Source organism: Alosa alosa, chromosome 1, assembly GCF_017589495.1.
Source record: "Alosa alosa isolate M-15738 ecotype Scorff River chromosome 1, AALO_Geno_1.1, whole genome shotgun sequence".
Classification (NCBI taxonomy): domain Eukaryota; kingdom Metazoa; phylum Chordata; class Actinopteri; order Clupeiformes; family Clupeidae; genus Alosa; species Alosa alosa.
In genome coordinates this window covers 4,889,266-4,958,923 of record NC_063189.1, presented here as the reverse complement: position 1 = coordinate 4,958,923, position 69,658 = coordinate 4,889,266, and the positions used below count along the sequence as shown (strand labels likewise).

At 40.9% G+C, this 69,658-nt stretch overlaps 3 protein-coding genes and 1 long non-coding RNA gene across 7 annotated transcripts in view; all 4 read right to left on the bottom strand.

The window, feature by feature from the left end:
- Positions 1-10,798, bottom strand: part of sgpp1b (sphingosine-1-phosphate phosphatase 1b) — a 20,403-nt gene extending 9,605 nt beyond the window's left edge. Inside the window, exon 1 of the mRNA XM_048254258.1 lies at positions 9,603-10,798. Coding sequence (XP_048110215.1) covers positions 9,603-10,454 — 852 coding nt within the window. The 5' untranslated portion in view covers positions 10,455-10,798. The remainder of the gene's footprint in view (positions 1-9,602) is intronic.
- A 31,217-nt stretch (positions 10,799-42,015) lies between these two features.
- On the bottom strand, positions 42,016-46,053 carry LOC125297259 (protein CTLA-2-alpha-like). 3 transcript variants are annotated; one of them, XM_048247518.1, is made up of 6 exons: positions 45,967-46,053; positions 45,805-45,877; positions 44,531-44,622; positions 44,094-44,236; positions 43,545-43,620; positions 42,016-42,224 (listed from the first exon to the last, which is right to left on the bottom strand). In XM_048247518.1, the coding sequence occupies exons 3-6, from the start codon at positions 44,589-44,591 to the stop codon at positions 42,214-42,216; spliced, it is 291 nt and encodes a 96-aa protein (XP_048103475.1). In that variant the 5' UTR covers positions 44,592-44,622; positions 45,805-45,877; positions 45,967-46,053; the 3' UTR covers positions 42,016-42,213. The 3 variants fall into 3 exon arrangements, with proteins under 3 accessions (XP_048103475.1, XP_048103465.1, XP_048103483.1); XM_048247508.1 differs by having other exon boundaries at positions 45,963-46,034; XM_048247526.1 differs by having other exon boundaries at positions 45,756-46,037.
- A 10,132-nt stretch (positions 46,054-56,185) lies between these two features.
- On the bottom strand, positions 56,186-57,573 carry LOC125297291. Of its 2 annotated transcripts, none has more exons than XR_007193992.1 (3): positions 57,511-57,573; positions 56,766-56,911; positions 56,186-56,284 (listed from the first exon to the last, which is right to left on the bottom strand). It is a non-coding gene; the product is annotated as an uncharacterized LOC125297291 (long non-coding RNA). The 2 variants fall into 2 exon arrangements; XR_007193993.1 differs by having other exon boundaries at positions 56,766-56,896; positions 57,511-57,566.
- Positions 57,574-66,649: 9,076 nt separating this feature from the next.
- LOC125297271 (protein CTLA-2-alpha-like) lies at positions 66,650-67,808 on the bottom strand. Its single transcript, XM_048247538.1, has 4 exons — positions 67,726-67,808; positions 67,514-67,620; positions 66,955-67,097; positions 66,650-66,816 (listed from the first exon to the last, which is right to left on the bottom strand). The coding sequence occupies exons 2-4, from the start codon at positions 67,617-67,619 to the stop codon at positions 66,754-66,756; spliced, it is 312 nt and encodes a 103-aa protein (XP_048103495.1). The 5' UTR covers position 67,620; positions 67,726-67,808; the 3' UTR covers positions 66,650-66,753.
- Positions 67,809-69,658: the final 1,850 nt, after the last annotated feature.

Here is a 69,658-nt window from a genome sequence, read left to right as displayed (position 1 = left end):
CACTTGGCGTCATTGGATTTCACACACGTGTAAAAGAAAAGCTAACTTTTATGCACAAGCTACGTTTGATACTTTTTCTCTGTCTAAATGTTCACTCCTCGCACATCTAACTTACATTTTACAATGCAGAGACTGTAACTACAGATATACTAGTTATAAATACAGTAATCATTACTTTATTTAGGCAGAATAAGTTCGTTGTGGTTTCAAAGCTCATTAATGTTAACGTTAGCGGTCTTCCACTGATATTCATGGCATTAGCTAGCTTTGTGGTTAGCTAGTCTATGATGAGCCATAATTTAGCAATGGATAACGTCACACTGCAAATTGTAAAACATACGCTTTCAAAATAACAGGCTGGGGAGAGATGATACTTCTCACTGCTATAACTGTCACGCTATTAAAGAAATACATCTTCAGTCACATTGTCAAAAGTTAAAAGGACAGACAGTCAACTACACTGTAACAACGTAATGTAATTACTAGCTAATTCCGCTTCACTCTCAGCTTATTTAACAGCAGCAAAACTGGACATTGTTTTCACGAATTTTGTCATGCTTATTTGAGTTAAGAGAACTGATGGGGATGTTATTAGAGTGCATGAAAGTGCGTTTAATGCGGCTTCAACCGTTTAACGTAGAAACGTCATTCAAACTGCGTTGCGTAGGTCTTACTTATGTGACTTCAGCTATGTATTTTTCAACTTTGTAACTTTTATACTTTTTAAACTATTAATTAAAAACTACTAAAATTTCCCCATTGACTTAACATTAGATTATGACATCACAATAGCAATTAGAATCCTATGCCAGGTGTTCAGGCCACCTGGAGCCACTGTCTCAGGCTTTAAGCATACAATATGGCTATATTAAGACTGCAGATCCTGTTCAACTGCTTCCTGTGCCCACAACTGTTTCAAATTAAAAGTCCCTTTAAACTATCCAACTTTTAAACTGTTCAACTGTTATCAACTGTTGTAACTGTCAGTCAACTATGATTCCCATCAACTGTATCCTCTGCCTTCAACTGTTTCATAATTATTCTATTAAGACTACACATTCTGTTCAACTGTTTCCTCTCTCCACAACTGTTTCAAAATAAAAGTCCTCGCTACAATAATTCCCTATTAAATAATTTAACCATTTAAACTATCCACCTATTAAACTGTTTAGTCATTCCAACTATATTAAACCTCATCTACCTAGCAAATAATTTAACCATTTAAACTATCCACCTATTTAACTGCCCAGTCATTCCAACTATATTAAACCTCATCTACCTAGAAAATAACTTAACCTTTTAAACTATCCACCTATTTAACTTTTCAGTCATTCCAACTATATTAAACCTCATCTAGGCTACCTAGTTCAGTCAATCCAACTATATTAAACCTCATCTGCCTAGCAAATAATTTAACCTTTTAAACTATCCACCTATTTAACTGTTCAGTCATTCCAACTATATTAAACCTCATCTACCTAGTTCAGTCATTCCAACTACATTAAACCTCATCTACCTAGCAAATAATTTAACCTTTTAAACCATCCACTTATTTAACTGTTCAGTCATTCCAAGTATATTAAACCTCATCTACCTAGTTCAGTCATTCCAACTATATTAAACCTCATCTACCTAGTTCAGTAATTCCAACTATATTAAACCTCATCATGTTGGTTGCCAATTAGCACATCATCTGTTTTAACAATATATTTCACACCATGTGTTTTGCATTTTCATGCACTAGTAATTCCCTGGAATTGCGTTTTCTAGTTTTAATTGTTATTCAAGCAATATATGTCTCGTGACCAAATCACCATGAACACACTTCACTGATGATCTCGCGGATAACTGGTTCTCTCTGCCCGACTCTCGCTGGATCAGCAGGTTGCAGGATGTGTGGCGCGTTATACACGAGTGTTGCCAGCAGGGACGGTGTAGAGTGCCCTCTGGTGGACAAACTATACAACGCCAACACTCATGACATGGCTGAAGGGTGTTTCGTCCGTTTTTATTTTATTTTTAAAATATTCATTTATCGGCCATTATAAATGCCGATACCGATAGTTTGGAAAATGCCTAATATCGGCCCGCAATTCGTAGATCCGCAATTCGGTGGACTTAACAGCGACCGTTTGTTGCTCCGTGAGATTGCAGCTCTTCACTGTTAACGTTAGTCTGCAGTTGGCAAGGCAGCTCGCAGGTCAGCAACAGCTCGGCGGCCACGGCAGATCTTTCGCAGAGTAGCTAGCCTAGGTCCAGCTGTCCCGAGAGATCCCCTCGACCAGACAGTGAAGTGCTGCACCGCTCACGGATAGATGGAAGGATGTCCGATGCCCAGCTAGGGCAAAAGCTAGCCATAGCAAGCTCCCAATGGACAAATGTCAATGACATCAGCTGACTTAGAAGCAGTAAAAAGGACTAAGAATAACACGAAAACTATCAAAAATAGCGTAAATAAATAGGGAAAACATTTAACTAGACAAACCAATACAAAAAATAAACATGACATTACATAAAATTACGAACATTACATAAAAACAAACAAAAACATGATGCCAGACGGAGCGGCGTGCGTCGCCAGCGTCCCCATAACCTAGGTGTGTGTGTGTGTGTGTGTCCACTCCTAAACACCATCTCAGAGCTAGGCTATAGGTGTGTGTGTGTCCATTCCTAAACACCATCTCAGAGCTAGGCTATAGGTGTAGACTACTCGTATTCATTTGGTAGCCTAGGACACACACACACACAGGTTGGTAGTAAGAGGGCTGCAACAACTTGGGATGGCCAAAAAGAAGGCTAACAGCGTGCAAAGTACTGTGCCGAACTGCTGAAAACTACTGAACACCTGACGGACCCACTGCAGTTCGCATATAGCAGCGGTCCCCAACCACCGGGCCGTGGACCGGTACCGGGCCGCGGGACATTCCTAACCGGGCCGTAGCCTACGACATGAGTTTAAATAAAAATGCATGCAAACTAAACTAAATTTAATTCGCAATAATGTCACGTTTTTACATGGCATAGGCCTATATGCAGTTGTTTGATTGCACGATGTTTGCATTTTGCAAGGTCTATTTTTTTTACGCCTGTCTGTCCCGCCTTCAACACTTTTACATATTGCCTTCAGCGCCTGCGCAGCCTCAGGTCAGCTCACTTCACTTGATCAGTTCTTGGCTTAACGGTATGTCACAACGGTTAGCTAAACTGCTAGAATGAGCAACAAAAACAAGCATCTTTAGCAGGTCACTGGCCAGAGTGTTTGAGTTGAGAGAGCCGCCGCAGAGATTTCTTACAGAAAAAAAGCAGCACATTTTAGTGATGAGGACTGGGTGTCAAAACTCGCTTACCTGTGTGACATATTCGGATTGCTTAATGACCTCAACCGGTCACTCCAGGGGAGAATGAAGACTGTCTTTAAACTGGCAGATAAAGTCGCTGCATTTAAAGCCAAGCTTGATTTGTGGGGACGACGAGTGGACCGGGGTGTATTTGATATGTTCCAAACAGTAGTGGGGGTTTTGGGAGAGACTGAGGCAGGGCCCTTTCTCTCGCAGCTGGTGAGCGATCACCTTGTTGCGCTTTCAAATGAGTTTGAGCGTTACTTCCCATCCTCCAAAGTTCCACGGCAAACCAATGAGTGGGTCCGCAACCCATTTGTCAATATCCCAAATAGTCCTAACTTGTCAGCGCAGGAGGAAGAGCAGTTGAAATTGCAAATGACGGTGGTCTTAAGAGTGTCTATAAGGAAAGCTCTCTGGCGGGTTTTTGGATCAATAACAAAGCAGAATATCTCGAGATAGCCGTAAAAGCGCTGAAGACGTTGCTACCATTTCCCACCACGAGGCAGGGTTTTTGGCAATGACTGCAACTAAGACCAAATTGCGCAATCGACTGGACATATCAAACACACTGAGGGTGTCACTGTCTTCCATCATTCCATAAGCAGGGCTCCCACTGATTATATTCGTAATGCACATTTAGTTCCCATGTTTTGTTCCCATATTTTGTTAAGCATGTTCACACGTAGGCTATAGATGTAGCTTCAAGTTGTTCAATATTCATAGTTCATATTGTTCAATTTTCACTTCTTCAAGTTCACGTTTTTCACATGTTTAAGAGATCGTTACTTTCACTGTTCATACATAACTGGAGCTAGTTCTTTTCAAGTAGGCCTAATGCATGCACAACACATATGGAACATGGAACCCCGCTGCCGGTCCGTGGAAAAAAAATAGGAATCAAACCGGTCCATGGTACATAAAAGGTTGGGGACCCCTGGCATATAGGACCAAGAAAGGGGTTCAGGATGCCACCATAACTCTGTTGAATTACATCTATAAACACCTTGAGAGTCCAAAAAATCATATTAGATTGATGTTTGTTGACTTCTCATCCGCCTTCAATACTATTCAGCCACACCTACTAATCCAGAGACTAAGGGATAACTTTGGTCTGGAAGGTAGTATTGGTAGCTGGATTTTGGATTTTCTTACATTGAGGACCCAAAGAGTCAGAGTAAATGGCCATTTCTCTGATCTATCTGTAACATCTACTGGCTCACCTCAAAGGTGCGTTCTCTCTCCCCTGCTGTACATAATGTACACAAATGATTGCCGTAGCAATTTTGAAAACCGTCATATATTGAAGTTTGCGGATGACACAGTAATAGTGAGCCTGTTAAATAGCACGGAAACATCGCATGGTCCTGTGGTTGATTACTTTTTAAAATGGTGTCAGGAATCTTTTTTATCCTTAAATGTTTTAAAGACAAAGGACATGTGCATTGATTTTAGAGGTGTGCAGCCTTCTCCGGATATCATAGTGATAAATGCATATCATAGTACTTACTGTAGGCACTTTTCTTGACAACAAGCTGACATTTGAGAAAAATACTGACTCGATCTATAAGAAAAGCCAGCAGCGTCTTTTTTGTCTTCGAAAACTCTCCAAATTCCAGGTTGACTCTACCCTGATGACTATGTTTTATCATTCTTTTATTGAGTCTGTTATTACGTTGTCCTTTATTTGTTGGATTCAGTCCTTGAAAGGAGAGGAACCTGCTGAACAAGGTTGTTAGTGTTAGTAGCAAAATTATTGGGCTTGGACAAGAAACTTTACAGGATCTCTGCAACAAACAGCTATTTAAGAAAGCAAACTCCATCTTGTCTGACTGATCTCATCCTCAACATCAACAGTTTCAGTTTCTACCATCAGGTTCATTGCTCAGACTCCCATTTGCTAAAACAAATAGATTCAAACACTCCTTTGTTCCTTCTGCTGTCTCCCTTCTAAACGCTAGGAGGAAAAGGTAGTTTACTCACCTATGACAATGATGTGCACCATGTTATTTATTATATTATGTGTATTTATGTATTTTTTGTAATTTTGTGTGCTCGTACTGCTGCAAAACTAATTGCCCCACTGGGGGACAAATAAAGGCATTACATTACATCTCTGCTATTATTGGCAGCCGCCACATATGGCGTAGACGTTGCTACTTATACCCTTAAGAACTGAGTATTGCGCTTGTTAAGTTATATATCACTTAAGTTAAGTGATATTGTGAAGACCTGGTGCATGCTACTGGTCCATTGGTTTGCGTATGTATTGTACTGCATTCTTAATATTTGTGTCCCTGTACCATTTTCTTCATGTGGACATAAATAGATGGTTAAAATGTGTGCATGCGTGTGTGTGTGTATATATATGTGTTTGTGTGTGTGTGTGTGTATACTGTGTGTGTGTATACTGTATGTGTGTACAGTATGTGTGTGTGTGTGTGTGCGTGCGTGCGCATTGATCATTTACAGCCAGCTGTTTAAAGCGACACTTGAAGCGCTGAAAGCAGTCACACACACTACACACTCACACACACACGTGCCAACACACCAAGGATGGATATTAGCACCAGCCACCGATAAGGATTTACTTGAGTGGAGTGGCTGATAGAGTGGCTGATAGATGAGTGGCTGATAGATGTTGAAAGGTTAATTTCCACCCTTGCAACACACACACACACACACACTAGTGCACACTCACACTTGTGCAATCAGGGGTGATAAGAGGACAGCAGAGGAGCATAATGGATGACTGATCTGTGTAAGGACCACAGAGAGGCAGAGAGAGAGACAGAAAGAGCAGGACAAGACTCTCCTCACACACACACACCTGTTGTCTATGTAGTAAGAGAAAACAAAGGGTTAATTATATGGAGTCAAAATAGAGTCTTAATATTGAGAGCTTGTGTAAAGATGTTCACAAGTTTTGCAGCTGTGGAAAAGGAGTTCTGTATGTGCAAAGACATTTCGTACCTGTAGAAATATTTTGTACATGTGTGAAAAAAATATGTACCTGTAGAAATATTACTTGTGGGTGGTCGGGTGGGAAACGCTGATTGGTTGGCAGTAAGCAATGTGCTGATTGGCTCTTCAGAAAGGCAGTAAAATTAGGGTCAAAAGTCTGTAAGCATTGTAAATCAGTTTCACAAGCTCATACTTTCAGTGTTGGGCAGGAAAGCATCGCGTAGGAGATTCACACACGTACAAAGTATTTGTGCAGGTACATATTTTTTCCCCACGTGTACAAAATATTTTTACAAATACACATTTCTTTCACACAAGTACATAATATTTCTACAGGTACATCTTTTTTTCACACATGTACAAAATATTTCTACAGGTATGAAATGTCTTTGCACATGCAGAACTCCTTTTGCACAGCTGCAAAACTTTATTACACACGTGAACATCTTTTCACAAGCTCTCAATATTAAAGACCCTATTTTGACTCCATATAATACATTGATAATAAATGTGTAATAAATTCCATTAAGAGCTTCCATGACTTTCTTGTTTGCACATTTGGGTCACACCAGCCTGGAGCAAAACTGCCCCAAATCCATCTACTGCCCCAGATCCATCTCCTACTGCCCCAGATCCATCCTCTATTGCCCCAGATCCATCCCCTACTGCCCCAAATCCATCCTCTATTGCCCCAGAGCTTTCTCTACTGCCCCAGATCCATCCTCTACTGCCCCAGATCCATCCTCTATTGCCCCAGATCCATCCCCTACTGCCCCAAATCCATCCTCTATTGCCCCAGAGCTTTCTCTACTGCCCCAGATCCATCCTCTACTGCCCCAGATCCATCCTCTATTGCCCCAGATCCATCCCCTACTGCCCCAAATCCATCCTCTATTGCCCCAGAGCTTTCTCTACTGCCCCAGATCCATCCTCTACTGCCCCAGATCCATCCTGTACTACCTCAGATCCATCCTCTACTGCCCCAGATCCATCCTCTACTGCCCCAGATCCATCCTCTATTGCCCCAGATCCATCCTCTACTGCCCCAGAGCTTTCTCTACTGCCCCAGATCCATCCTCTACTGCCCCAGATCCATCCTCTACTGCCCCAGATCCATCCTGTACTGCCCCAGATCCATCCTCTAGCACCCCCCTCCCCCCGGTCTCTTAGTACGGCCCCATCTGTCTCCCTCTCCCCCTGTCACATGTGGAGAAACATCTGTATCTAATTACAGAGTGTGTGCATGCACATGCATGTGTGTGTGTGTAACGGATGCCAGCTAGCTTAGCTGTGCTTGTGGAACGTTGGTAAACCTCACTCCCCGACGCCTCAAGAGTGCTGCTGGCATGCAAGCCAGTAGCCTGGGCTATTGGCTCAATTGTTAGCGCGCTCGCCTCCCGATCCGAGGGTTCGCGGGTTCGAGTCCGGGCGTGTGCAGGGCTGAATCGCGCATGTTCAACACAACGCAGGTTACATGTGTGTGTGTGTGTGTTTGTGCTCAACTGAGTGTTGAATACTCCAAAACATTCTGGATTCCTGCGTTGCTCTGACAAGTCTGTGCAGGACTATGCTGGAACACACACAACACACCGCCAGCTGCACACTCATCATACAGACTATACACACCTATCACACACACACACACACACACAGCTGAACATTGGGTGCAAGGGCGTCCATAAGGGGAACTGATGGTTTGGATGGAAAAGAGAGAGCAGAAACCACACACTGTCAACTTCCCTTTCAGCGGCTCTTAACTTCCCTTTCAGCGGCTCTTAACTTCCCTTTCAGCGTCTCTTAACTTCCCTTTCAGCGTCTCTTAACTTCCCTTTCAGCGGCTCTTAACTTCCCTTTCAATTCCCACTTCAATTTCAGTGTCTCCTCAACTTCCCCTTTCAATAAAGAGAGACAGGAGAATACACGCTGTGGCACGGCCCATCATCCTCCTTCCTGGGGTGTGAGAGAGCGCTGAAGCATGGTAACACCCTCTTACCACAATGCGCATCTTGCCCAGGGCGCAGGTGGCACATCAGTTGCACAAACACACAGCGCCCCGTCATCCAGTGTGTGATCACCCGGCGCTACATTTGACTGACATGTGTGTGTCTGAGTGTGTGTGTGTGTGTGTGTGTGTGTGTGTGTGTGTGTGTGTGTCTGAGTGTGTGTGTGTGTGTGTCTCCTCATTAGAAAGTCTCCAATTCCACTTCAATTTCAGTGTCTCCTCAACTTCCCTTTCAGCGGCTCTTAACTTCCTTTCAGCGGCTCTTAACTTCCTTTCAGCGGCTCTTAACTTCCTTTCAGCGGCTCTTAACTTCCTTTCAGCGGCTCTTAACTTCCTTTCAGCGGCTCTTAACTTCCTTTCAGCGGCTCTTAACTTCCTTTCAATTCCCACTTCAATTTCAGTGTCTCCTCAACTTCCCTTTCAATTCCACTTCAATTTCAGTGTCTCCTCAACTTCCCTTTCAGCGGCTCTTAACTTCCTTTCAGCGGCTCTTAACTTCCTTTCAGCGGCTCTTAACTTCCTTTCAATTCCCACTTCAATTTCAGTGTCTCCTCAACTTCCCTTTCAATTCCACTTCAATTTCAGTGTCTCCTCAACTTCCTTTCAAGCGTCTCTTAACTTCCCTTGGCGGCTCTTACTTCCTTTCAATTCCCTTTGTTCGTGTCTCCTCAACTTCCCTTTCAATAGCGGGTTAACATGCATCTCTGACTCACCTACATGACTGACATGCTGGTCAGCGTTGACATGTGAGCAGGAACTAGGCCTACTACAGCCCAGCAAACCTCACCGCACACACAGCAGTGACAGGTAATGAAGTCTCCGCTACATGCACTAAGCAACCTGCTGAGCAGGATATCAGCAGCCGACACCTAACAGTTACAGGTAAGAGCCATAAGCAACCTGCATTAGCAGCCCGACACTAACAGTTATCCACATGATGTGCTTGAGCACTAAAGTAGCGAGAGACTGCAGCTTCTTACAGCACATCAACCCAGGCCACCATATAGCGAGAGACTGCACCTTCTTACAGCACATCAACCCAGGCCACCATGTTGGCCAAAATATCATACTCAATCAAACACACATAAGCACAACCATACAGACAGCTGAACAGAGAGTGCAAGGGCGTACATGAGGGGCCTAGGCCAACATATTGGGCCACAATTTGCCCTGCACACATCACGAAAAGATAGTATGAGGTATTATGAAGGCATATCCATGGCTTACTACTCTTGTGTAAGATCGAGGACACACTATCTGAAATGTATCGCCATTCGCAGAGGACAGAGCTTACTTACTTCCCAGCGTCCGTAGGTGAGCAGGAACAGGGAGAGGGGGATAGCGGTACCGGACATGGCGTGCGTGGAGGGCATACTGTACTCGGAGTTGTAGAACATTTCTACCTTGACCACGGGCGGCGAGGCGGGCCGCGGCCACCGGATCAGGTCCTTGGTGCACTGGCCCACGTACATCACCCAGACCCAGACCACGATGAGCCGCCGACCCACGTAGGCGTCCACGTTCCAGATGACGAAGGGGAAGAAAGTGATGTAGAAGAGTTCATTGCCAAGTTCAGATCCGAAAGTGAACAAGTAGAATAAAAACGTATTCTCGATGAGAAACTCTTGCCCCGCGTCTTCAGTCAGAGAGTTCTTACGCAGAGGTTTAACAGTGCTAGTGGGGCAGGTCGAGTCGTCTGTGACCTCCGACATGTCGTCAAGGCCTGGGCCGTTACTTTCCGATACTTCCCCCATCTCCTGCGGATGTTCGCCATCGCTGGTATCAGCGGAGTGGGGATTATTATAGCGGTTATGACACCCTGGTTTCTCCCCCGTAGTTTTCGACACCGCTGTTTCTAATAGCCGATCATCACTACCAGACGCCGCTGCCCTACAACAGTTGTCAATAGAGATACTTTTTCGCTGCCGCAGATGATCGGCTGCCTCCCCCTCTCCTCCTCCGTTCAAACGGACCCCGTTGCCATACGCGCCGTTGCTGAGTAGGCTCGTCTGCCTCGCTTCGGTACAGTCTGCTGGGTTTCTTGAGAATGTTCCTCTTACGCCACACATTTGTTGGAATAGCGCAACATGATGCGGGTCTTGCAGATAGTGCCAAAGTTGTAAGAACTGCGTTTTCAAAGTACTTGCCATTGTGTGACAACTAATGCTACGTCCAAAGTGAAAATGTTCGGTGCCTCAGTGATCTAACTTACCAACTCTACTAGCTAGTTCAGAAGATATCCTAAACCATGACTTATGAGTAAGCACTAGCAGCCTTGGTCACTGCGAAATTTCGATGTCAGCGATAAATACTTCGAAGTAATTAGCAGTTATAAAATACTACATCCGCGGATCCTTGAGGACAATAAGAGCATTTCCGTCTCATCCAGGTAATGGTAAGAATACATGAAGGCATCGAGGGCTTGTGATAACCCATGTACCGCTGTGCGTTCAAATCCGCTATTTCAGGTCACTGGTGTCTTGTTACCACTGGACCGAAGCTCTGAAACTCGAACTAGCTCAGTAAAGGGGACACTTCCGGTAATGCTAGTGAGAGTGAGTTTGTGGTTAAAAGCATGACACATTACTTCAAAATAAAGGTTTAATTAATAATAATAATAATAATAATAATAATAATAATAATAATAAAGTGTCGGCTACACAGGAAGTTTTCCTTTGAACCATAATAAGTATTTTCATACAGTGTATTTGCATTATCCCACATTGTTTTTTCACTTCATGTTTAAAAAGAATAGGCCTATATATTTAGGTGATGTGATCATGTTGATCAATACATGTAGAAATGGCCATTTACTTGTGAAAAATGGTTAAAATGAGTGTGAAACCTTTTAACAATAAGAACCCTAGCCTATAGGCTTTGCAACACTTATGTTGTGCCTTTTGCATCTCATGAAATGTTGCAGACGCAATGGGCACCTGTTTTGAAGAATGATGTAGCAAATCATGGATTCCTGTGTTATTATATTGGATTAGCAATGTTATAACATCCCCTGGAATAGAGATTTTGCTCTTTGAAACCAAGAGTTCAATATTTTTTTTCTTTGTTAGACTACCATTTAATGTCAGCACAATTTAGCTGAGGGTAGGCTATTGTAAGATCAGAAATATTGTCATCATCAAAGACTTGAGCTTTTCCTCAAATGTGTTTTACTAGTGCAGTGCCCGTTCAAACATGCTATTCCTGTAGCCCAATTACATGCCTGCAGGTAGACCTGCTTTAAAAAATAGCATGATAGGGAAAAACATAATTCCAGGTAAGCATTCAATAATTAATACAGATAATATAATAATATAATAAATGTGAAGTGAGCAGAATTTAAGCATGGCTGCATGTGACATTTTTTACAAATCAAAATGGCATAATCCTAACAGCTGTTTTGAGTCAAGGCTATATGCTTAGCCTATTGAATAACTTGATGATAGAGAAAACAAACCATTTTGTGGAATGATGCATCATCATATGAAATTTGCAACGGTGTGACTCAAAAACAGTCTCTGGTGGCCTATAAGTGACATCACACTGTCTGCCACTCGTTGCTTGTCGCTGGTTATGCTTTGCATGTGTGCCATTCTGAGACATTCTTTAATTTGGGACCATTATCGCTCGTTTCTATTTAGGACCTTGCAGTTGGAATTGTCGTTTGCTTCAAAGTCTAAAGACAGTCCAAAGTTTATTATCATTTTATGCAAGCAAACCGCATACAGGGGGTCTTTATTGTTGAGGTCAGGCATGTTAACACAACTTGCACTCGATCGCTTAACCTTATACCCGTGTAACCTATATGATCCAGTTCTGCCAAAGCCCTGCTTCTATCCTAACTGGCAGCTTACAGTACAGTGCTGTGTGGGAAGGGGAGTGGCTAGCGGTGAAAGCCAATGTGTGCTTCTTTTACCGATATATTTAACGATATCTTTTGCATTTCTTATTCAAACAACGTCAAATGTGGCACTGCACTTACTCATGTCCGTAGCAAGACACCTGTAAAGTTTGAAATCAGTCTGACAAACGGTCAGCGAGATATGCGTGCCACAGACATCCAGACACACACAGACACACTGACGCTTCTTGTTGTATAGATAGATATGGTTGTCTTGTCTAATATTGCCCTCTGCTGGTAAGTAGTAGGTAATGCCCATATTACAGTTTATGCATAGCCTGACGAGCCAGACCCACATTAAAATGTAGGGTCTGGGCACTCACCGTTCGCAGTGCTCAGTCCGAGGGGCGGGATAATCAGTTGTCTTTCAAATTCCCTCTGCACGCAATAGGACAGCGGCAGCGCTATGAGTCCCATGCGTTTCCCACCAGCGGAGCTAGTTGGCTAGTTCAAACGTTTGCCAACTTACAGGGAATTCAAGCCAAACCGTTGCAACTCTGCCATCAATCATTATGTTAAGCCCACCTAACGACTCTATACACGATTTCATTGGCCTGATTAAGTTTCTATTTCTGGAGCTCACAAGCCAACGGAGAGTTGCTAGACTAGCCCTGGCAGCTAGGGGGCGCGTCTAGATTTCTAGGCTAGTTTATGCATGCAGGAGAAATGAAAATATAATCCTATACTAGCCCCCCTTTTGAAAATATCCCAGACAGCATTTACATCTGTGCCAGATCCGTTTTTGAATCAGCAGATTCGCGCAGCAGTCGCACTAACTATGCAGATCTGAACCAACTTTGCGCCAGACTTGTCTTTTGACTGTGACAGTCCATCCAGCGGGTGCGGCGCCTATCCGGGGCAGCTTCGCAGACCAGACGCGCCACAACTGAATTGAGTCCGCCCGGCGGGTGTGGGCCAGATCCGCAGGAACTGTGCAGACCTGACGCGCCACAACTAACGGAACACTTTTCCCCCCACATAAACCTGCAACTCTGCTTTATGTGATTATGCAGAGTGGAAGACTACAGGCTGCACCGTCTTTGTGATGATTGGTAAGTACATTATACAAGTATCATTTTAATTGTAAACTGGTGTTGATGTCATTTTAGTCTGCTAAATATTTAGGCCTGTATTAAACATGAAAGTTTACAAACTTAGTTTACTCTGAAATTCTGACAACATGAAACGTGCCAGACAAGCTGGGTAGTAGCTACGGTTAGCTTGTAGTCTAGGTTCTTTTAAACATGCATCCACAACTATGTGAACATGAGCTTTAAGGCTAAATTGGTGAGCTTTGCTTATTACTCACCAAAATCGCTTAATATCGTGTCCATTGTGTGTTAGCTGCAAATTCGTAGCCATTAGCGCTAACGTTACCCACTTTGTCTGTAGCTAGCCTTGCTGCTATAGTAGCACTGCAGGTCTTGCATAGACGGCCAGCGTTTTTTAAGCCTGTTTAAAATGGATTTAGAGTGGAAAAACTTGGCTGTAAACACTAAGCTTTTTATCGAAGATCCACAAGAATTGTCGCTGTCCTCCAGTTTATCCGGTTTGGGATGCAATGCGTTGTTGGCATACTATACTGTTATAAAATAAATAATCTTTGGATGTTGAATCTAATATTTACTCTTTGTTTCTTTGCTCTGTGTGCTTTTTGTACATCTCACAGGAGCAGTGAGGAAGAATCGCAGGTTGATGCCTAACTTTAACGTTAGTCCATTGGGCTAGTTTTTGCCCTGGTCCTCTGACATCCATCCGTGAACGGCGCTGCTATTCACCGTCTGCTCAAAAATATTTCTCAGGACAGCTACCCTGCGAGAGATCTGCCGCTGCCGCGACCAAGGAACTGCTGGTGACCTGCGAGCTGCCATGATGATAGCAGCCTGCCCTGCAGTCTGGATTGAGTAGCCTAGCTAACGTCGAAGAACTCTCACGAAACAACAAACTGTCGCTGTCAAAGTCCACCGACCTGCTGATCTGCAGGATCGCCCAACTGTTCTGTGCTTTCAGTGCTCCCCAGACTGCCAGTAATCTTCCTCCGACACAGCTGAGCGCCGTCGTCATAATCATCGGGACATCAGCCGGTTAGATGCAATGAACTATGTTAACATGACGTTTTCTTTCAGTGCGTTTAGCGTAGTTTGTTTATCAACATAAGCCTTATATTTCACATATTGGTTTGTGTTATATGTTGTAGGCCTAAGCTTAGGCTAGCGGACACAGTGTTCTCTTTTGCCTTTTTAAAATAAAAAACTATTTTGAAAATTACAAATTGTGTGGGTCTTAATTTTCTGATAGCTTAGGCCCTAAATATGAATCACAGACCAGGGCCAGATGAGCCCCAGATGTAGAATATGAGTCTGGGCCAGATCCGCACCAAATGCCATGGAAATATTAACTGTATCTTTCTCTGATCCGTAATTCCAACCTGGGGGTCGTTTCTAGAAAGCATCGTTTGCTAACTTGCGTCGCAACCTTGGTAGTTCGCTCCATCGTTCTTGGATTTGGTGTTTCTAGAAAGGGTAGTTCGAACTCTCAATCGCAAACAAGGACGCAAAGTTTGGTCGTTTGAACTACTGCCCCTAGGCAGTCGCACTTGTGTCGTTCCTTGGTAGTTCCTGTTGGTGTCCGGAGCGCCTAACCAAAAATCACAACCGCCTAACCAAAATTTGCGAAGTGGATGTTTATCTCGTGACTCAATGATTGATCTATCCTGTAGCTTAATTTTGATTAAGACACTGACTCCCCTACTTGGCTCATTCATGCTATTTATGTTAATTCAAGTATTGCCTTGCTTTTAGTATTATAATCTTCACAGACCCTGCATCAGCAATGACAAATGGTGTAGTGGCTAAAGCAGATGACTTGTAACTTGTATCCCAACGTTGTAGGTTCGATTTTCTGATGTGAGATTTTCCTCTTGCTTCTCGCTACCTGCAGGTGAACTAGTGTGACACGTAGATTAAATTGTTTTTGACTGATGTATTGTAGGCCTACCTATGGTCTCTCGATGTAGAGTAACTATATACATAAATATGTATGGTCAAAACCTATTGTTGTGTCTCGTAGGCCTACTCTTACTCAGAGATGAAAAGAAGAGATAGGATGCGAACTCCGGCCGAGCGCGCAGTGCACCAACGCGCTGCCGTTAAGCCACGACAAAGTTGATAAGCTGTGGGATACCCAGATATTTGTCAAGGCTATATATTTTTTCCAACACCTAGATATTTAACACAAATAATGACTCATATTGGTCTGCTTAAGTTAACTGTTTTATATGCTTGCAATAGGTTTAGGTTTTGGCTGATGGCAATGACAATACCAGCATTAATCACTCGGTTTAGATTAGAAACATGTCGACATAGGCCGTGACAGAACATTTCTAGGGGGTGGGGTATTACACGTTGCCACTGTTTCCACCAATGATATGTATCGCTGCATCATCAACAACGTTGTTGGAACTATGGTGTTCGAACGTCGGAGGTAGCGAATTGCGACACAGGTACGATGCTTTCTGGAAACAGGTGTAACAGTGTCGTTGTTTGGTCGCAAGTTGCGTCGTACCATGGTGGTTGAGCAACGTCGTTGCTAACTTTTCTAGAAACGACCCCCTGTTCCGGTATTGGCCCGTTGGAAGAAATGACCCCGGGGTAGGTCCGTTTAGAGGATCTGCGCCAAATGCTAATGAAGATCTGGACCAAATCTGGCCCAAATATATTTTGCTGTCTGACCAGTGCCGCTGCTACCACCACACGCATCACGCACTGTGCGTTGGGCACCATTAGACAATACAATGTCCTAAATTGGAGACCCAATGTAAGTTCTGGATGTAAAGAAAATTAAGCTCCATTAAAGCATACGTGATATTTTACATTAAACTCCATTAAAGCATACGTGATATTTTCAGTTTCACGTCCACTCTTGGTTGCACACATTTTATTTAAAATATGATAGACATGGCAGGGTTGGAATTTCACGACAGCCATGGCCGTCATTGGCCCTTGCATTGTCCGTGATGCCCCTCGTAGGTTCGGAGGTCAATGTAACCTTGTTGCCCCCTTCTTTCAATATTATGCTTTGCATCCGACTAATAGCAATTTTTATTTAGCCTATGGCCTGTCAAAATAATTGTAGTGAACTGAGCCTAGCTGGTTCATGACTGAACTCAAATAATACTGTGCAAAGCGTGCAGGAATGTTAATGTTGATTATGTGAGTGGGCAGGTTTAGCTGGTGTGTGATGGAATGCAACCTGGAGCAGATGTGTAGTGCTGGAGCATAAGGCCCGGGTCTGGGCCGCATTATGTGTTGGTGTGATCAAGTGTGTTGGTTCAATAAAAAACATTCTGAGACAACTTTGCAGTTTGTTACATAATCTTAGCATTCACAGTGCAAATTTATTTAGTCTTTTACGCAATGGAGAAAGTGACAGTGCACGCAAGAATATGCGTCCAAATTCACCCATTCCTCTCAGTTGAACTGCTCGCGAAGTAGCCTTCTCACCACACAGTCACAGCTTTTTCTCAGCTTTTAAAAGATGTTAGCCGCTAGTTGCTGTAAACGGATCGCTAGAAAAGTAACTTTAATTTAATCATATTATTTTACAGTTCTGCGCCCATCTCCCTACCCATTTATCTCAGTGGAATACTTTTACGAACTCTTCCCTCAACACAGGATAATATGGATAAACAGCAGGATAAACTCAAAGGTGTAAAGCATTCCCCTGTACACTTAGCCATTCCAGGGTAGGCTAATCCAGTTTTGAATTTGCAGCAAATTTCTCCAACTTTGGGCTTTAAACCTTTGTCACAATGTGTTTAAATGGTTCAGTACATTATTTCATAACAGGGCAAATACAAAACAAATATTACAAATATCACCTATACAGTATATCTGTAAATATTAAAATCAGAGCATATACAGCTGATTAAGAGTTTGTCAAAGCAGCCAATGATCACAAAATGTTAAGCATGCATGTAGGCTATTTGAGTTTCTTAAAGCTGAGCTGTGCTTAAATTGATCAACATGATTTCATAACAGGCCAACTAGAAAATAAATGTTAAATATAGCCTAGATATCTTTAAATATTAAAATCAGATGATTCTGATCATATTCTACGCCACCTCCGGCCCGTTGCCATTCCCTGACTGGCCCGCGTAAGAACAGTGAAAAAACAGTAGTCAAGAGCCTAGCATAGAGATGCATTTGTGCATGGATGCATACGACTTAAACACCCTCACTGATGTACTGGTGAATAGATCATCACAGTCCCGCCCACAGGTGGTTGGGTGCTGGAAGTAAGTTTCCCATTAATTTGTCCCATATCCGTATCTAAAGAGTTTTAGAGCATGTCTTAGGCTAACCAGCTACGGCGTAACTCATAAGCATACAACATATCATTTCGAGTGAAAAAACGAAGAAAAAATCCAATAAAAGTCAAAGGTAGGCTACAAGACTGTGTACATATTTTCATTTCCGAGCGAAGGAACTACTCATCCCATAAACCACCGCGCCTCACTGAATAATATTTTAGCGTCGGTGGATGTACATGTCTCTTCCCTAGCGTCTGTGCTATTTCTCTCCAGGAGTTCTGACACCGGAAAGTGTCCTTGTACTCCCGCAGGGAAGGGTCGTACAGGTGAGGGTATCTCCTCACCTCCGTTTTTCGTCGTTTGCAGCATTCATCGTTGTTATGGTAACCAAGTCCCAACCAACACGTCTTCTTCTGTCTGGGTTTGCTGCGTTTTAAGCGTTGTTCCTCTACCTGCTCCACCTACTGGAGGGGCGTGTTTACAGCAGTTCCGTCTCACACATGCGCAGTCTACGCGTCAAAGTGACGCGCGGTCTCAACTTTCGGTCGACTCAAAGACGCGACGCATGCTGTAAAATGACGCAATTTCGCCACGCTCACCAGTGCAGCGGCGCTGCGTGGACGCAGACGGGACCGTACCATAGGCTTCACGTTGAATGAGTGTCTCCCAGAATGCAGTGCGAGTGAATGCTATAATGTGTAATGTCGGTTATAATAGTTGTATTTGCGTTTACCATGTTGTGTGTTAGCGTGTTAATCTCTATGCTTGTACATCATGTGCTTATCCCCATGTTGATGTGTGTGGCAAACCCTTTACTTATTGTGTGTTACATGTGCGGCTGAGACTACCCCTGTGTTGGTCCGTCCTGGCCAAAGGTGATTCTTGTCTAAGGGTTCGATCGCTACAATATATAACCAAGGCACGAAACGGCACGAAATGCCATTTGAACAATTTCCAACCAGCGACAGCACGCGAACCCTTTTCTCCAAACAGTGATTTTTATATAGTGAATGTGCAGTTAATAGCAGTTATTTTCAGGAGTAATCGTGTAAATAATAGTGTTTTGGTATTGAATTTTATATTTATCATCGTATTTTATATTGTGTGTCTGAAAGTGGTTAACGTTAACGTTAGCAACATGGTGCACAGTGGTTTATTTGATAGTGTATTGGCCCTGACTAAGTTCATGTGATGTATAAACCAAAATCCTTGTTGATACAAGTACCAACAATCGCTTAGTACAGCCGTAGCTGGTTTTAAGTCTACCATGTGCAGTTACAATTTTATGGCTTATACCCCAATTGTCAATGGTGAAATTGCATTGAATTACTTCCGGCATCGGCTGTGGGCGGGACTGTGATGCTCTATTGCCCGACATGATTTGACAATTCGTGAATCTAACTGTCAATGAAACTTTCAAGGAAAATATTATGTCAGCCATTATTGTTAGATAGAAATTACTAGCCTGTATTGCTTTGAAATGACATGATTAAAGTTGAGACAACATTGCAACACATACAGTCCCAGATAGCAAGGGGCTGGCGTACCACTGTCGGCCCATTGGGGGCAGATCTGGCTGGCCGCTGGCGTTTTGCTCATCGGTTCTCTGGCGGTTCACTGGCGGGTTGCAGACAAATTGCCCAATATTTTGCCACCATCGGTTTAAAATATGTTTCATTTCTTCAGTTACTCCATATATCATTTTAATAACTTTTCTGAATATTCATGACAAGTTAAATTTAAAGAGATGGTGGTCCAATGGCGGACCACGAGTGGCACGCCACCGGCGGCATACCACTAGCGGTCCACTATCTGCTAATCTGATTTTGCTATCTGGGAGCAGGGCGTCATGCAAGCCAAAAATTCTTGGGGGGGACAATCAGGATTTTCCGGGGGTGGGGAGGGGGCTTACATTAAAAAAGGTGCTGAGGTCTGACCTTGTGGTGCTCAGAAATTAAATTGTTTATTATTTTAATCTTAATCTTTAAACTTCTTGAAAGCTGAGTAAGGTTAACACTTATACACTAAATATTTGAATATTTTACTACTAGTAATATATTTTTCATTACCATTATGGTAAGCAATAGCTACCTCATTTGTAAGTTGCTACCAAACTGCAAATCATGAGCAATTTTGACCTGATACATGAGAGACTGCTATTATTTTCTTGCGCTCTACATCACGGTCATAGCGATCCTATTTATAACTGTATGAATGAGTAGCCTATCCCTTTTCCCTCCTGGCTGGCTCAGCGGCAACTTTGGGGCAGCCGTGGCCCACTGGTTAGCGCTTCGGACTTGTAACCGGAGGGTTGCCGGTTCGAACCCCGACCAGTAGGCATGGCTGAAGTGCCCTTGAGCAAGGCACCTAACCCCTCACTGCTCCCCAAGCGCCGCTGTTGTTGCAGGCAGCTCACTGCGCTGGGATTAGTGTGTGCTTCACCTCACTGTGTGTTCACTGTGTGCTGAGTGTGTTTCACTAATTCACGGATTGGGATAAATGCAGAGACCAAATTTCCCTCACGGGATCAAAAGAGTATACTTATATACTTATACTTATATATGTAGCCCCTGGGTGTAATGTAGGGCCCTAGCAACCGTTTTGAAATTGGGGATAGAAGCAGCTAATCACAACTTCTTGCCCCCAAAACCTTAAGAGACTAGACTAGTGCTAGTCCAAGTGAAGCCTCCCATAGGGGGTATGCCTTCCACTGACCTCCAAATCCTTTTAGGATTGGTTCAGAGTTTACAGACAACAAAATATATTTCATCTATTTTTCTTTTTTAAATCCAAACATTTATAGTATTTCCATTTCTATGAAATTATTAACAAAATATATTTATCATGTAACTCATGCATGAACTATAAAATCCCATACATGTTTCAACATTTGCATGAACTCTGTGATGTCAATGTTCTAAATGTTTTAACCCTTTTTAATCCCATGTATTGTATTTATGCCACATATGAACTTTTATACTATTTATGAATCCATGAACTTATTTATTCTAACTTGTTTTTAATTCAAAGTAATTAATTTCAACCGGGTATAAATAGTACCATCAGAGAAACTGATAATTTTGCAGTGGTCTATTCAGAGCTGTATATATACATGTGTGTGTGTGGGTGTGGGTGTGTGGATGAATGGGTGTGCATATGTGCAGGACACCTATGGCCTGTACTCATAAACCATGATGTCTGTATTGTCTATTATTAACTAACAGAGGGCAGTATGTGTATCTCTATCTCTGTTTGTGTATACTGTACACCCTGATAGTGAGGATTGACGTGTTTATAAATTAGCTGTTGCCAGGGTAACCTCCACCAGCCCTGGTGCTCCTACTCACCCCTCTGTCATGAACTGGTATCACATGAAGAGCCTGCTCTGGGCCTTGGTAGGGATTGCTGGTGGTAATCTGATCTTTTTGTTTGGAGTGGAGCGCATTGATAGGATTCCTCTCCGTGGCTACATTGTGAGGCTACTCAGCTATTCTTTACAGTAAATTACTTGGAACTGTAGACGTGAATGTGCTTGTATGCCTACATGGTGTTCCTTCAGATAAACTGGAATTTACCTCAGCAGAGATTGGCGTGATAGGAATGATGCCAGACTGGTTGACAAATGACACGCACACCCCGTCCTGAAGGTGCCTGGCTTCCAGTAAATGGACCACAATCACACACTATATGTTTGAAGTTAATGAACGTTATAATATATGGACTGGATTGGATAATGACTGGGCTGGACCTAATCACAGACACAGAACATATACACTATAGGTGTTTTTGTGTTGTACACCAATGTATGCAACTTCTAAAAACCATGTAACGTGCATTTCTAAAGCTGGTAGTTGTATCATTTGAGTTCTGTTTGGAACCTTGGTGGGCCAACCTTCTGCCAGGTGAGATGTAGACCACAGAACAACCAAGGTAAACACAACCGTCCATTCCATGATAAAGAACAGTGGTGATCTGAACAACAGTGCTGATCAAACAATAATAAATCCTAGTAAGATGATAGCCAGTGGCGTATTACTTCACGAACAGGATAATAAACTGTACAAACAAAGAGACATGACAGCCCTGCTGCTGTTCACGGCGTGTGCATGTGCCTTGTGTCATATAGGGAGGTTGTGGTGGAGGGCGCATGTACTGTAGTGGGTAGCCCCCTTGACAACGTTTGCAGTACCCATGCAGAGTCTGCAAGTGCTCGGGTGAGCAGCAAGGCTTGGGAGGCAAGCAGCCAACAGAGGCGGAGAGGGATCCACAGGGGCCAGTGCGGCCGCATGTAGGCTTACAAGTGTAGCAGGTACAAAGAGTTGCTGTGCCTTTAAGAGAGGTGAGCTCTTGGAAATGTGCAGGTGTGGTAGCTATGGTAGAGAAGAGCTGAAGAGTTATTAAGTACATTAAGGAACATTAAAGGTGTTCTAAGTGATGTCATACGTTTATTAGGCTAAAACATTTTTTGCCACTTACAGCAAATATTACCTCACCATCCGTCCTGAATACACTGTAAAAAAACACGATCTCTGTGGACAGCCCAGGCTTCACAAACGGCCACAAAACAACTGGGGCAAACCTAGCCCATAAAAACATAAGAAGCTGTTCCAGCAAATCACAGACGAGATGCACGTTTAGGAGAGTTTCTTGCACGGGAGGGAGGGGGAGGGATTAGCAAGCTATATTTCTGTTTTGTTTGAACATGTTCAAGCTCAATGTTTCAGACAAACATAATACATGGTACTTCATTAAATGGAGTAACTGTTTCCATTAGACTCAGACCTCGATGCTCTTCCAGCTGCCTTCATCTGCTGTGATCCTACCTGAACAGCAACTTCCTATGGCTGTTTTACAAGTGATAAGACCTTCTCAGAGTTATGTGACAGCTCAGAGTGTGGCCGTTTGCCCTATTAAGAGTTTATGGGCCATCAAAATGATTTTGGATACATTATTTTAATTAAGTTTTTAAAAAAAAATATTTAGGGGCCTATATTGTAACTTAAAGGCACTCTAAGCGATGCTGGGTAACTGTCATACTCAGGTGTGAGTCTACAAGAGGTGCCACCATGTTCATGTTTTGCACTCGCTTCCTTTAAGGCTTCTGTTAAGGGGACTTTGTTTAATCAACCGGGACCTGAGTACTAAATTTCACTTCTATATGAACATGTAGGAATGACAATAAAGCTTCCTTGAATCCTTGAATCAATATTGACACTAAAATCCCCAGATGACTTGACTGATCTCACTACTAAAAGCTCTGTTCAGGCAATGTCTTTTTCAGGGAAGACCTTCAATATTGCAGGTAAAAAGACTGGCTAGACTTCATTCTGCACATGTTACAACTGTAACAAGAATACAGATACTAAAATGTCTTGCCTGTAATCCAGACATGTCACATTGGGTGCATGATGGAAAGAAAACACAATTAAGAAGACCCCAGACTGTTGAGCAGCCTATAATCTTACATCGAGCAAGAATGGGACAACATTTCTCAAACGTCCAGTAACTGGTCTCCTCAGTCCCCAAACTTTTAATCTGTTGACAGTGGTGAGCATGTCCCTGTCCCAACCTTTCTGAGACGTGTTGCTGACATCAAATTCAAAATGGTCTAGTGCCGAAACGTCAGCACGCCAACCAATAAAGTGGTGACTCAGTAAACCAGCAGTGTTGGCGCTTTTTCGTTACTTTAGGCTATCAAATTCAAAATGAACATATATTGTCCAAAAAAAAAACAATAAAATATCTCCCTTTCAACAATTGATAAATTGCCTTTTCCACATATTCCCAATTAAGTATGAGGTTACATGATTTACAAATCATTCCATTCTACTTTAATTTGTATTTTGGGTTGGACATGCATTAGTAGACAATTCTTTAAGAGAGAGAGAGACAAAATCTGCCAATCAGCAATACAAAAACTAGCCTGACGTAGTCATACTCAATTCTAGTCAGAATATGAGTCTGATACTGCTCCATTGGGACGTAATTATGGGGCGTGTTTTAACCGATACAGGGGGGGAATGCCTCTGCACTCAATTGGATAGACCTAACCAATCAGAGCAACAAAATAGCTTACCGTGAGGTGTAGGAAGAAAACACACGAACCATCCTTCTCCTATATCCCCTCCGTTTTTAAAAATAATTCTGTTGAACAGTGAGCTACAAACATGTTAAACAGCTGGGAAAGGCTGTCGCAAATCCCTCGAACAGGTGGTCAATCAGAGATTTCAAACGAACGAGGGAATATGTCGCAATGCAATAGCGCAGTTTTCCCTTGAGGAAAGTGAAACCATGAGTTTTCCCACATCTCAACGTTGGCCAAAGTTTTCAGAAATAATCGTTTTCAGTGATACAACCTCATTAAATAATATGAATTTTCAATATGGGGTCTTAAAAGCCATGTATCTTTCTAGCCACAGCGTTTTTGTTTCAAACATAAGCCTAATCTAAGCGTGCTCAGATGACGTGATAGACCAGGCGCTCACCTGTCCATCATCGTAAAGCCTGATTTGATTGGCCCGCCTGATAGGGCGAGCATACTTCCAACACAATGAAGCAATGCCAGACCGAACTTCCCGATCTCAGTTGTGGGCGGGACTAAGTTCGGAATGGCACTCAGGCTATACGAAAACAACAACTGAACAGAAATGGGGATAAACCTATAAAAGCTTGGGGTGAGCGATATCGAGGACCCCGTTTTTGTGCCTGACACTTTTTGCTGTCTAGGGCAGAGCTAGAGTAGGGAAAGAAAGTATTTTTATTTTTTTTACTTTTATTTTACTTGGGGCATTTCTATATACTTTTGTAATTTGTTTCTTTTTCTGCTATTTGTTTTATTCTTGTAGGCTATAATAAACTACTTCTAGTAAGGAAGAATTAAAGGAACACCAGGCAACGTTTTCGTGTTAATTAATCATCTTCATAAGTCGGTATATGGTTAAATGACTGATTACTGGGCGAATGAAGGCTCTCTCGCCCGCCCCTACTGCCTGTAGGAAGAATATCCCACTTGCAAGTTCGGTGTATCCTACCCGCCGACCGAAGCAGGATCAGTTTACAGCACAGAGGCAGGCTAACGAAACGCTAGAGATTGTTGCAAACGTGTGTATAATGGCAGAGCCAGCGAAGAAGCAGCGAAAACCCTTGACGGAAGACGCAAAGAAAAGGAAAAGAGCTTCAGACCGAGCGAGGGGGAGTTTCGTAGAGAAAAAGCATCAGGCTTGCCTGGTGTCCCTTTAAAAGACTTTTTGTTGTCTGGTTGCTCTTTTAAGAGGACATTTCCCCCCCAGCCTGGCCTAGCATAACCACTTATTTTCCTATGACTGACAGCTGGGAGCCAACTTTCGGGAAGTTTTCACTCTTTTGTGATGTTTTTTCCCCCTCTGTAGGCCAGAAGGGGGGAACTCACTGACTGCATTGATACAAAGGCGACTGGTTAGACATGTGATATGCTGGCTGAAGTGTTTTACCCACAGACACTGTACTATTACAGTTTTTTTCAGTCGCTAACAAGCGTTTGTCCAACCAGTTGTCACATTTTCAAAACTCTAAATACAGTTAGCACAGCATCGGTCTTTTGTGGCCATACCATTCACACATTTCATGTCGTTTTCACACGATATGCAGTCAGTGAACACATTTCCACAATGCTTACATTTTCTTAACAGACAAGCTATACAGTACCTCCCAACAAAATTATGGATTGTTTTTGCAGTATTTACGAATGTTAACACACAACATCCCACAATAGCAAAAACAATATTCCAAACCTTAGATACAGTATAAAAACCTCTGCTTCTGCAATGATATCAGTTCAAAAACAATATATCTCAGCTAATAATAAACAAACAATTGAATAATTGACACACAATTGATTTATGTTGGGTAAATTGGGCCAACCACAGCTGATTCCAGTCTGGCTTAGACTCAGTGGCAGGGGTTATTTTTTTCTATTGACACGTACACAGTAAAAGGAGGACTTTGAGGAGTGATGTTTTTAGAAACAGAAAAAGACAAACACTGTAATGTCTGGATGAGGAAGAGTAAGAGCAAGGGGCCCAGGGAGAAGAGCAGGAGCAGTGAGAGGAGCAGTGAGAGATGCAGGAGCAGTGAGAGGAGCAGGGCCAGGGAGTAGAGCAGGCCCAGTGAGAGGTGCAGTGAGAGATGCAGTGAGAAATGCAGGAGCAGTGAGAGGAGCAGGGTCAGGGAGTAGAGCAGGCCCAAAGAGAGGGCAAGGTAGAGGTGTAAGAATGCGTGGTGGTGGCATTCCAAAGGTTGCAAGAATTGTTGTCAGTGATGAAATTCGTGCCACTATCATTGACTATGTAATCAATGCGATGTTGATGAAAACATGTGGCCTAACCCTGAAGATCCTGAAGATCGCAGAGATTAGATGCAGTAATTTTGTGCTTTTTTTAGCCCCTTTTTATCTGGGCTTTTTGCTGTTGTTTTTTTGTTCAGAATGCTCTTATGTGTTTCTTGGATATTTTGTTGTTCACTGTAAGCAATACTGTAAACCTTTACAGACCTTTTCTGTTCTATCATACTGTAAACAGTACTTCTACTGTACCTCCTGTAGTAAACAGTAAAGGAAAAAATTAACTGATTTGCTTTGTACTGGAATGCTTTTGAATGTGAACATAACATGTGGACATATAGTTCCCGACCAAGACATTTAGTGTAAAAATTGCATGCAAATACCTGTAAAACTCAAACATAAAAGTCTATGCAGTTTTTGTAATGTCAACAATAGCCAGTATTTTGATTACTTGATTACAGTACTTTGATTGAATGCGTGTACCTTGTGAAGTGAAAAGTCATTCTTTGACAGAATAATTTCATTTTGAGTCAGATTTCCAGTGTTTTGGTAAAGTTAGTGTGTGCAGAGAAATATGTGTTAGTAATGTATTGAACAAAATGTGTTTTTGAGAAGAAAATTATCCATTTGGCCAATTGTGTTTTCTAGGTGTGAGTCTGTGTTAAGAGTTTAGAGAAAGTATCTGAAGTATGGGTAAGCGCTTGTTAGCGATTGAAAAAAAACTGTAATTCCAATGAATCTTGATTAACAAGCAAATGTCGTACAAGACTCTTGATTACAGTTTTTTTAAATCGCTAACAATCGCTTACCCATACTTCAGATACTTTACTTAGGCCACATGTTTTCATCAACATCGCACTGATTACATGGTCAATGATAGTGGCACGAATTTCATCACTTGCAACCTTTGGAATGTCACCACCACGCATTCTTACACCTCTACCTTGCCCTCTCACTGGGCCTGCTCTTTTCCCTGGCCCTGCTCCTCTCACTGCTCCTGCATCTCTCACTGCTCCTCTCACTGCTCCTCCTCTTCTCCCTGGGCCCCTTGCTCTTACTCTTCCTCATCCAGACATTACAGTGTTTGTCTTTTTCTGTTTCTAAAAACATCACTCCTCAAAGTCCTCCTTTTACTGTGTACGTGTCAATAGAAAACAATAACCCCTGCCACTGAGTCTAAGCCAGACTGGAATCAGCTGTGGTTGGCCCAATTTACCCAAGATAAATCAATTGTGTGTCAATTATTCAATTGTTTGTTTATTATCAGCTGAGATATGTTGTTTTTGAACTGATATCATTGCAGAAGCAGAGGTTTTTATACTGTATCTAAGGTTTGGAATATTGTTTTTGCTATTGTGGGATGTTGTGTGTTAACATTCGTAAATACCGCAAAAACAATCCATAATTTTGTTGGGAGGTATAGCTTGTCTGTTAAGAAAATCTAAGTTCACTGTGTTCACTGACTGCATATCGTGTGAAAACGACATGAAATGTGTGAATGGTATGGCCACAAAAGACCGATGCCGTGCTAACTGTATTTAGAGTTTTGAAAATGTGACAACTGGTTGGACAAACGCTTGTTAGCGACTGAAAAAAACTGTAATATACACATGGTGTAGCGTAGAAACCATCCTTCATTTGATCTTAGATAATTTCTGAAATGATCGTATGTGTGATTCAGAGAAAACGAACGTCAAACAAAAAAACTTGCATACGCCACCCTTCCAGATGTGCCCATTATAAATCACAAATGAACGTCAACTTGTGCACAGCCGGATGGTTTTAGGTCTCCGCCTTGTAAACACCCCCTCATCAATATCATTATCATATGTTTTAATGAAATCAATGGCCTAAAAGCTGTAGCCTATGTAAAAATTATATATTGAAAACATTATATAGCCTACGTAGGCCTAGCCTATGCCATCTGATGTTAACTATATGCGTCAGTTCGAATATCTTACAGTTTTTCTCAATCGCTTTGGTGCTTTTTTCAGATCAGAATGAAAATTCTCATAACTATTAGTTCAACCTCCCCAACATTTAGTCATTTGTGCACATCATAGTAGCAAATTCTCCTTCCTCTGAACAAATTGCAAATGCTTTTGGACATGTATCAGTTGCTTTCATACAATTCTCTGCAGTTTTTTAACATTATCATTTGCTTATGGCATGTCAGTCAAAATGAACTATACTTATGGATACTGAATAGTCGTTCCCTATAAAACTAATAGTCCTCATTTCATTGCTTGAGTCATTACAAACAAAATTGTTGAACTAGTTATCAAATTCTGTCACAATGTTGTAGAATTGCAAAGAGCATACAGTAAAAATGTACGTATTCAGTGTCTTGTACTCAATTACTCCCCTAACTACAGCAATGTGTAACTTTACTGTAGTTTTCAAATGGCTGTACAAGTACTGTATAGTGCTGTCTTGAGCATGTTCAGGTAGTGTCACCGAGTTCTGACCTTTTTTTTGCATTGGAAAACACTGAGAGAACTGTCATAATGAAAACATGACAAAGCCATTTGACTATCTTGTTCATAAACGATGGTGTCAAGACTTCTCATTTTGATGACACTGAGTTTCATTGACATGAATACGTGCTTTTGAGGAATGGACTATCCATTTTGAGCAAGTGACGTGCTTTTGCAGGTCATCCACTAGGTTTTGCAGTTTGCACTAATTGTTTTGAGAAATGCACTAACTGCTGTGCAAATGTTAATAGTGATATGATTAAAGCACCAAAGCAACTGAGAAAAACTGTAACTAATTATGTTTTTTCCAAGCAAAGCTTTCTGGAAAGAGATTGTATGCATCCATGTCCATTGTCCTCTGCTTGCTTTCCTTTCTTTTGCTTGCAGTAATGTGAATAATCAACATTTAGTATGTTTAGGCCTACTTTGTAGAAAAAAAAATGGGTAGGCCTACCTTATGAAGGAAAGACCTCTATGTAGCCCAGACAACAATGGGTTAAGTTGTAGAGGCAGCTAAACCAATCAGCATGCAGTTCTCCGGTAACGTTGACAACAATAAACAAAATTATCAGACGTTACTAGATGAAGACCGCTAACTGCTTTTACAGCTCATAACTGATTGGAAAAATAGAAGAACAACAGAATATCAACAGAATAGAATGAACTTCCAACTGTAACATCACGAACGAAGACAAACTAATTATACTTGAATACAGAAAAGAAACCGAGGAACAATCATAAGGTCGTTGATGACAAGAACGACGTGTAACGGTGGAAGTTTGGAATTCGGTCAGGTTTTTTAGTGTGGATGGAAACATTTTGTTGGATATGATGGCGAGCCAAACCCAACCTCTGAACCTTTGAACCCCCATTGCCTCCCTGGTGGTAGGACCACCCATGACTTTGACTGACTCTAGACTGACATTGACTTTACCTTTTACCTCCCCACACCAGACAGATAATTTATTGAATGTACAATGATATGTAATGCATTAATCTTCATGATAATTTGGAAAACAAAGAACAGAACAGATTGATTGATACAGTCGATACTGATAACTTGCAATTGATAGATTATATTATAGTGATTATCCTATTGTACTATTTATTTTTTATGTAACAAACTTACAGTAGCTTAGGATAGACCTGTTTTACTACGGTAAGATTTATGAAATGATGATATTTGTATATTACTATTGAATGGTTTTGCACATTTTGTGATTTATTTATTTTGTTATTTATATTTGTTATTGATGTAATATTTGTACTATTTGCACTGCCTATTTAATACAATTCAACTTTTATATTTAAATACAATACAGAAACGTACTAGTATACCATCCACGTGTTCTGAGTCATTGCATTGCAACCTTCTACCTCCAGCAGTCTAACAAAGAAATCTTCTGATAGAACTGGTCCAGACACTCTATAAAACTAGTTTAGATAATTAAACAATATTTTCTGAGCCGAGTGCTACAGTAATTAATGGCGAGCCAGCCAGGAGGTAGATGAGTGTTTTGCAGTGCTTTTTGACCTAACTAGAACACACATTTAGCAGTATTTAGTGACCCACAACCTTGATCTAACTATTAACATTAATATTTCAATACTTAGTGACTTCGAAACTCTGAAATTTAAACGAAACATGGACATTGTTCAGAACCACGCTGTTAAAATTCCAAATGCCGTTTTAGTTAGAGGCATTGCTGGAAATTAAGAAGATGAGGAAGTTCTAGATTTCCTTAAACAGTATGAATCTATTAACCGAATACCAGTTGACGATTGTTTTTTAGAGTTATATCCAAGCTTAATTGTAGAATACAATTCAGGTGCTGCCGTAAAGGCCTTAGAACCAAAACTGCCCTATGCTCATGGTGGTGGTGACAGTAGTTACCGGGTACAAGCTCTTAGCAGTGTTTACTCACAAACTGTAGTATATAACACAACTAAAGCCTGTCTTACTGAACTCAAAGATATAGCCAAACATAGTGGGAAAGATTTTGCTGAAGTTCTTAAAGAAATTATGTCCCAAATTAGTCAGTCAATTGCTGATTTACCCCATGCACCATCTAACACTGACACTGAGCCAAACCCTAGTTCACCTGCATTAGCTGCAGTAATAACAAAACCCCCTTGTAATGCTCGTCAGAGCTACACAGATACACCAATGCCCCCCACTCAATACACCAGGACCCTAAATACCACAGCTTTAACTGCCAATGATTTAAACCCTCCTGAAGTACAGCGAGTAGTAGTTGAGCACATTGTTAAAAGAGAAGACATAGGTCTGCAGATGCAGTCATGCCCTAAACTACGTGCCTTTTCTGGAAAAGCCCCCAGACCCCCTCATGAACCTGATTATGATACCTGGCGTTCCAGTGTTGAACTTATGATGAGTGACCCTGCCATGTCAGACCTACAACGATCACAGAGAATACTTGAAAGCCTCCTGCCTCCAGCCACTGACATTGTCAAACATCTGAGCCCAAACAGTTTACCTGCTGCCTATCTTCAATTGTTAGATTCTGCTTATGGAACCGTTCAAGATGGCGATGAACTGTTCATGGGCACATTTCAGGATGCTGGTGAAAAAACGTCCTCTTACCTGCACGTCTGCAGGTAGCTCTGAATCAGGCTGTTAAGTGAGGAAGCTGACAGACATCTTCTCACACAGTTTTGTAGAGGTTGCTGGGATAATGCCATTTTGTCCGAACTTCAGTTAAAACAAAACAAAACATGTCCCCCTATCATTTGCAGAGTTGCTTTTACTGTTGCGCACAGAGGAAGATCGTCATGCAGCTAAAGATGTGCGTATGAGACAACATCTAGGCACCAGTTCTAGACAGAAAGTGTCATCACATGTGCAATTTGCATGTTGCGGTGACGAAGAACAGGGTGCATATGCTGCACTTGCGAAGCAAGTAGCACAGATACAAAGCCAATTAGCCGCAATGGGCACAAAGCAGAACAATAGAAATAACACCAACAGAAGTTCTGGTGGTAGGTCATGGGAGAAAAATAAAAATGAAAACCGAACACGAGAGCAAATCTTGCAAAATCCAACCTCCAAACCCCGACCCTGGTACTGCTTTCAAGACGGCCACATCAAGCCAAATTGTGACAACCGACCCAACCCAGCTCTGGTAGCAGATAAGAGAAAACTGTTAAAAGAAAAACAGGAAATATGGGAAAAGGAAAACCCAGACCTGGCCGACAAACAGTTGAACTAGAGACAGTTTCCATTGCGGGGCGAATGGGGACTGTAGCTGGCAGATCATGTCCCGCTAAAACCAAGCACAAGCAGCGTGCCAATCTTAAGCAGTCCTATACTAGAAAACCCACATTTAAGCTACCTAGAGGATTAGTAGGATCGAAATGTACAGCTTCTGTTAACATAGCTGGTGTAATTTGTAATTGCTTACTAGACACTGGATCTCAAGTAACCACCATTCCAGACTCATTTTACCAACAACACCTAACAAGTCAAAGTATCAAGCCACTTCATGACCTCTTAGAGGTTGAAGGTGCAGGAGGGCAATCCGTCCCTTATTTAGGCTATGTAGAAATACCAGTCACATTCCCCAAAGAGTTCCTTGGAGTTGATTTTGAGATACCCACCCTTGCTCTCGTTGTCCCAGATGCACACCCTGATGGTCAGTCATCAGTATTAATAGGCACTAATACCCTTGATGTGCTTTACGAAAAGTATTCAGATGTCAAGATCCCAAACCACCAACCTAGTCCTTATGGATACAGAGCCTTACTTAACACACTGGAGCTGCTGTAGGGTTAGTCACAACTCTTGGGAAGATTTCTGCAGGCCAAACAGTAGTTCTAGAAGGATCTGCCAATGCTCAGAGCGTTCCTACAAGCAGATGGGCCATAATGGAGCACCCTTCCCAGTCTTCATTGCCGGGTGGCCTGTGTGTCAAGAGTTGCCTGATTTCTGTCCCTGCCAAAGCGCCATATAAAGTCCCTGTTGTCATCACAAATTAATCTGAACATGATGTCACAATCCCATCTTCTTGTGTAATTGCTGAACTTGCCACCTTCCACAGTATCTTGTCTCAGCACAGCGTAGCTCAGTGGTCCCCAAAACTTTTTCTTCCGAGGGCCAGCTTACTATGCCTGGCTGTAAGAGAGGGCCAGAGACTCGGAGTTTATCAGTAACCATAAATAGCTTAGTGCTGTGAAAAACAGCAGTCTTCCTTAGTTGAATATTCCATTACAGTACATTTAATCTATAGGCTATTGCAATTTAATACCATTGTTAGCTGTGTTTATATTGCCGTCATGCCATATCAGTGTAAAATGTAACTCAAATGAAATAATACTAATAAAAAGACTTTTGCATTCCCAAAAGTATTAGCAGGTAGTCCCAAAAGTATATTTCATTAAAAATGTGTGAACTCTGAATTTTATGAAGTGCTGAAGTGGTCTGAAATGACCACCATTCTAACTTTCACTCACCTGAACTTGTGAACATTGTATGAACATTTGAACAAATAAAAATAATTATCCCAGAAAGTCCCAGAAAAATTACTTGAATATAAGTTAGTTAGTTATTAACAATTCATTGATAAACTTTTAGAATACTTTGAGCACTGATGCAGCTGAGAAAAACTGTAAGACTCGCCATAGAGAATGAATGGGGGAAATTGCGGAGGTTATAGTTTGACGATGTCGTACTCCCGTGCGGGCCGGTTGCTATATACCACGGACATGGGGGTACATTTGGGGGGCCACCCAAAATGAGGTGGCAGGCCGTATCCAGCCTGCGGGCCGTAGTTTGGGGACCACTGGCGTAGCTAATAGAGAAAATGTGAACAATACTCAAGAAACTGAGCTTAACTTTGACTTTGACAACTCTCCCATACCCCCTGAGTGGAAAGAGCGTATCATTAGGATGCTAAAAGGAATGCCTGAAGTATTTGCCCATTACGATTTAGATTTCGGTTGCACAGACAAAATAAAGCATACAATCAAGCTCTCAGATGAAACGCCCTTTAAACACCGAGCCCATCCCATTCACCCTCAAGATCTGGAAGCTGTCCGTAAGCACCTGCAAGACCTTCTTCAAGCTGGAGTAATCCGTGAATCTAAATCCCCATACTCTTCACCTATAGCAGTGGTGAGGAAGAAGAACGGAGAGGTCCGCCTTTGCATTGATTACAGAAAGCTCAATCTCCAAACTGTGAAAGATGCCTATGCACTCCCAAAGTTAGAAGAGACGTTTTCCACCCTCAATGGATCCAAGTGGTTTTCCACTCTTGACTTAAAATCTGGGTACTATCAAATTGAAGTTGAAGAGTCTGATTCTGGGAGTTCAATCGCATGCCACAGGGTGTCACCAATGCTCCAAGCACCTTCCAACGTCTAATGGAAAAATGTATGGGTGTCGTGAATTTAAAGGAAGTCATTGTGTTTCTCGATGACATCATTATCTTTTCAAAGACATTGGATGAACATGAGACAAGATTAAAGAAAGTCTTGACACGCCTGAAGGAGTACGGCCTAAAGCTCTCGCCCGAGAAGTGCAAGTTCTTTCAGACGTCAGTCAAGTACCTTGGACATATAGTTTCACAAAACGGTGTAGAAACTGATTCCGAGAAGGTGAAAGCATTAAAAACCTGGCCGGTTCTGAAAAAATCTCAAAGAGCTGCGATCTTTCCTAGGCTTTTCTGGCTACTATCGCAGATTTATAAAAGATTACTCAGCAATAGTTAGGCCACTTAATGAACTGACCTGTGGATATCCACCAGTCCACAAAGGTTCAAGGGCCAGAGGGAAACTTCAAAGTGATTCAGCAGTTGGGCATCCACCGAAAACAGAGGCAGTTGGGCATCCACCGAAAACGGCAGTTGGGCATCCACCAAAAACAGAGGCAGTTGGGCATCCACCTAGAACAGAGGCAGTTGGGAATCCACCAAACAAGACCGGTTACTTTAATCCGAAGGAACCATTTGGCTCCCGCTGGACATACATGTCAAGAGGCATTTGATACAGTCATCTTGAAACTCACCTCAGCCCCAGTTCTTTGGCTTCGCAGATCCCAAATTACCATACATCTTACACACTGATGCCAGTACCACCGGCCTCGGAGCTGCATTGTACCAGGAACAGGAAGGTAAAATGAGAGCCATAGCTTTCGCCAGCAGAGGGCTGAAGTGAAGCCCGCTACCCAGCCCACAAACTAGAATTCCTTGCCCTCAAATGGGCTGTGACAGAGAAGTTCCACGATTATCTGTATGGAACCCAGTTCACTGTTTTCACTGACAGTAATCCATTAACCTACATACTCACCACTGCAAGATTGGATGCCACCAGCTATAGATGGCTTGCAGCCTTGTCGAACTTCACCTTTAAACTCCAGTATAGGGCAGGCAAGCTGAATATAGATGCAGATGGTCTCTCTAGACGACCACATGGAGAACTCCTCAATGATGCCCAGTCCAAAAAAGAGCAGGAGCGAATTCGTCATTTCACTCAGTTTCATTTAACTGATTCAGAGGCCATAGATGTTGACCATGATGTGGATGTTGTTAAAGCCGTTTGTGAGAGCCGTCTTGTCAAAGTTTCCAATGACCAGCTTTACAGCGACTGTGGTCTCACTCTTGTGGAGTCTCTTGCCATCTCTGCGGATGTACTTCCAGAGAGCTATGCCAAGGAGAGCAACCATGGATTACCAACAATCCCCTCTTTTTCCCAGTTTGAGCTCAAAGAAAAACAAAGAGTAGACTCTACCATCAGAGAGGTGATAGCTCAACTGGAACTTCGAGAGAAGCCACCCCCCACAGTGCGCAAAGAGCTCCCTGACCTTCCTCTTCTGCTAAGGGAGTGGAATAGATTGGAATTACACAATGGAGTTCTGTACCGCAAAAGACAAGATGCAGATCAGACCACATATCAACTTGTCCTCCCTGAAGAACTCAGAGAAACTGTTTTGCATAGTTTGCACAATGACATGGGACACATGTAGCCTGGCTAGCGCCACCACTTCTCAATGAGACGTGGTCTGGGAACCAAACGTTCATTTTCTCGTATTTGAAAAAAATGCCCAGATCCGTTTATTGGGTGCCACGGATGTCTATCAAATGCGCCTGTGCATAGCTCATCATCGCCTTGCTTTCCCCCTGTTCTGTGATTGGTTCCCTATCTCAGGCGAAAAATTGCTCCATGGTCTCCAGGCTGCCTTAGCAGCGTGAATCAAATCGCGCGCAAGGCATCATGGGAACACCCAGGCTAGGACACATGGGAATTGATAGGACACTAGATCTCGTTAGAAACAGATTCTACTGGCCAAGAATGTCTGTTGACATAGAGCACAAAATCAAGACCTGTGATAGATGTGTGCGAAGAAAAAGTCTTCCCGAAAGATCAGCCCCTCTAGTAAACATAAGAACATCAAGGCCATTAGAACTCGTTTGCATGGATTTTCTTACTCTTGAGCCAGATAGCAGTAACACCAAAGTCATCCTTGTGATAACAGATCACTTCATAAAATTTGCAGTTGCCATCCCTACTCCCAATCAGAGAGCCAGAACCGTTGCAAAGTGTCTATGGGACAACTTCCTTGTGTGCTATGGAATCCCTGAGAAGTTGCACAGTGACCAAGGACCTGAATTTGAATCTCGCCTGATCAAGGAACTGTGTCAAGTCTCAGGAATACAGAAGATCAGAACTACCCCATACCACCCAAGGGGTAATCCTGTAGAACGATTCAATAGAACATTACTAGGCATGTTAGGAACTCTAGAGAACAAGCAAAAATCACACTGGAAAGGATTTGTAAAGCCACTAGTACATGCATACAATTGCACACGGAATGATGTAACAGGATTCACTCCTTATGAGTTGATGTTTGGACGTAAACCAAGACTTCCCGTTGATCTAGCTTTTGGCTTACCCTTCAGTGGAGATGAACAAATGCACAAATCTCACTCACAATATGTACAGAATCTCAGATCCCGATTGGAAGAGAGCTATAAATTGGCTGCACAAAATGCTCAGAAAGTTGCAGACCGAAACAAGGCCCAATTCGATCGAAAAGTAACCACTTCTGACCTTGAGATCAGAGTTTTAGTGAGGAATGTAAGACTACGTGGCAAGCACAAACTTGCAGATAAATGGGAGACTGACATCCACATTGTGGTGAAACGTGCTGGAGACCTCCCAGTCTACACAGTAAAGCCAGAATCCAGAGATGGCCCCACACGACCCATCGAGATCTCCTGCTCCCTTGTGGCTTCCTCCCTGTGCCAGAGGAAGTAGAGGAGCTGCCCCCAGACCCCAAGCCCACACGGCGAGTCAAGACACGTCAGAGTGTTACTGACTGTGAGACAGAAGCCACTGAGTCAAGTGATTCTGAAGATGAGTTTTTAGCCCAAACTTAGGATAGACCTGGTTCACTACGGTAAGATTTATAAATTGATGATATTTGTATATTACTATTGAATGGTTTTGCACATTTTGTGATTTATTTATTTTGTTATTTATATTTGTTATTGATGAAATATTTGTACTATTTGCACTGCCTACTTAATACAATTCACCTTTTATATTTAAATACAATACAGAAACGTACTAGTATACCATCCACGTGTTCTGAGTCATTGCATTGCAACCTTCTACCTCCAGCAGTATAAGTATAAGTATATAAGTATAAGTATATATACTTTTTTGATCCCGTGAGGGAAATTTGGTATCTGCATTTAACCCAATCGGTGAATTAGTGAAACACAAACAGCACACAGTGAACACACAGTGAGGTGAAGCACACACTAATCCCGGCGCAGTGAGCTGCCTGCTTCAACGGCGGCGCTCGGGGAGCAGTGAGGGGTTAGGTGCCTTGCTCAAGGGCACTTCAGCCGTGGCCCACTGGTCGGGGCTCGAACCAGCAACCCTCCAGTTACAAGTCCAGAGTGCTAACCAGTGGGCCACGGCTGCCCCGAACATAGAAATCTTCTGATAGAACTGGTCCAGACACTCTATAAAACTAGTTTAGATAATTAAACAATATTTTCTGAGCCGAGTGCTACATCTAGGCCTACAGCAAAATCCTGTACGTTATGTACAGTAGGCTACTGTACGTTTCCAATATGACCCTGGGTAATATGCTGATTTAGCCTACAAAACAGAGGACTAAATTATAAGAGTGATATGTCATGTAGGCATATCGTTTCGTAGGCTATGTTTTTGCTGAAAAAGTAGCCTAGTTCGCCGGTCATTATACATTCATTCTGCATAACTTTGCGATCGTTTTCTTTCAATAATGTCCAATGGCTTAAACATTGTCCTGTTTTTAGGCCTACCTTTATATTTTAGCCTACATTATCCAACTCACGTATTGTCATCTGATCTTGGGCACTGCCAGTCAAAAAAAGCAAACAGGTGCGTAACGTCACTTCTGTTGACATTCAAACAAAACAGAGATAGCTCGCTACTTCCTCCCCCTCCCTCCCGTGCAATTGAAACTCTCCTAAACGAGCATCTCGTCTGATTTGCTGGAACAGTTTGTTAGCCGTTTTGTTGCCGTTTTTGGAGCCTGGGCTGTCCACAGAGGTTGAATTTTTTTACAGTGTATTCAGGACAAAGGCAGCTAGCGAATGATGAGGTGATGTTTGCTGTAAGTGACAAAAAATGTTTTAGCCTAAAAAACGTGTGGCATCGCTTAGAACACCTTTAATGTTCGTGCAAATAGGCTGATTCATGTCCCTTGCATTTTGCATTTTGCAACTGCGAGGTCCATGGCAGGTAGCCTGGCTCTGCCTGTCTACGTACTTCAGCTCGATTTCTTTTCCCTACAGGACTCTGTCTGGAATAGCTTGATTCGCACTTGTTTACTTCGGCTTCCGGCCGCCGAACCAACCAGCGAACAGAGGGCGTCCCTGAGAGCGATTAAGTTACACGGGAATGGTGTTTCAGTTACTACGTCCCCGCCCCCGAAGCAGACCGCTTGGAATACATCAACATAGGGAGCGAAAAGGCTTATGAAATGTTTGAGCAAATGTGAATAAAAGGCACAAAATAAGGCTGATGTGAGTTGTCTGTGTGTAGGTTTGATTTAAGCGACCATTCCATTTCTGTTTTTAGCTAACAGGAATGTCACAAACGTAGTCACAGTCGAGCTGCCTGCCTGCCTGTGGGGTTGGCAAGCTTAACTTTACATGTTAACATAACGTCAGCTAAACTTCATACCTTAATTCTGTCATCTGAAATACGAACGTTTTCCCCACCACTAAGATGACATGCTTTATACCAGAGAGGGTTAAAGCAGAGCAATCGAGGACCTTTGGTTAGCCTATATGGAAGTTCCACAGTTAATGTTATATGTGTCCTTCACTGGGGTATTGGAAGCAAATTGTGTTGGTAGTCTAGTTTTGGGACGAGTCAGTAACATGTAGCCTATATATTTTTTAATAACCGTTGAGATGGTAAAAAGACTCAATATCCTGTGAATAAATAACTAGAGAACTATGTGTCACTGTTAAAGATAAGAAGAAACTTCTCTGTATGACGAAACGCCGGTTGTTAATGATTGGTTCAAAGCGGTTCAGAGGAACTCAAATGATTTTAAACCTCACACCGTGCCCTTCCACCCAGAAATAAGCTGCCTATACTCGGGGAGCAGTGAGGGGTTAGGTGCCTTGCTCAAGGGCACTTCAGCCGTGGATGTGGGCATGGGAGAGCAGTGCTCAACCACTTCCCCCATCCACATTTTTCCTACTGGTCGAGGATCGAACCGGCAACCCTTCGGCTACAAGCCCGAAGCCCTAACCAGTAGGCCACAGCTGCCCCAAACTTCCTGACTAAATGGTAAAAGTTAGGCCTATTACACAACATAAATTGTGCTGGCGACCCAAATAAAATCTCCGTCTTTGGGAACCAATGGTCTACACTGCACTATATATCCTGTCTATCCACTACCTGTCTATACTTTGTATCACATTGCAATTTTCTGCTTTTTTGCACTTCTGGTTAGATGCAAACTGCATTTTGATTTTGTAGGCTACTTGTACTCTGCACAATGACAATAAAGTTGAATCTAATCTAATCTAATCTAATCTAATCATACAGCATATACAGTAATGTGTTCCTGTTCATTCACAATGCAAAGAGCTTGGGTTCAACACCCAGGAAGTACAGTATAGCTGAAAACTATTTGGAATGAATGAATGTATGAATGAATGTACAGTAAAATTGTATGATTAAGATGACGTACCGTATTGCCATATTTTGTTTTTTTCAATTAGACCTGTCGATGTTAGATTTCTCAATTAGTCAGTAGACCAGAACACAAACATTTGTACAACAAATCTCTGTCCCCTGTCACGTTGTCCTGATAAATATTCTTTGGTCACTGCTATTTTGAAATCCACTGCTCCCACTGACTTCCATTCAACACATCAATATCAAAAATATGCTCAAACTAACACCGCTGACTTATGCCAGCAACGATTTCACTTTGATATTAAACTACATTTTGGTACAAGATATATACAAGATAACAGATATTGGACTTATAGATACTTTATTGATCCCCAGGGGAAATTCAAGGTCACAGTAGCATACAGACAACACACACACACATTCACTAACAGCAGAAAGTTATTAAAAGTATATAATATAAAAAAACATAACTAAGCAATAAGGACAGTAGAAGATAAATATATACTAAATACTAAATATACTAAAATACAAATTATACTAAATAACACTTAATCTAAATCAATTCTAAAAAAACAGTATCCACATAGTGAGTGATTAATCAATCAAGATGCGCTTGCAATGACTGAGGCAGGGACTGAGCCTGTGATTCTCTGTGCATAAGGTAAGGTAAGGTGCTCTGTGTGAATGAGTGTCATGGTGATGGTGCAAATGAGTAAGTCAAACTGTCAAACAGTGCAACAGTGCAAGAATAAAGTCTATATATCTATATATATATATAACTATATTAAGGACGGTATAAGTGTGGTCACAGTTCGGCTGTGGCATGGAGGGAGGGGTTGTGCATATGTGCTAATATAGCACGCAAACAGTGAGGCAGAAGACAATGGTAAAGTGGCTAGTGGACAGACAGTTCAAGACATGGAGGTGGTGAAGAGGCAGACAGACTATGCGGAGAAGTCTATTTCTCCTCTTCCCTTAAGTGAAGCATTGAACAGTTCAATGGCCCTGGGGATGAATTACTTCCTCAGTCTGTCTTGTGAAAAGGACCTTTTACTGATTACCACGGTTTCACACATCACATGGCTAATGTTTATGCAAGGAGAAATTAACTGTTAGAGAAAATAGAAAGTCTGGAGCATGTCTAGGACAGCTTTTTTTAACATTCATTCTGAAACATCATTATAGAGATCAAACAGGAGTTCAACTTTTGGCTGTGCAAATCACTGAACAGTATTTAATAGTGCATTAAGATGCAATTAGACACAATCACTTTCTGCCAAAAACAAATAACCCTGATCCCACATAGTGCTAATTAAAAAAACAACAACAACAATACAAACATATAGATGCAAACAGTGATGAGGAGGACAAGCAGTCCAGCAAAACAGAATGTCTATGTTATCACAGAATGTCCATACAAGCAAGTCCATTCTATTACAGCAGGCCAGAATGTCCATGGCAAGTCAATTTTATTACAGGTCATGGCATAAAACCAAAGATCACTTCTTTATTTACCGATAATTTCAATTGGCTATGATGGGCAATGTGTAAACAAATGTGAATGTGCTCTGCAAGTCCATCTGGAAATGATCCCCCCTGTGCCCGTTTCCAAATCAACACAAACTCAGGATCCACGGCGTCAGCATTATATGACAGAACAGTGCATTCAACACAACCAATGGCTGTGCTGATGGCAACAGGGTTAAAGATATGGATGTGTATTTTCTTTGGGATTGAGTAGACAACTAGCCTGGCGGGCCATCCTATATCATTGAAATGTATAGTCTGGCATCGAACCATTCACCTCGCTTAATTCAAAGGGGCGGGCAGAGAATTGTCTTTCAAACTGCCTAGGCATGCAATAGGCCAGCGCTACGACCATATCCGTATCCGGTCGGCAAAACGGCAAATACATCCTTCTTCGAAAGGAATGACTTAAGTGCATTGTGTTGCTCAACTTTCAAAGAAAAGCACAAGTCCAACTCCTCCAAAGTTGACGCCAACGCCGATTCAAACAACCGCTCTTCGTTCGCCATAGCCACCTTCCTTGTTGTTCACCGTCGCAGGACTGTCGTTATCCTGTTAAGCCCGCCTTAAGACTCTCTAACAAAATAGAGCGCTGTGATTGAATAACATCCACGGTGTTAGCCAATAGAAATCCCTATGGTTTGATACTAGACGTACAGGCTGAGCAAATTAATTTGCCGTCCGCTAGGGTGCGTCTAGATTTCTAGGCTAGTAGACAACTGCATATAAAACCTTTATTTACAAGAAAGATGTGTTTGCTGCACATCTCGTGGAAAAGACAGAAACACCCCCAACAATGATTGCATAGGGTAAAGCACAAAGTTTAAACTGTGCTGATGTTAGCGTGTATATTGAAATTAAATACTGAAGCATGCAGCATATTGTTGACTCATTAACACGACTTACAAGTAGCATGTCTTATAAGCGTCTAATGCTAGCTGTGGTGGTGGAGACACATGTCTTATAAGTGTCTAATGCTAGCTGTGGTGGTGGAGACATAGATATAGATAGATAGATAGATAGATACTTTATTGACCCCCAAGGGGAAATTCAATCTTGCAAATAAGGGGACAATATTTTGGAATTGCAAGCGAGAATGGCAACAAGTTGATCGGTACAGCATCAAAAGCAGATTGGATAGTTGTTTACGGTTAGTTGAGTCAAGCAACCTGAGCAATCACTCTCTGGTCCAGTTGATCACTGTCAGCTTTCAACAATCTCCTGTAAGAGAAAAAAAAAAGTGTTCATTGCAGCAATAAACTTTATGTAAAGTGTAAAGTCTATCAACAAGCAGAGTTCTTGTGCAGGAACTATATATGAGGTGTGGCATAGGAACACTGAGCTGACTTAGTGTTTGCAGAAGGTCTTGCCCATAGTGTTAAATAGATTTATGGCTTTTTGCCCATCATTGAAATTAGGGCTATCTGTCTTTGCCTTTGTCAGCTATCATTGACCTTATTTTACAATGCATCGTCTTCACAAACTTCAGTGCTGAGAGGCTGACTCCCCCTGAATGATCCCCTGAAGTGCATCTTATCTGACCCACACCTAAGCACCAGACAAGGGAAAGGACCGGTTCCATGTTTACATTGACATTTATTAATTTAGCAGACACCTTTAAACCAAAGCTACTTACAAGGGCCAATTTCACATTGTCTTCATGGGAAGAGTGCCTCTTAAACTTTACATACATACTGTGCAACTGTACAAATGGTATATTTATTTCCTTGTTCCAGACCCACTGCAATATTGGCATTTTAAAGGCTCCTCAAATCTTGTCTCGATGCATTCAGTTTAACTGCTTAATTGAATTGCCATTGGTCAGCTTTAACCAAACTCTTCACTAATTGGCATTAGCCTGGCTCTGCCTAACAATGCCATTGGTCAGCCTTGTGTAATACTAACTACAGTATGTGCTTTGAGAGAGGAGTACAGAGCAATACAGATGACATTCTGCCACGTCTTCGTCAGAGTTTAGTAACAATATGTGCTTTATTTTGCTATGTACGAAATCTATAAATCTGTGAGAAGCTGTCTTATGCATATCAAATGTATAACACTTTCCTTAATACTAATTATGTGCTTTATTTTGAGCTTTAGCGGCCTTGTATAATACTAATTATGTGCTTTATTTTGAGCTTTAGTGGCCTTGTATAATACTAATTATGTGCTTTATTTTGCTATGTACGGAGTCTATAAATCTATGAGAAGCTGTCTTATGCATATCAAATGTATAGCACTTTCCTTAGCCACGCAGTTCAGTCTGCGTTCGATAAACACTATTGACAGACCCCGCCCTCTCTCATTTTTCAAGTACTATCTTATATCATATACATGAGCATGTGCATTTAAAATCAGGCCCAATCAATTAGTAGTCTACAATTAAATCAACTGTCAACTATGTTGGTAACTGATTACTGTAATTGCATTGAGCATTTTTTTTCAGGGAAACAACTTGAACACTTTCTGGTTTACTTGTTCCCCTGACAACATACTGAATATCTGTAGCATGAACATACTTGTGATTTCTCAACTACCCACCATGAGACTTGCCACATTTCTTGTCCTGATTTCTGGGTGCCATGCAGCCACATGGTACCTCCCCATTGGCAGAGTCCTGCGGAGGAGAGTTGAGTGGTATGACAAGTGGGAATATCAAGTGTCAGGCTATTCCCACATTGATTTTGATCATGTATTGTTTTATCCTTAATATCTTCTATGCCTTCACGTGAGTTTGTTACAGAGACCTCAAATACTGGCTCAACATTATTGTATTTGCAGACAAAATAATGATTGGTGCCCTATGGATACAAAAAATGAGTTTACAAGACCCTCAATATCAAAAGTATTGCACTTTTTTCCATATCTAGGGCCTATAAAACGAATGGGCATGCAGTACAAACTTTTAACGGTTCAATCATACCAATAACAAGTCTGTCTTTCACGGTCCTACAAACTTTGGGCATGCTAGGACTACTTAGCATGCTAGGCTAGGACTACTTTGCATGCAAGCCATTGAGAATTATGTGTTTCATAGCACAGCGCTGTCATTTGTGGGTGTAATATGAACTCCCCTTGTGCCTGTCCTACCATGTCAGAGAACTGGTTCATGCCCATCCACCAGGTGTGGACGCCCTGGTCAGCCAGTTTGTTGTGGGCCAGGACCTTCTCTCTGGAGGCGAGCCAGAGGACTTTCCGTCGTGCTTCCTCCTCTGGGGTGCTGTACACCTTGTCTTTGGGACAAAGAAGAAACGTTAAACTTTTACCTTCACCAGTGCAATATGTATTTTGACTTTCCCCACTGCATTATGCAATTTATAGACATACATTCGTATCAGAGGAATGGCTTGTCTTGGATAGTATATAAATGTACAAATCACTTGGAAGCTTACAATAATCATTATGTAAACATTCCCTCTAAACCAAACTTAAATGATAATAATGAATTCATATTGTGTAGGCTAAAAACATAATGATATATACAGTGTAGAATAACAAGGGAAAAAAAGAATAAGAAGAGGACTGACTGTGTTTGAGTTTCCATTCGTGGAATTCCTGGTCTATTTCAGAGGGACTGGTAGTGGCCATCTTTATTTCTCTCAAGTTCCACAGGGTGATACTGTGAAGAGAAAAATGGGAAAACTGCTGGTGAGGCGGTAGAAGTAAAATAAGCTACCTAAGGCAATCTGTTTGCTAATTAGCAAAGAGAAAGGTATTTTTTTTGCGGATTATTGTTTACTGTGTAAAGTCGCAAACCTCTATGAGAGATGTTGTTACGGAGCTTAGGGACAACATGTGCTGTTTGTTGTTGCACGTACGACTGGACAAAACTAATTTAGTGGGTTAAACATCAGTTTTTTGAACAGAAGTCTAAATCGGAGTGTTCCTGCCAACGATGGTACAGTTTCCATCGCCTCCCAAAAGATGACGAATTAACAAGAAAGAATATGAAAACTAAGACTTCAAGCCCCCCAAACACGTCCCATTTGTTATAGCCTACTTGACACAAGGTCTCATGGCAGGTAGGAACTTGCAGGAAAAACTAAAGTGAAAGGGGTTTGTTAGTTTGTCAGGAACAGGGAAGACAGCCCACAGGTTGTCCACCCACTCTGCCCCTGGTCATATGGTTTAGACCAATGACTAACAGTCTAGCACACATGACACAGTCACATAGGCTACAGTAATGATTTCAACATTGAAATTTGATATCATCACTGTAGCCTACGACGTGACAGCATGTCTTGTGTTGTAGGCCTACTATAAGGCGGGGTTGCTTAGCCCAGTAGTTCTCAAAGTCGGATCTGGGAAGGGGACACCTGGGTGTCCGCAAAAATATTTTCTTTTAAATTATGAAGTTGTTGTCTATCATTTTAAACATTCATATTTACATATGATGATATGATGACCCTTTCCACCAATAAAACAAGTAAATTGTGTCTATTTCTCCCACATTAACATTTATCTCGAATCAGTTAACAAGCCATTCCTACTGCTGCTTTGCCTTATAAACCATCTAGACTATAAATTATGGCTCTGATAGGCTACATTAACGTTGCCCTTCCGATATTCAAACACATGTAGCACAAACAGTCACACATCTGCATGTCACTGCAATAACGTTAGAATGACTCAAATCCACGTTACCACAGTTGTCTTCATGTAACCTAAACTAGCTTTTACAAGAGAACCTAAATTAAAACACTAAACGCCTACAAACTTAATACCTCAAGCAAAAACATATTTTTTTTATACCTTTCGTTTTGTTATTTCATGACCAAGGAACATGTTTACCCTTTCCCACCTGATAAATAAGAGGGCGTTGTACAGGAGTTCACGTGTTGAATATTCCAGTTGTCTCGCTGCGATCAGGAAGCCTGGGGCACATTAGTAGGAAGGAAAGTTGGACATCCACCTATTTTATACAGTCTATGGGTTCTTATCAAAGCTCTATTTGCATACCAACCCCTCTCCTCATAGACAGTAAAAGATAGCCTCTCCTCGGCCCTCCAGCTCGTTCCCCGGAAATCTTTCAAAGCTCGACGTCATCGAGGATGTCTCATCCATAGGGAGGGAAAGTGAAAACCAGCGCCCCAAGTGGTTGCGTTCCTATCGAAGAGCAGCTCCAATGTTAAGTCCCATAGACCTATTTTTAAAAAAATATTGTGAAGCCAAATCAGCGATGTTATCCACCAAAAATATTTTTCAGTGTCTATACAGTAATAATCTTCTAACTGTGAAAATGTCAGACACTATTTTGCCTTATTTAAAAAAAATCGAAATTGCTCCTTTTGTTTCATAAATGAACTACAAAAGAAGTCACGTGACTTTACCCTTCCACGTTACTCACGGTAGCATGGTTAGTTTATTAGCCTGGTTAGCATTGACACTTAACACTTACTGTCAGCTCTTCATGTGAGTAGAAGCACAACACCAGTTATCCAGACATAAAGGTTATCACCACGCAGTTTACATCACGTTCCGTTATTACAAAAATATGTTAAGCCAGTTAAGCAAATTGCCGTATTGATCAGTAAAGATTAAGCGCCCAAACCTGTGACGTCACATGCAACTGTAGTCCATTATCACCATGTTACGACAAAAACTCAAAACAATTCAACTGATCCTAAAAATAAGGTATGACCACTTGAAGCAATAGAGGTGACCCCAGTGCATAACCTATGGAAGGCATTAAATTAAGATCCCAATGTGCACCGAGATATATTTTTTCCAAAAGAAAAAACCCATCCACTCCGCTAAACTCTAGGAACGCAACCACTAGATGGCGATGAGATTACTTTCCCTCCCTATACAGTCGGTCAGAGCCAGTCTACGGAGAGCCAGAGCCCGTTTATCACTCCCTATTAACTCCATTGTACCTGCAATCTGCTGCAGTTCCGCTAGGGGCGATCACGAATAAGTGCAAAAACAATGGGGGACTATGGAGCTAGATGGCTAAATGTGTCTCTTTAACCTGGTTGTTCTTGGTGGTTTCTGCAAGATCAATATGGATCATAGGTCAAAAGTTGAATGAGCGAGTACTTAAGTCCTTTCGATTTCTTACAGGTTGGGTCGTTGTTGCCCACAACTCACTAGCTTTCTGCTAATGAATGACGTCATTGACACATTTGAAAGGCTTTTTAGAACAAATAAGTGACTCAAAAAATATAATACTCAGCGTTGTGTATTTTCTCTGCCCTCTCTTTCGCATGCAACATTCAAATTTCTGGCCAAAAAATGATATCCCGAGAAAAGTGGATTTGAGGGGGTACAGCTCCATAGCCCTCCATTCATTCTGCACTTATTCGTGAGCGCCCTCATGTGGAACCAGAATTGGAACTGCAACCAGTTCAGAAACCGGAAGCTTCCCGAGAGTGGCGGTTCAATGTATTGCTGTTTGGGGTATGATAGTCAAAGAAGATGCCAGTGGTGTTGTTAGTAGGGATGGGCAGAACGAGGCTTTGTGAAACAACGAAACGTTCAAAGCTATTGCGCCGGAATTGTGTCGAGGCTTCGAAACAATCCGACACACGTAACTCCATGGTGACATCTAGTGGCCAGTTTTGCTAACATCACATTTTGACCGTGAAACACAACTGCTCCACACGAAGAATATAAATAGCCAACATGGAACGTAAGATTACGTCCACAGCCACGTGGTTCAGTGATTATAGTTTTTCTGTAACATTTCTCGATTGCTTTTACCTGCTTAAGTAAACTGGAATCCACTTGGTCTTCGTGACTACTTTCTTTGCACAGCAGAAGCCATCTCTTGCGAATGTGTTCACACATTTTCATTGGGTTCACACATTTCTCACACCCTTTTGCAAAACAGTTAACACAGGTGTCATTCAAAAGCCCCAAACTCTATTGGTTTTCCCATGCTAAACAAAAGGAAAACATCTTTTAACAGGTGGTATAGATTCCTTGCATAAGTCTGAATCTCTGATACACCTGTGTGAAACTCCTTTGCACAATTCTTCAATCAGCAATCATTCATTATACATAAGAGATGTCTGTTCTGTGTTGCTATTTGCAAGTATGGATCTAATGCACATTTAGACAAAGTACACTCTTAAAACAAATGTGTTGTCCCTATCTGGACACAGAAATGTGTTAAAAATGTGTTGTTTTTAATGCAAGTTGTGTTATTTTCAACCCATATTGGGTAAAAAATAAAAAAAGGAAACAACACAAATTGTGTTGTCCCTATCTGGACACAGAGATGTGTTTTCAACACATTTGTTTTAAGAGTGTACTGTATTGCCTATTTGGAGAAAACAGTACAAAAGGTGTTTACTGTAGGTCTATTTCGATGAAAAATTACAAGTTGTAGTTCAATAAAATTGACTGTATCTTGCTAGGAATTTACTGTATGTCTTACATGTCAATGGCAGTTACATCTTGGGAGGAATGAATAAATTATTTTTTTATTCAGTACATTTTGTATTTTCACAGTTTTTTTCTGATACCAGAAAAATTAGAAAGTAATGGAACAGACATAGCAAAAATGCTCATTTTGAGAACTAGATTTTGCATTCTGTTGTCCAGTGTGTAATGATTGATTAAAGATGAGTGTTTTTGAATTGGCAACAAGTTGTAGTGTTTGAAGGCAAGATTTGCTTTTGCTGCATGTTTTAAGTGTTTTGAGAGAGTAACAGCCTTTTGCAAGCAAAATGTGTCATTTTGTCCAGAGTGCTTTTGTTCAGACACGGGTGTTAACTGTTTTGAGAACGTGATGTCAGAGTTGACACAGGTATCAAAACGATCGAGAAAAACTGTAACACACTTGCATTCGGCCGGAGCAGCCAGTGTTCAACTCCCTGCTGGTGCTTAAAAAGTTCAGACTAGTATATGCCTTCAGTAACTAGAACATTTTTATATCTGCCAGTTACAGATGTTTTGTTATTTCAGTTTCATAGTACATTATCCTTTGGAATATGCTGGAGAGGAAAATGCTACAATGGTTTTAAAATGTAGGCTATGCTTATGGCCCAGGGTTGTTGTAGGGAAATAAAGGATACATGAATGAAGCAGGTTAGACTAATCAGGTTCAACATGGGAAAAATAAACAACACATGTTTTGTATGTCAACATACATTTTTATTTAGGAATAACAGTTGTTCTGCCGTCTTGGCATTCAATCTGTTTCTTGTTTTTAAAGGAGAATTCCGGTGTGATATTGACCTAAAGTGTATTGAAACATGATACCGAGTGTGAACGTATGTCTCATAGCCCATCTCGGCTTGTCCCCTGCACTCCAAAATCTGGCTAGTTAGCCGATGCTACCAACAGCTTTTTTCAATAGTGGTGCTTGGCATCGGGCTAACCATGCAAATAAATCACTGTTTTACACCCCATTTACGAGGCTCAATGTATCTCCACACTTCATTGGTAGACTTCGAGGGGCCCTGACATTTAAAACGAGACATTGAAAACTTTGAAAAAGCACTGGTAGTTTACTTACAAGACGATTTATACAGACAGTATCTTCATGAAGTTTAGCGTTTGCAGCCATCTTGAATTTAGTCACGATAAGTCGAGCAACGAGTAAGAATTAACAGGTATGATAAGGGATCAGATTCCAAATATAATTCAGTGGAAATGCATGGATTCCAGTTTCTTCCAGTAGCAGCAACTGGAATCCATGCATTTACACTGAATTATTTTTCGGAATTCTCCGGAATTCCGGAATTCTCCTTTAAATAAACCTTCCCAGCCTTGGAAAAAAATCTTTCACAAAGCACACTTGTTGCTGGCATGCACAAATATTTGTTTGCCATCACACTTAGGTTTGGATAAACCACTCTCCTCCCCTGCCAGTATTTCAAAGGGTCACTAGACTATATCTATCTAAACTATCGCTCACTGTCGGTCTCTAGCGTGTCAATTAATCTATATCACTAACCTATCAATCACAAGAATGCACTATCAATATATGTCGCTATATCTCTCAAAATCTCTCTCCTCACAAAAAAAAACACAAAGATAGGATGTGTTTGAATGACTTTTAAGCATTCTGGGACTTTGTAATTTAGATCAAACAGGTGTTTACTTTCGGGTAATTGGGCTAGCGGTAAGTGTGCCACCTGTCCAAACCAAATTGAAACACCACGAAGCCTCACTTAGCCATGGTCACGTGACATGGGCGTTTTGAACCACACTTCGAAACACTTTTCGAAACACTTGCGTTTCGGAAGCTCGACACTGTTTCGAAACGTCAGCTTCGAGCGTCACATCCCTAGCTGTTAGATGAAATGGGTCATGATCGCAAATGTAAAGTTATTAAAACTGGTGGTAACAGCAAGGGGAGATAACGTTAGGTCGTAACGTTAGGCTACTGTAATTAACATTATGGTAAATGAACACCCATAAGTATTTTTGGACTAAAATATTGCAAAGCGATTTGGTTACTTTATTTGTCTTGCTTTTATCAGTTGTGACATAGTCAAAACGTTAAGAATGTCATATCAGAACATGAAATAATAACTTAGCTGCCACACTTAGAAGCTAGCTATTCTAGCTAACGTTTATCATAGCTCATAGTGCTAGGGCTAATGTAACTCGTCAGTTTGTGCGCTGCCCAGCGAATAAACTTACTTCTTACATGTCTTAAGTTAAAGAATAGAAAGAAATAGGAAAAAAAAAAAAACTAGAACGGTATTATCTGTTTAGAACATTCAGATCTTGCCAAAGACTTTGTCTAAGTGCTATCTGCTGTCCTGTTCAGAGTCTATGGTTGCTATAGCAACCGCTGCTGTGCTTCATACACTGAGGAGATAAGCATGCAATTGTGGTTGAAATACTCCCGAAACACAAAGAAAACAAACCAAAATATATCTATGCAAGAACATGGGATGTTGTTGTATTCCTAACAATAAGCCAACAGTCGTGGAAGGACATTACTACGGTTAAATCTCACTATAATCTCCTAGCTGTGCGATATGTCCCATTACAAAAATAGCCTAGTGGATGGCAAGAACACGCTATTTTGCTGTGGCGCGAACAAAACGTGATGTCACTTGCCAGGGATGAATAGGGAGGGAAAGTAATCTCATCGCCATCTAGTGGTTGCGTTCCTAGAGTTTAGCGGAGGGGATGGGATTTTTTTTTAGAAAATATATATCTCGGTGCACATTGGGATCTTAATTTAATGCCTTCCATATGTTAGGCACTGGGGTCACCTCTATTGCTTCAAGTGGTCATACCTTATTTTTAGGATCAGTTGAATTGTTTTGAGTTTTTGTCGTAACATGGTTTTAACAAACTACAGTTGCATGTGACGTCACAGGTTTAGGCGCTTAATCTCTAACTGACCAATACAGCAATTTGCTTAACTGGCTTACATATTTTTGTAATAACGGAAGGTGATGTAAACCGCGTGGTGATAACCTTTATGTCTGGATAACTGGTGTTGTGCTTCTACTCACATGAAGAGCTGGCAGTAAGTGTTAAGTGGCAATGCTAACCAGGCTAATAAACAAACCATGCTACCGTGAGTAACGTGGAAGGGTAAAGTCACGTGGCTTTTTTGTAGTTCGTTTATGAAACAAAAGGAGCAATTTCGATTTTTTTAAATAAGGCAAAATATGGTCTGACATTTTCACAGTTAGAAGATTATTACTGTATAGACACTGAAAAATATTTTTGGTGGATAAGATGCTGATTTGGCTTCACAGTATTTTTAAAAAAAATAGGTCTATGGGACTTAACATTGGAGCTGCTCTTCGATAGGAACGCAACCACTTGGGGCGCTGGTTTTCACTTTCCCTCCCTATAAAGTCCCATTGTACTGAATTTTGGATGCAGTTCCACCAGAGTTCCATTGGGGGCGATCGCCATGAGTGCAGAATGAATTGGAGTCAATGGAGCTAGACGGCTAAATTTGTCTCTTTCACCTGATTGTCGTTGACAAATCTCAGATTTGATTGTAGTTTGTATAACTTCAACATGGGTTATAGGACAAAAGTTGAATGAACGAGTACTTATGTCCTTTTGATTTCTTACAGGTTGGGTCGTTGTTGCACATAACACGCTAGCATTGTGCTAATGAATGACGTCATTGACACATTTGAAAGGCTTTTTAGAACAATTAAGTGACTTTAACTGGAATTAGCAAAATGAGGGAACTTAATGTGACCCTTAACCTCCTTGACAGATAACTCTCAGTTGAAACGTGTTCGTGCCGTTTAGTGATGTTTGCTAAAAGATTTAATATTTTTATATTTCTGTACTCAAGCCGGTGCACCTCCATTAGATTACATGCAATCGAAATGAATGTTTTCCCCCTCGGGGGCTTTTCAGCCACGGTAACCACGGCAACTGGGGGGAACACATGCTATGGTTCTTTCCTCATTTCCTTCACAACATTAATTAGAAGGAGGGGTTAGGAAAAGAGGAAGGGACAAAAAGACAAGTGATATGAACCCTACCCCACATGCAACTGCAACAAGGAGAAGCCGCGCCAATTCCCATAACCCTGTTAGTCACACTGGTGTCAGCAATCTGGCAAAATATTCATTGGTCACCGCTAGCCTCCCATTGACCCCAATTCATCCAAAAAACTATGTTTTGAAAATGTGAAAATGAAAAAATGAAAATGAAAATGAAAATGAAATCCACCCTATCAGAAGCTGTACTTTTTAAAAAAAATGTTTTTACAAAGTATAGTATATAAATGTTTTTCTATAAGTGCATGTTTTTTGTAGATATTATGACGTTGTGTATATATGTATATAAGTGTTTTGTAAATCTATTTAAATATATCACTCTGATGGGTCATGTGACCTTTTGTACTTGTTTAAATATGGCGACTGTCTGTCTGATATTCAAGTCTGATGAAGAGCGTTTAGCTCGAAACGTTACACACGGGTGAAAATCAATAAACATGTGTGCGGACAATCCACTCTTTGATAGCCTAGCACTTTTTGTCCACCTGCCTTGGATGTGCGCACCAACATGCTACTTTGCATCACACACAGATGCCATACAGTTTTTCTCAGTCTCTTTGGTGTTTTTCTCGAATCATAATTGCACAACAGTTAGTACATTTTTCAAAACAATTAGTGCAAACTGCGCTCGATGGTGTTTTAAGCCCCCAACGTCCTCTTCCAGGCAGTGCTGCCACCGTCGACTTAAAGGCACCTAATCCTAACCCTAACCTTGATATGTCTAACCCTAGCGCCTTCCAGGCAGCGCTGCCTTGATGACAAAATTGGGGGCTTAAAGCACCAAGAAACGCAAACTGCACCGCGTAGTGGAAAACCTGCAAAAGTGTGTATCTTGCTCAAAATGCTTAGTTTATGCCTCAAAAGCAAATATTGGTAACACTTTATAATAACTACACACAATTCATCATTTATGAAGCCTTTGTTACTTATTAGTTAATGGTTTGTTCATCATTAGTAATTTCTTGTTCGTTCATCATTAGTAATTTCTTGTTCATACATAATTTATCATCAGTAAAGCATTTGTTCACACAATTATAAATGGTTTGTTCATAGTAAATAAGCCTATCCAAAAAACATGTTTGTAAGTACATGATTTATACTTAATAAGTGAAACAACCACTTATAATGAAATCATTTTCTTATTATAAACCAGTTGCAAACTATTACAAAATGCTTTGTTCATCATTTGTAAAGCACTGTTCCTATGTTAATTCTCATAAATAAAGTATTTGTACACACAGTTTTAAATGGTTTGTTCAATTGCTAATACTTAATAAATTTTGCAATATACACATGCACTAATGATTAGTGGTCAGTGGATCTTCTGGCCAATCGATTTCCGTTTCGGGAATGAAAATTAACAAAACAAAAAACGAGGGATTATTTGATTTCCGTTTTAAAATACAAAATCGAAAAAAGAATTAAGTCGTTCTCCGTTTTCCCTGGGTTTCAAAACATCAAAATACAAATATCGAAATTAGTCGTCATTATTCAATGAAGCCTAGTCTTAGGCTAATCTGAGTAGCTTAGGCTACCCAGAAGCTCGCATCATAGTCTTAGGCTAACTTGGTAAAAATAGGCTACCTGTTAGATATGGCGGCCTTGGAAAGTGTTGTGAGGGATATAGAAGAGATGGTTAAAAAGGACATGTCTTATGCAGAAATCCCAAACACTTTAACAAATAACTTTGGTTCACAAAGAGGAACTCTGAGGAGCATCCTACGATTTTGCACCCAGCATAATTAGGCATCCACTAACTCGGGACCACCTGGAAACTGAGGTGGCACAGTTTGCGAGGTAGCCTAGGCCCTAGGGGATGCCAGGCCTACTGCGGTCATGTAGCCTATACTGTATGCAATCATTTTACTCATTTTACTTTGATGTATTTATTAGGTTGGTCCAACATACAGTACCTCAGAATTATTGGCACCTCTGCTAAAGTTGATGCCAGTAGAAAAATTAGGAAATATCCAACTTATAGATAGGGACTCCTGGTTTGATGCTCAGATGCTTGATTTGATGGTAATTTTGATACCATAGATTTAATAGAGACCCAGTCAGACCAAAATCAGGACTGAAAAATCAGGAACAGAGTTTATTTACAATGATGCACATCAAAGGAGAGACAGCATGACTTCACCTAAAGATCCATCAGCTGCTCTAACTAGACAAGGAAATAGTTAGGGTTTAAGTATCCTTCCAGGCTGACGGGAGATGGTGTTGGTCATCCCATCTCACGTGGACTACACTGAATCAGACCCTGATTAGTGGCAGCCTGGCAATCCGGAGCAGATAGACGCAGCCATTCAGAACAGTGAAACACTGCAAAGTCATAATATTCCTGCTTATCTCTAAACACAGTCACACACAGATATACACAGGGACAGTACAGATATCATACAGTCATTACATAGAATCATACTTTTAGTATCAAAGTGACTCACTAATGAGAAATGTAGAACATTAAACCACATATTGGAATATTGGACATAATGCAGAAAATTAAACCATATATTGGAATATTGGACATAATGTTCTATTCCACTTTCTCTCAGATTATATTATATTAGATTAGATTAAACTTTATTGTCATTGTGCAGAGTACAACAGAGACAATGAAATGCAGTTTGTGTCTAACCAGAAGAAAAGATATAGTGCAGTGTAGACAGTAGTATACAGTTATTTTCAGAAGGTGGTTTAGAGTAGTATAAATTAAATATAAGTATGTGCAGTGTATTAGCAGTAAACTTAGCAATAAGAGCAGAATAAATATGGCTGTAATATGAACAATGTATGAACATCATGTACAGATATGTGCAATGTAGTGGCAGTATACATTATAGTAGTAAGAACAATATAGATATATGCAGTGTATTAACAGAATATATTACAGAAAAACTGAATAAATACACTGTAAAAAATGACACAGTAGGAATGCATGAAAAAAATGAGGCAACTTATTACACGTGAAAATATCAAGGAAAAATATAACCCTATTATTTTTAAGAATATAGACTTTAAGAAATCATGGAAATTTACTAAAATTATTATGTATACAAAAAAAAATGTGTAAAATATCTCAATGCAATTAAGCATATTCAAAATAAATCAAGGAAATTTCCCTGATTTTTTCTGGTTAATTTCGCATGATAAAATCATGTGTAATATAGTTGCCTCACTTATTTTGAGCAGTTATGCATGTTTTAAATAAGTCTATTACCATACATTTTAAAGGATGTGGTGTATATACACAATTAGAGAATCAGTATTTCATTTAACAGCATTTATTCAGTGTAAATTAAACCTGATGTTGAGAAAAAAAAATAACAATAGCTTGGGCATTTAAAAATATTCAGATGACTAACAGAGATATAACAAACATATCATCTTCATCAACATCTACACATAATCCTCCAACTCTCCGCAAAAAAGCAGTATGGTGTCTGGCCGCTCAGCCAAACTGAGTAATCCCGGACAAAGGGGCCTTGGTCAGACAGGTAACCAAGGACCCAATGGTGACTATGAATGAGATCCAGAGTTCCTTTGAGAAGATGAGAGAAGTGTAAAGAAGGACAAACATCAGTTCAAAATTGTTTTTACACAACAATTCTACTACCAAATTTAGGTTTTTCTTGTCACGCTGCAGGCAGGTTGTGTGAGAGGCTATATGTGCACAATAATGCTTCTACTTTGTTTTTTCACATTACAATACAAAACATACCCATGCACAAGGATATGATGCCGTCTTGTGCAGTGTGTCACGGTGCTCAATCTCTTATACTCCTCCATTGTTTCCTCTCCCCCTGAACTCTTCTCCAGAACCTCCTGGACCATCTATGGGTAAAAGAGAAACAATAACGGTGATACACTTGTAAAGACAAAACTTACCTGCACCCTCTAAAAACACATGAGATGTATTAAAGTGTAACTCAAGAGTACATACAACCTAGGGTAGCGTAGACCACAGTAGTAGAGGAGGTACATATTTTTTTCTTTGTACACTTTCAAAAGTATTATAAACTTTTGAAAGTGTACAGGGAGATTATATCAAGACCTGTATCTGAAGGAAGAAAATTGCCTAGATTCATGTTCCGTTAACGTCAAATGAGCGGGCGCGTTCGATCTTGCAGCACTGGATCTGCAAGCAGATCTGGCTGAATCTAAAAAACATGCCTTACGTTCAGCCAGATCTGTGTAGTGCTGCAAGATTGAACGTGCTCGTTGATTTGACACTACCGGAACACGAAGCCAGGCTTCCGCATTTGGAGGACAGACAAGGATTTCTCCTAGTGAGACTTTACTTTTAAATGCTCACCCATTTGGCCTTTTCTGCTGCATCCCCTATGGCAGAGGTGTTCTCTCCTGCACCAGGAGATTGATGCCCCTTGTTTGAAGAGGACCTCTCCATATCACTTCAGAAAAGTGAAGAATTTAGAGTAGAAGAACCTGCTGGCACAAATTCTGCAAAAACACAAAATTGGAATCTTAAAGGGACATCAGGCAAGCCTGATGCTTTTTCTCTACGAAACTCCCCCTCGCTCGGTCTGAAGCTCTTTTCCTTTTCTTTGCATCTTCCGTCAAGGGTTTTCGCTTCTTCTTCGCCGGCTCTGTCATTATACACACGTTTGCAACAATCGCTAGCGTTTCGTTAGCCTCCCTCTGTGCTGTGGATGCAGGATGGAAACTGAAACTGCTTCCGGTGCCGGGTACGATACACTGAACTTGCAAAGCGGGATATTCTTCCTACAGGCAGTAGGGGCGGGCGAGAGTCTTCATTCGCCCTGTAATGAGTCATTTAACCATATACCGACTTACGAAGATGAGTAATTAACACGAAAATGTTGCCTGGTGTCCCTTTAAAGGGTTGCTTTAAGAGTTTAAGAAATTCAGTTTCCAATTTTAGTTAATTTAATTCAACTAAAGGGTAACAAAATCTTTTTTTTACCTTAACCACTGGCCAAGTGATCTGATATCAGATGCATGCAAACATTGATTTCAAATTTATTTCATTCAAATACTGTATGCGCATGAACACTAGCTAAGCTCACATAAAACCTCACCTTCTTTAATGAAACTTTCATAAGAAAAACCAGGCTGCAGTTTGAGGTACTTTTTTAGTCCACGGTACTGGACCTTTTGCCAACCCTGTTAAAACAAACAAAATCCATAATTATATAAACACAAGAACCACAATTGACTATCAGCAGTATCAACTAACTAGCAAAGGACTTCCTAAATTCATTCTGAAATCATTTACCATGTAGGCTACCAAATGTTTTAACCGCAGACAGACAGAAGTGTGTATGTGTTCAAATATGTTAACATAATCGCTAAATCACCCAAATAAAATAATATCAGTGGCATACTATTGCTGAGAATGGACAATGTACCTAACCTTAATCGACAACACTAACAGTTACCTTACACCACGTGTATGCTACAAATGCCTAATAGAATGCCCTGGTGGTCTCAGCTAACGTTAGCTCCAAGCAAAATATATATAACCCGAATTAAAAGCAAATAGTGTTCAGTTCAATCAAACGTCAATTAGTTGACAGACTGCTTTAATTAGTCAGTCAACAGATCCCTTAGTGCCAGACAAGCCTTTGGCACCACACTAGATTAGAACACCTCATTAGAAACAGGTATATTTCCAACTGCTTTTAAAACCGCTGTTGTGAAACCTTTACTTAAAAAGTCAAAACTTGACCATACCAATCTGAGCAACTACAGGCCTATATCAAATCTATCGTTTTTGAGCAAAGTACTTGAAAAAGTTGTTTGCAATCAGTTAAATACCTTCCTCAACGAAAACAGTATCCTTGAAAAATTCCAATCAGGTTTTAGATCAAATCACAGCACAGAAACGGCTCTAGTAAAGATAGTCAACGATCTCAGACTAGCTACCGACTCAAACAAAGTCTCAATCCTTATTCTTCTGGATTTGAGTGCGGCATTTGACACCATTGATCATAGCATCCTAATTCACCGCCTTGCGAAGTGGGTGGGTCTCTCTGATAATGCTCTAAACTGGTTTCAAACCTACATTACTGGCAGAGATTTTTATATCAGTCTAGGAGATCATGTATCTGAAAAACATGACTTGCCTTTTGGTGTGGCCCAGGGAGCTGCCTTGGTCCCCTGCTATTTTCTCTATATATGCTTCCATTGGGAAACGTCATAAGTCAGCATAATGTAAACTTCCACAGCTACGCAGATGATACCCAATTGTATCTTTCTGTGGAGCCAACTAACCCAGATGGCCTTTGCTCCCTCACTGCATGCCTAACCTCCATTAATCAGTGGATGAGCAAAAACTTTTGAAACTAAATGATGACAAAACAGAGGTACTTCTGGTTGGACCAAAACTAAAGCGAGATATTATTCTTAGTAATCTGGGGAACTTGGCACACCAGGTCAAACCAAAAGTAACAAGCCTCGGTGTCATCTTAGATACAGAGTTAAGTTTTAAGCCCCATATCAGTAAAGTTACTCAGACAGCCTATTTCCACTTGAGAAACATTGCCAAAGTGCGGCCCTTTTAACTCAACAAGATGCAGAAAAACTAATTCACGCCTTTATCACTAGCAGGTTAGACTACTGCAATGCACTTTTCACTGGTCTTCCCAAAAACATCTAAAGAAATTGGCACTCATACAGAACTCTGCGGCTAGACTTTTAACTAAGACTAAGAAGAGAGAACACATCACCCCTGTGTTGGCTGAACTGCACTGGCTCCCTATTTCCTATAGAATTGATTTTAAGGTTATGTTAATTACTTACAAAGCTCTGAATGGCATAGCACCTTCATATATCTCTGAGCTTTTAATATCTTATCAACCACAAAGGAAACTTAGATCATCTAATTCTAATCTTTTAATCGTACTCAAAGTGCTCCACAAACAAAGTGGAGAAGCTGCGTTTATCCATTATGCCCCAAACTATGGAACACCCTGCCTCTGTACATCAAGCAGGCGAGTTCAGTAAATATTTTTAAAAAAGATCTGAAAACATACCTGTACAGGAAAGCTTTTAGTTAACTCATCTTATCCTGTAGACTACATTTTCAGATTATTCTACATCTGCTACTATTGAGGGCGCAGCCTGCCAGAAGCAGATGGGCTCCCCTATTAAGTCAGGTTCTGCTCAAGGTTTCTTCCTGGAATATGGGAGTTTTTCCTTGCCACAGTTGCCATATGGCGTGCTTGTGGGGGGTAAGAGGGTTAAGGCTGCCAGTCTTATGACGTCATTTTCTATATTTTTGATATGTTGCTGAGTATAACATAAACAGCAAAGAAAAGTGATTGATAATGACTGACTGACTATTATTGTGTTACATGCTTCAAATGTAAAGCACTTTGAGCTGCATTCTGTGTATGAAAGGTGCTATACAAATAAAGCTTTATTATTATTATTATTATTATTATTATTATTATTATTATTTATTATTATTATTATTATTATTATAGATCGCTTAGAACAGTGGAGTCCTGGCTAACTAATGTTAACCAGCTACGTTAGCATGTTAGCTATTCCCTCAGTGGCTACTAAAATTCCAACCATCTTTTCAAATTCGTTACAGAAAGATTAAGACGTCGTCGACTCCAATATTATATTAATGTCAGTTTAGAGTGTCCCAAGTATTACAAATGATTATAAACTTGGCCATTTCAAATTGATAAGGTTATAATATAACCTACCGAAGTTAAGGTTAGCTTGCTGGTTAGTTTACCAACCGTCTAGGTACAGCTAGCAACCTTGCTACTGTTAAGCTAACTTCACCAATATTTCCTAGTAGGTCAAACACGTTGGTATGAAAATATATACCTGTGATGTGACATTACTTAATTGTATATTTGTAGTAGTTGTCATGCTAGCTTTCACAAGTAGCAGGAACAAATTACTTTACCTTTTACTATTCCATGCTGAACTTCAATGGCGTCCGCCTTCGAGGCATTCTTTTCAAAATCTCAACTGAAGGACGTTTTTCAGATGTTTAAAATATTTGAGGAAAAGGCTGCACATTTATCAGTGAGAAATTGTGCAACTTCCCACAATTCTTTTAGGGAGCATTTTCTCTGAATTTTTTTCTCGCAAATGTAGTTGATTTATTTGGGGAAAAACATAATAGTTATTTTTTTAAGGCGACTGCTTCAAGAAATTAAGTCATACTTAATTTTTTTGGTGTAATTTCCGTGGCACCAGGATTCATTTTTTACAGTGTATGGATATTTAGTATGAACCATATAAACAGATATGTACAGTATGTACAGCTATGTGCAGTGTGGTAACAGTACCATCGTAGTGCAGAAACAGTAACAATATAATAGTAGGCCTATTAAGAATAAGTATGTGCAGGATGAAGAGCAGTAGAATAGTAATAGTAGAGCAGTAGCAGTAAACAAATAGACACTATGGATGATTGATGCTCATTGAGCTCAATGCAAATCAAACCAGCTATAATAGGCTAACTGAAATAAAACCATGCCAATCTGTATGGTGAAGGGTATGTGATGATGTGGAGCTATTTTAATTCCAAAGGCCAGGGGAACTTTATCAGGATGCATAGTATACTGGATCCATGAAATAACTGGCCTTTAAAAATAAAAATCTACCTGTCTCTATGGGAATGTAACATAGGGGTGCCAATACTTATGACCCTATTTTAATGAAGAAAATTTAGTTATTTATGATACATTAATCATTCACAAAGAAAATTGGTGTCCTTATAGGTTAAATATTTCCTATTTTTTTTACTTAAGGCATTAAGATCAATTTCCAAAAGATTTACATTCCTCTTTTTAGTCAACTTTAGCAGAGGTGTCAATAATTCTGAGGTACTGTATGTTGGACCAACCTAATAAATACATCAAAGTAAAATGAGTGATTGCATACAGTAGGCATGGTAGGCTACATGACCGCAGGCCTGGCATCCCCTAAGGCCTAGGCTACCTCGCAAACTGCTTTTGCCACCTTACAGTAGTTCCCAGGTGGTCCCGAGTTAGTGGATGCCTAATTATGCTGGGTGCAAAATCATCGGATGCTCCTCTCAGACTAACCTCTTTGTGAACAAAAGTTATTTAAAGTGTTTTCTGCATAAGACATGTCCTTTTAAACCATCTCTTCTATATCCCTCGCAACACTTCCCAAGGCCGCCATATCTAACAGGTATTTTTTACCAAGTTAGCCTAAGACTAGGCTATGATGCGAGCTTCTAGGGCCTCCTCTAGCGAATAGGCTTCATTTAATAATGATCGTCGAAATTTAAGACTAATTTTTTCGGTATTTGTAATTTGATGTTTTGAAACCGATTAGGAAAACGGAAAACGACTTGATTCTCGTTTTTTCGATTTTGTATTTTAAAACGGAAATCAAATAATCCTTCATTTTATGTTTTGTTAATTTTCATTTCCGAAACGGAAATCGATTGGCCAGAAGATCCACTGACCATTAGTTAGGGTGAGGATACATATTTTATAAACCACTTCCTAATACTATAATTCATGATTAACTAAGGGGTTACAAGTGGTTAGTTAATGATATTTTGTGAGCTTATCTAAAGTGAGGACTTTCTATGCCTTGCAACACATTTTCAAATGAGTTGTAAAGATTACATTCACATTCATTCATTTAGCAGACAAGCGACGTACACATGTCAATTAAATTGAAGGCCATTGACATAACAGTGAAAGCCAGGAATCGAACCCCCAATTTTTCAAGCATGCTAGTCCAGCTCCTTATCCACTACACTACCTTGGCCCAGATAGAAACCCCTACAACTATGCAAGAGTTTCTGTTTTCTTCTACTACACACTGTTATTAAACATCTGTAAACTATTATTAAATGCTGTATTCTTCATTTGTAAAGCATTATTCCTACATTAATTCTCATCTGTAAATCATATTTACACACAGTTAAAAATGGTTTGTTCATAGTAAACAGCCATATCTATATTATATTTTTGAATTGACTGTTGTAATACCACTGGGCAGAGGTAGTGTAGTGAATAAATGCAAATGTAAACTTTATAACTCATTTGTAAATGTGTTGCAAGGCATAAAACGTCCTCACTTTAGATGAGCTCACAAAATATCATTAACTAACCACTTGTAACTCCTGAGTTAATGATTAATTATAGTATTAGGAAGTGTTTTATAAAATATGTATCCTCACCCTAACTAATCATTAGTGTATGTGTATGTAACAACTGTTAAATAATGGAAATATTACTTAACCCATTTACTCTTAAAATGCCTGCTAAAAACGCCTATAGAATCCTATGGCATTCTTGACTAAATAACCTTATTTCCTGAGGGTTTTCTGAAAACATACTAAAAATTGTCAACGTCTACCAAAATGTAATATCTAAGCCTCTGTAGCACCTAGAAACATGAAATAAAAAGCATGCTGCGCTACGCAGCATCCAGCAGGAGGGTCAATGTTGCGTCATGCAGCATCCAGCGCGAATAGGTTAATCAAAAACCTATTATTGCATAATTTATTAAGTATTAACAATAATGTATAATTTAACATTTAAAATATAGGCTTATTTACTATGAACAAACTATTTATACTGTAACTGTGTGAACAAATGCTTTACTGATGATAAATTAGAAATGGCAAATGATGAACAAACCATTAACTAATAAGTAACAAAGGCTTAATAAATGATGAATTGTGTGTAGTTATTATAAAGTGTTACCGTGCAAGGCAGCACTTTTTATTTCAAAACTACAAAGTTACACATTATTGTGTGTCCTTTCTTTACACATAGTCTGGCCCATCCTGGCCCAAGAACACAGAGTAATACTGAAAAACATTAATTTACAGACAGCTTAAGTGGGATCCACCCTATTTACCAGATACACAGATGGAGGTGTCCCTGTTGGTCCCATCAGTCTACGCGGATGTGCCTGCCACAGGTTCAGGTTCGCTGGAAAAGGCCAGCCCATCATTGGCTGCTGTTGTTTCAAGTCTTTCGGAAGGACCAGTGAGGGACGTCGATAGGCCTATTTTGGGGGGCTAAGCCCCCCCAATATGTTCAAAAGCCCCCTACAAAAATATTGTATTTTCTTTTTTTTTTTTTCGGTTAAGGAAATCGTAACATACCTGCACTTAACATAATAAACCAGACTATGAGTTGAAATAAATACTAATACTAATACAATTAGAAGTTGTCTTTAATTTGGATATTGTTTTCGAGAGCGCTAGAGGGAGGGGCTAGGGGTGAGGGGTCACGTTAACGTTACATTTTCTTAAGGGTCGGGTTGGGTCGGGCAACTTGGCACTTGGCGTAAGAAATAAGAGAGAAAGTGACAAAAGAGATGACAGATCACAAAGTGAAATTTGACCAGATGTATACGAAGGTACCTGAGGAGTGTGTTTACACAACAAATACAGAAAGGATGGAGGCAGCAAAAGTAGAGAAGTCATTTCAGATGGTAGCCTGGCGGGGCCATCCTATATCATTGAGATGTATAGTCTGGCATCGAACCATTCACCTCGCTTAATCCAAGGGGCCGGCAGAGAATTGTCTTTCAAACTGCCTAGGCATGCAATAGGCCAGCGCTACGACCATATCCATTATCCGGGTCGGCAAAACGGCAAATACATCCTTCTTCGAAAGTAATGACTTAAGTGCATTGTGTTGCTCAACTTTCAAAGAAAAGCACAAGTCCAACTCCTCCAAAGTTGACGCCAACGCCGATTCAAAAAACCGCTCTTCGTTCGCCATAGCCACCTTCCTTGTTGTTCACAGTCGCAGGACTGTCGTTATCCTGTTAAGCCCGCCTTAAGACTCTGTAACAAAATAGAGCGCTGTGATTGGAGAACATCCACGGTGCTAAGCCAATAGAAATCCCTATGGTTCGATACTAGACGTACAGGCTGAGAAAATTAATTTGCCGCCGCTAGGGTGCGTCTAGATTTCTAGGCTATTCAGATGGGGCAAGAACAAGGTGAATTCGATTTCGATTCGATTATCGATTATCCCTAGCGTAGTTAACATTAAAATGTAGGGTCTGGGCACTCACCGTTCGCAGTGCTCAGTCCGAGGGACGGGATAATCAGTTGTATTTCAAATTCCCTCTGCACGCAATAGGACGCAATAGGATATTTGTTTTCAAGTAGCAGGGAATTCAAGCCAAATCGTTGCAACTCTCCCATCAATCATTATGTTAAGCCCACCAAACGACTCTATACACGATTTCAATGCCTGATTAAGTTTTGATTTCTGGGGCTCACAAGCCAACGGAGAGTTGCTAGACTAGCCCGCTAGGTGCGCGTCTAGATTTCTAGGGTAGATTATCTCCCAATTAATTCACTAATAGCAACTTATACATGTTTATTTACATATATGAATGAAAAAACATGAATTCTTTAACATTGCAATATATGTTTATTGCTCTTAAGATTCCACAATAAAAGACTATACAAGTGCAAAGTAATGCATTCTTAGTCAGAGGTAGCATTCAATAAAGTTCAGTAGTGTATGTCTAATTGAGTGCCTGTCATTTTAAGACGTTCGTGTGGGAATCCTTGCAATTAACATTAACACAGTTAAAAGGCTGCTGATGTGTGGATGCAATTCATAACGTAGTTAGTTCAAATAACGGTTCGTACTTCTCCTTTGGACAAGCACTTTTGAGTCTTGGAAAACACTTTTCCATTTACATCGGGAAAAACATTCAGAGTCAAAAAAATGAGCCTGAGTAACGAATACAAGCAGCTGCAAGTAAGCATGCTAAACTTGACATCCAAACAGTATTCTAACGTTAGCTTTGAAATACTGCTTGATTGCATACTGTAACTTAACTTAGTTTAGTCTCCTCAATGTACTATGTTGTGATAAGACGTTAGCAGAGTTTACCTTAACTTTAATGCTGCAGTTTTGAACAAATTTGCGCAGCATGGTCACGATGCTAAGCGGATTTAGGCTAATAGCAATTTATCCCACTATGCAGTGCTTTTATGTAGCAACAACAATGGTGAATAATTTGTTAAATGCACATGCAGTGGAGGAGCAGCGGGCTCGTTACGAGAGAGAGCGGGCGGGCCGAGGAAAGGCTGTGTGAGTAAAAAGTGCAGCTCAATGAAATTATTTTATCTTTAATTCAAATAGTAGGACTACAACATAGAACATCAACGTATGGAAAACACTGAAGGTGTAAAATTAAAAATATTTAGCAGCACATGTTATGCTTGACGAATCGACGCTCATATTTTGCGTCGACGTCATCGATTGCGTCGACGCGTTGTCCCAGCCCTATCTGGTTCCCCAGGATATCAGGGTAAAAGTAACGTGCATCATTGCTCATTGCCAGAGTGTCTCGAGAGAGAATTCCATTGTGCTCTCGCGAGAACTCCATTTCCAGGGTATTGCGCACACGCATTTCTGCTGAATAGGATGCCCGATGAGTTCCCAAAAAGCGTTGCAATATGGCCGCCGAGTGGAGGGACTTGCCTAAAAGGACTTTGCTACCAGGCATACAGGTCGAGTCTACGTGTGTCCATGAACTAACAACCAGCCAAAACTACTTTCATTAATTATGGCTAACTTAATGGAGAAATCTTGTGTAAAATGTGTTTTGCTTATGCTTAGCACGGTAACAAGTTCGAACGTTCTGGCCGATGTTTCCAAAAAGCTGTCAGTAGTGCTGCTGTCGCGAGGGTGTTTGTGTGTGTGTGCGCGCGCGTGTTTGAGTCTCCCCCTTCCTGTGTCATGGAATGTGTCCGGGAGGGAATAATGATGTTTTTCTTTTTTTTTTTTAAAGAAAGGTCAAGGATTGATAAGGGGTGAAATTACAATAGGGGATTAATAAGAACGTTTTATACGTTAAGTAAGAGATGATGATAAATACATGTGAGTGAGATGTGTTGTAGTTTTGTGAAAGTGAAAGCATAGTGAGACATTTATTATTAATAGTTGTGGGTTTGTTATTTGTATAGTGGACACCACCTGCTGCCCAGTTCCTAGTCCTGGAAAGAGTTCATGCTAAGCATCCCATTTTACACAGGAATTCCCCTCTAACTAGCTGGCTGCAGCCTTATAAATTCAATAAACATAATTTGGATGAATATTATGGATGTTGTCTTTAAATATACAATATATATTTTAAAGAGGACATCCTGAAGACTCAGGAGAGGGAAGCAGGAGGCAGGTAACGAAAAGAGGGTGAGACAGAAAACAGGCACTGATAGATGCTCTGCTATACTCTTTACTGTAATAAATGATGAATTAAAGAAGCACTTTAAAGATGTGATGAAAAAATGTTGGCGCTCGCTATGCGCACGCATTGACTCTTTAAATCCTAGAGACGCCCGGACGCAGCATGTGGTTTGCATTCTTCATGATCTCGTCATCTGTCTGTAAAAGAAGAGTAGCACTGATTAGAAAAAATATATATCATATAAAAATTTATACAAAGTTATTTGTTTTAAGTTAAAAGTTAAAGTAAAAAAAAAAGTTATTCTACAATTAATGGCATGTGGCATGTGTCCATACCAAGTCAGAGAACTTGTTCATGCCCATGTGGAAGGTCTCAGTTCCCTGATCAGCCCTGGCGTTGTGGGCCAGGACCACACTGCGGTGAGCGAGCCAGATGTCTTTACGCTTCGCCTCCTCCTCAGGGGTTTCGTAGACCTTACCTGTGGCCAGAGAAGAAACATTAACATTAACATTTGCCTATATGCATCATGCAATTTGTAAACATATATTTAGATCCAGTTATATATGCATCAAGTAATTTGTAAACATATATTTAAATTCTATATATGCATCATGCAATTTCTTAAACAAACATGGATACTGTGCAAATGCAAAGTCACTTGAAGCACACACCATGAATATACATTCACACGTTAATGACATTCAGTGTAAAATTAGCATGCTTAAATTATGATGATGACTTCTTGATAATATGTTGATGTATGTAATGAAATAACATGTATGCAGTGTAGGGTAAATATTTAAAAGATTTAGAGAAGTGAACTTGCTTTAAAATGTTCACATAATGTCAACATTTAAATCAGCAGGCTACAAGATGACTCCCTTGCGTCCTCACCAAACTGGAGTTTCCATGCTTGGAACTGCTGCTCCACATCATCCTCTGGCAGGCTAGCACAGCTTACCACTGCCAGAGACACAGCTGCGATGATCAACCACTTCATGCTGACACAGAACAATGACAAAAATAACATCAGTGTACTTTCCTGGGTTTTACTCAAACCAGCTATATGCCCTTGTGTGTGTGTGTGTGTGTGTGTGTGTGTGTACCTGCTTCCTTGTGCCTTCAAACCAAGTGTGTTTGTTCTACTCTGTGTCAAAATGTCCTTAATGTTCCTCTGTCTTCTCTTCTCTTCTCCGCGTGTGTGGGGCTTATATACGCTCTGCCTACGGTGAGAAGACGATTTGTTCATTTCGTAACACGGGGGCTGGGCCAGGGGGTGCAACCCTGCCCCCACACCACCAACCAAGGCACCTTCATAGCGGCACAAGCCCTGTGCCCAAGGTTAACACAGAATAGAGATCAAGTGCAAAATCATGTCGGGTTGTTGTTTGCAACATCAGGAAGATCATATCTTATCTGATACAGGCCATGCATGGTCATTTCCCAACTGGACTATTGCAATTCTTTGTTAGCTGGTTTGCCTGATCATTGCAGTTGATTCAGAAATGCTGCAGCTCGCCTGGCCTTTAATCAGCCAAAGAGGACACATTTCACTCATTTCTTAGTTACCCTGCTTGGGCTTCCTATAGAGGACACATTTCACTCTGCACTCTGGCTATTTCAATTCCATGATCATCCCCAGTTGCCCACTGCCTCTGATCGGTTGTGAAGGTCAAATTCAAGACTTTCTCCCTCAGTGGTTCCTGGTTGGTGGAATGAGTTGCCTCTAGCATTCTGAATTCCTGCAACAGTTTAGGATCTTAGAGGGGTCTAAAGACTTATCTGTTACCATCTTTTTATCGTTTACTGCTCATTTTAAGTAATGTATACTCATTCAGTAAGTCGCTTTGGACAAAAGTGTCTGCCAAATTCCATAACCGTGTTTTCTGTTGAACCTTGGGAGGTTTGAGCCAGTGCATGAAATCTTCCATGTGCAGGCAATACAGAAAAGTCCATACAACATTTCAGCAGAGGTGGACATTGTTCGGTGTGATATTGACCTAAAGTGTGTTGAAACATGATACTGAGTGTGAACTTTTGTCTCATAGCTCATCTCGGCTTGTCCCCTGCACTCCGAAATCTGACACTAGTTAGCCGATGCTACCAACAGGTTTTCAAAGGGGGTGCCTCGGGCATCAGCCTAGCCATGCAAATAAATCACTGTTTTACAACATTTATCCATGCATTTCCATGGAATTACAACATTCCATTAGTCCAACTATTCTAATGGGCTGCACAGTGTAAAGGTCTTGCAAAAGCAGGGGAGAGAGGTACCAGTAATTCTCCCTGTTGTGTGATAGTGAGAGGCCGCTGTGTTATCGAGCTGCGGCCTCCTTTGGCCGTCAGCCTTAGACAATGGACACTGTTATTTGTCCTCCATTTCTCCACTAGTCTACATATGCATGCTGTTTAAATATCAATTGCACTCGGCAAAAGCACCAATAAGTTCACAAACAGCTGGTCTTGCTGACTGACTGTCCGAAGAGATGGAAAAGGCAACTGTTTCTCAACATTGTTGCCCAACAAGTGTAAGTGAGTATGAGTAAGCATACGCAGGGCCATGAATAGACGTTTTAGGGACTTGGAGGTTGCTGTTCATTCTTTTTATAAAAGTGCACCCCATCCAACGATATTTAGTATGCATGTGAAACATTTGCTGATTGAGCAATGACAGCCTGGACAGAAACCTTCTGAAAACCAGCTGCAAGAGGCTGCACTACATCTGGAATAAGACCAGACAGTTCCCAAACAGGTCCCAGGTCCCTCAATAAAGTTCAATTCACACTTCCTTAACACAGACTGGTGCTCAGATATGACTTCATTATGCAGGTTTAAGACAGAGAGAGGATGTAGGCTGTTGCTCATCTAAGTTGAGGTACCGGTAAGCGTTTTAAAATTAAAGAATCTCAATGTGTCAAATGCACCTGTTGTAGGCACCAAATGCACCTGTCAAATGTACCTCGGGAGTTTTCCTGATTTGACAACCACATGTTCCACTGATTGTTGTTCTATCCGTTAGCAGGAAAGATCCACCCCATA

Excerpts from the sequence above, each read along its gene's own strand:
- LOC125297259 (XM_048247508.1), bottom strand. Across the intron at positions 44,237-44,530 it reads CGAATGGAAACTCAAACACA|ACAAGGTGTACAGCACCCCA; the intron begins GTCAGTCCTCTT and ends TTTGTCCCAAAG. Across the intron at positions 43,621-44,093 it reads TGAACCAGTTCTCTGACATG|GACTCTGCCAATGGGGAGGT; the intron begins GTAGGACAGGCA and ends TCTCCTCCGCAG.
- LOC125297271 (XM_048247538.1), bottom strand. The coding sequence starts at position 67,619 with ATGAAGTGGTTGATCATCGCAGCTGTGTCTCTGGCAGTGGTAAGCTGT. Across the intron at positions 67,098-67,513 it reads AGCATGGAAACTCCAGTTTG|GTAAGGTCTACGAAACCCCT; the intron begins GTGAGGACGCAA and ends CTCTGGCCACAG. Across the intron at positions 66,817-66,954 it reads TGAACAAGTTCTCTGACTTG|ACAGATGACGAGATCATGAA; the intron begins GTATGGACACAT and ends CTTCTTTTACAG.